This window comes from Amblyomma americanum, chromosome 11 (assembly GCF_052857255.1).
Source record: "Amblyomma americanum isolate KBUSLIRL-KWMA chromosome 11, ASM5285725v1, whole genome shotgun sequence".
In the NCBI taxonomy this organism is placed as follows: Eukaryota; Metazoa; Arthropoda; class Arachnida; order Ixodida; family Ixodidae; genus Amblyomma; species Amblyomma americanum.
In genome coordinates, this window is record NC_135507.1 from 13,531,088 (window position 1) to 13,602,575 (window position 71,488).

Below are 71,488 nucleotides of genomic sequence, written 5' to 3' on the forward strand. Positions count from 1 at the left end.
GCTTCCTCCGTCACCTCCGTCACCTCCGTCGCCGAATTTGATTCGGTTTCCCCCCAAATCGGGCGGCCGGTGCCGCTGTGCCCTGCTCTACGTTTCTGTCGAGCGGCAGCGACGGAGCCCCGCCCCACAAAAAACCTGCCAGGCCAGTCACAGCGCGAGCTCGTCTCACGTGACCCACGGCTTGCTTGCTGCGAGCGAGAGATGGCGCTGGCGAGCGTCGCGGCTTCGGCGGCGGCGAGCCGGTGCGTGGGTGCGCGGGCTCCCAGTACCCGGCCAAGCAAGCCAAAGCCTCCGGGACATGAACGCTTGAGTTCAGTGGGGCCGCGCGGGTGCCCGAGGACCGGCGCGTCCTAAACTCCCCTGTGCCTAATCAAGTCTCCACCGCCACCAGCAGGCGCAAGAAAAGAAGCCCCCCCCCCCCCCCCTTTTTTTTGTTTTCTCCGTCGTTAGATGCGCGTGTCTTGCGCCCGAGAAGCGCCAGCTGCCGAGAAACAGAGCCGATGACGGTTTTATTTCATTTGGCAATATACGAGGCGTTCCAGGTAAACGAGTCTCCGATGAGTTTAGCGTTTGCATTGGGCGCGGGATATACGATAAGCGAATTTCCATCTGTGGCGTTCAAGTAGCACCACTGTTGTGTATTTGGACTATTTGTATTTCTCGGGCTATCTTTAAGAGCTTGAAGAAACTTGTTTCTTGGCGCACCCTGACGTTATCTCTAAAAACTAGGATTGGCGCTGACAGACTGAGGGACTTGTTGGCTGTAACACCTGGACCTTTGATGGTCACTGGTGACTTTAATGCGCATCACACCATGTGGGGAGGCATTCGGATGAATTCGAAGGGAAGAAGTCTTGTCTGTTTCGCCTGTGACCACGACCTACATTGCCTTAACGACGGTTCTCCAACGTACATTCGCGGGCTCTCTTACAGCAGTTGTCTGGACTTGGAGTTTGTGTCTCGGTGTCTTGCGAGACGTCCGGTGGTTTGCCGACGCAGAAATGCATAAAAGTGACCACATTTGCACTTATATTATTGTTCCCGGTCTCGCTGGATGAAGATATGCCGAACGGTTCCAACGAATAAACTGATCTATGTTTAAAACCTTAATGGAAGAAGCCTACAGAGTAGATATTACAACATGCATTGAAGAGTGCATCAAGGAGGCTGTGGAACAAGCGAGCTGCTTCTTCGCTTCAATGCCAAAGTTCACAGACTTCGATGGGGAGCTGCAGCACATCCGGTCAGTTCGACGAAGAGCAGAGAGTAGATAGAGGCGCACAAAGTCGCTGCACGATTTAAGGGATGCAAGGCGCACACAGACGAAAATCCAGCGCAGAACTCAAATCCTGCAGGCTGACCGCTGGAAGGCATTCTGTGAAACACTGGATCCTCGAAAGCCTCTCTCACGCATCTGGAGTGTGGTGCGTGGCTTGCGAACATTTCCTCAGCAGCTCCAACGATTGAAGTCTCTCGCACTTCATCAAGGACGTAGCGAAGCGGAGATTGGTAAAGATTTTGCGCAAGAATAGCAGGTCCCAAGAACCAATCCACAACTCTGAATTGCTTCGAAGTGCCTAGATCTAAGGATTCGCGAAAGGGCCTTCTTTTCTCCATGGAAGAACTAGACGCCGCCATGGCCGGTTGCAAATGGTCTTCATCACCGGGGCCCGATCCTTGGTCATAAGGCTCGAGGTGTTCTTTTAGACCACTTCAACTTCTGATGGTGTGCGGGTACAGTTCCGGACGCGTGGAAACCAAGTCCGCTGGTTCCATTCCTTAAACCTGGAAAATCGCCGCTTGACCTAGCATCGTACCGTCCAATCGAATTGGCTAGTTACGTGGGCAAACTGATGGAAAGGATGGTACTTACGCGAATTGAGTGGTATCTGGAGCGCTATCAAATATACACATATATAATGTCCGCGTCTTGGCGGGGACGTTTGTCTATTGATAGCGAGATTGACCTGATGTCATCAGTTCAACATCAGAACCACCTGAAGCGCATCACCGCGGCGTTGTCTCTGATGAGTGACGTTATCATACGCCCCTTTAACATGCAAACTATATTGAACTCTCTGGAAGCTGCAGAACTTGGTCGTCGCACGTTTTGCTGGATACGCAGTCATATATCCAACAGATCACTTTTTATGCAGACTGAGGACGGACCAACAACTTCACATTACACTTCCCGTGGGGTCCCACAGAGTGGTGTACTCAGCCCAACGCTTACAAATCTTTCGCTTATCGGCCATGTCGATGTACTACCACAGTCGGCAAAAGTCTCAGTCTATGCAGGCGATATTTGTATCTGGGCATCAGGAGTTACGCGACCACAAGTTCGAGCAAGGCTTCAAAAGGCGGCAAGCATTCTTGCGGCCTACCTCTGCCTGCAAGTCCTGGAAATTTCTGCTGAAAAGTGTTCCGTTGTTACCTTTACACGCAACAGCATGTCACATTACCCCGTACGCATAAATGGGTCAACAATACCTTACGAAAGAAGCCATCGCTTTCTTGGAGTATTCATCGATCGTAATCTAACATGGAGTCCACATGTGTCGTACATGAAAAGGAGACTGACATCGATCGTTCACGTTCTCTCTTTTCTCGGAGGGAAGTCGTGGGGAGCATCAGTGCAGTCAATGGTCCAGCTGTAGACCGCATTATTCATGGGATTCCTTCGGTACAGTATCCCTGCGCTAGGAAACGGGAGGAAAACGAACATGCGGTGTCTGCAAAGTGTTCAGGCTCAAGCTCTGCGGACGTGCCTAGTACTACCAAAATGCGCGTCTACAGCCGCAGCAGTACTAATCTCTCAGGAGAATCCAGTGACTGCCTATGTCCCAATCGAAGCCTTGAGAGCGAATATTCGTGACCTGTCTCGGATTCCCACACACCATCTTGCCAGTCTTCCTGCTAACCGGCCGAGTACATTGTTTGCGAAAATTATTGATGTCCATCGCCACTTCCTACCAACCGAATTTGCACCAGCGTCTGGACCGTCTTCTCTATTATTGAGTTTGCACCAACGTCGTGTGCTTCCTTTTAAAACGGGCATCAAAAAGAAGGCTGATTTATCGTCGACAGCACTAAAATAGACCACTCTAGAATATTTGCATGGGAAACACGGACAGCGACTGCACGTATACACCGATGGCTCAGTGACACCTTCCAGTTCCACGGGCTCCGTAGTCATCCCCGTAAGGGCCATAGTTTGAAAATATCACATCGGACTTCATCGACTGGTGCAGAACTTACTGCTATTCGTTTTCGCATATAAGTGAAGAAACACCCCAGCAGTGGTCGGTTTTCACTGATTCAAAGGCAGCCCTCCAAGCGTTACAATCTGCTCTTCGTCATTGGTCCCATGAATAGCTTGTCGCGGAAATCCGAGAGCTCCACTACACAGCCATCAACAAAGGGCATGATATTGTTTACCAATAGCTGCCAGGACACAGCGGCATCGCAGGCAGCCACCGCGCGGACGAGGCCGCGAGAACTCCTTACCTTGAGGGCGATTGTGTGTCCATACCCATCTCGAGAGTCGACGCAGGAGGTAGGCTCAGACCACTGTTGTGGGACATCACGCTTGCCGCGTGCAATTCCGCCCAATTCTTGCATTCCCGTTTAAAAACCTTGGGCCCAGATATGAAGCCTCGGCTCTCATCCGGCCTACCACGACGTGAAGCAACTTCGTTGCGTTGCCTGTGGCTGCGTGTAGTTTTCACCAAGCATTACTCCTTCTTAATATGTATGGCTGACAGCACTGCATTTGCCATCTGCGGGTGTGATGAGACTTTAGACCACATTTTTTGTGAGTGCACAGGAGCATCTAGACCTGTGCCCACTGGCGGAAACGGAGATCCTCGGCCACTGGCCGCGGTGATCGTCGGCGGTGAAGGCCCCCAAGGCGCTGCTCCGCTTTTTGAGGACTTCTGGCCTGCTCGATAGGCTGTGAGTTTACTGAGCGCTGTGACTGCATAGTGACTTTATTTTCTGGAACTGTCTTTCCTCATTCATCTTTTTCTCCCCTCACCACTTTCCCCCCGTGCAGGGTAGCAAACCGGCTATTCTTCTGGTTACCTTCCCTGTCTTTCCTCCTCCTCCTCCTCCTAGACCCAACTTTTTCGAAGTACTGTAAATTTTGTGAGTTGTGGGCAGACGCATATCATATGGTATGGACCTGTCAAAAAAATCCGCAAATATGGGAGGAAATCAGCCAACAAGAGAGGGCTGGGAGGCGACCTTGTCCGGCTGCTTGGACCTGGAGTCCCAGAGGGCTCTGGTCCAAAGAGCGCAGGCAGCGGCTAGCGCCAATGGTGTCCCGGAATGAGGACTACCACCCAGGCAATGCATGGAGCGGTGGAAACCTCCACTCTCCTCTAAAACCCGCTCAGTGCATCCAATAAAGCTTTACCACCACCACCACCACCTGGGGATCTTTAACGTTCTCTAACATCGCACAGCACACGGGCGCATTTTGCGTTTTGCCTGCATGGAAACGCGGCCGCCGCAGTCGGGTTGGAAGGCGAGTACTCGGGCTGAGTAGACGAGAGCCTTAACCACTGAGCCACCGCGGCGGGTCCGTTTTCAGATTGGAGGTTCGGCATTGGAGACAGTATCAGATGTGACCGGCCAACTAACTCTTCTTCACGATTTCTTGTTTGCGGTCTTTGAGCATGCAAATACTGGAGATATTTTCCTCAGGGGCACAATATTGTGGCGCAAGGCTAATTATTAACCATGAGCTAACCAAACCTAGACCACATAAATTATCTATTCGCCTAGGGTGTTTACTATCCCCTCCATTGTTTGCGCTATATTCTGAACCCCTTTGCTTTAGTATTATTAGGAGCGCAACTATCCGTGTCTTCTCCCTGGCACAATGTGAAGTTAAGATTTTAGCCTATGCTGACTTATGCTGACGATGTCGCCCTCTAGTGCTCTGTCAGAAAGAGTTCACTTTAGGTATTACATTTGACTGAACAGTTTTGGGAGGTGTGAGGAGCGGCTCTTAAGATAAATCCAAGAAATTTTGGTTGGGTCATCGAGGTACGAGGTGAAGTCATTTGGGTGGCATTTGCTGGAACTGCGGCGCTCTTTTGTACCCATGGGTTCCTTGCACCAAATTTCAAACAGTGGAGCGTATTGTGATCAACAGATTTTGTCCATGAGGCGACGTCCCCAGGCTTGAATGGGGGGGGGGGAACTGTCCGTGTTTGCTCGCGCTGAAGTCTGCAAGATTTTTTATTTTTTTTCCAAAACTTGCCTGTGCAGCAGGTTCTTCATTGTGCGAGGAAGAAAGTGGAGAATGGAGGCTGACGGAAGAGGCTTTATTAATCGTTAATCAGCTTGTTTTGCGTTTTTTTCTTTCTCCAATCGGAAAACCATCCTTTTTTATTTTTAGTAGCTGAGCTTATTAGGCGTCTTAGTGCTCATTTGCCTTTCCTATTCACACCGAATGGAAACACTCGTGAGCAAGCCTATATGGGAATTATAAGGAATTTGCGGACACCTCCAATTTCCTGACTCTTAGACTACCTGTAGAGCCTCACCAGAAGGCAGATGACTCACGAACTTAGAGTAACTGTAACCTGTACTGTTTTATCGGCACTTTTTTTCTGAAGTTCTTTTACACCAGTGCTTTAAAACGTGTTAAGCGAATGTGCATTCCTTCTGCTGCAAAAACGTTCTTCCAACTGCAGACAGCAACGTGCTTGTCAAGGCTTGGCTGCATGCTATGGAGATGTTTGTGCCATGGACTGTGAATTGACGCCTACGCAATGCGTCAGAGACTACTGACCATTGTTTTAAATCTGTGCAATGATGCTATGCTTTTTTGGTACATTTTACAGCGACCTCTTATGAGCGCTATTGAAATAATACTACAGTATCTGTTTTTTGCCCGTGGAGAAAAACATTGTTGCCCATGCTGATCTCTTTATGTTGCTGGGACTATTTATATAGTCTTTGGAAGAGCCGTATGATGGAGCGCCACGCCGAATCACTGTGGTCACCGAAATCTTTGTTCCGTAAGCAGTGCGCTTTGTTGCGTGGAGTGTATGTTGCGCTAGAAGAGCCGCCTGGCTGTCTCCCCTATCTGGATACGTGTGTGCCTCCCAGAATTTTGATGCTTGGGAAGACGGGGACGTGCAGGGGTATGGTGGGCTCGTATTACATAGCCTGGTGTTTCGAAACACGAGCATACTCCGATTTTCTTTTTCGGTGGAATTTCCGTGCAATAAAAAAAAATAACTGCGCCGATAGCGCAGATGTGAGGGGAAGAAGAAAGGAGGACGCAGGACGACGATGGGTCCTCGCGCCGCTCTAGATGGCCGGGCACTATTGTGCTTCGTCGACCCCTTGGGCCCAGCCAACTGTCAGAAGCTGCATATCAGCTGCGCAGAGCAGCTTCCCGTCGCTACTGATGTGCAGACCCTTGACACGGGGGCTTGAGTTTGTTTGGGCGGTTCAGAAAGATGTGACTAAAGCCGGCTCGGGTGCTAGGAAACAAGTGGCAGTAAGGAGAGGTTCATTGCGGATTATAATTCAGAGAAGGAAAGGGGGTTGTGACTGTGGCCGTTTGAAGGCTGCGCCAGAAAGCTTGGTCGCTTTTTGGAAAAGATTTATGCGGTGGAGGTAGATTTGGCAGGGATTTCAATCAATGAGGATAAGGTCGTGATAGTAGAGAAGCCGATACCTGGCACTCCAAGACAAATGGAGGTCGCTCGCAGACCGGTTGACGAGTGCTCGGGCTTGGGTGCAAGCTGCCTTGTTGAAGGATGTTCGCTCTGGGCAGGGTGGAGGGGTAGGGAGAATGATGCAAGGAAGTTTGCAGCCGGGGAGTGGGTTTAGCGATTGGCATAGCTACTAACTGCTGTTTTGGAATGTGAAATATAAAGTCATCGGAGGAGTGTGTGATAGCTAAGGCAATTACTGCCTCTTCCACTTCCAGACAATCTTGCCGCCTGTACATGTAAATGCACATACTCATAATTTTTTCGAGCCCCCTACTCCCTCCCAGGTCTGCGTACCCAAGTTGGGAAGGTAGGGGTGCCTGCTATATCGGTAGACATTAAACTTCCTCTCTCTCTCTCTCTCGTAATTTTTTCTTTAAAATGCGAAAGCATTGCTTGCTTCATGAGTGGCCTGTACAGGGCCTATCGGCAGAGCGTATAATCAGAGCGTGTCCTCAAGAACTGTCAATCATCCTTTAAAGGAGTGATTAATAGATGAGAAGTATATTTAGGTAACTAGCATGAAATAAAAATTAAGCCACCAAAATGGCTGATCAGTTGAGGAATTAATTGGGTGAAGCAATTATTCTGTTGAATTTTATTGTGAACGTATCGCGACTGCCACTGATCCGGATAAATTTTACTGTCTGCTATTACTATCGCTTCTTAAATTTTTGCGTTAATTGTTTCATATAAATGCATTGGGTATATCTGCCTTATATTTTTATTAATAATGCTGCAAATTGTTTCACTTTAACGTTGTGGTTTCTGTGAAGTTGTATAGGTTGTATTCCAGGAAATAATTTTTCCCAGTTTGCTGCTCCCTACATTTTTTTTTGTTTATTTTGTTTTTATTACTGACATGCACTTTATTCCTAAGTCCCATAATAAATTTTTCTCGTCTGTTAGTTTTTTAATTTGGTCTCGATCTATTTCCTTTACCTGTCTATATAATAGCCTCACCCGTGAGGGCCTTTAGAGGTGTTTTTTAAATAAATAAAAAAATTAGTAAATAAGATAAGTTACTTCTCGAATTAGTCGCTAATTTTATGAGATCGATGATTTATGTAATCACTGAATTAGTTTCAATCACGTTCAGTTAAATATACTAACAGAATTAACTAGTTAATTACTCCACAATCTGATAAGAAAGTTAATCCAGCCGTTTAAATATTTTATAACTGAATAAAATTATCAATTGAATTAGATTACATTAATTTGTCCATTTCATCATGAAGAGTTCGTATCTGTGCTTCAAGTCCACGGCTTAGGCATAAAGAAACAAAAACACAGCACCATAATGGGCAACAGTAAGAGAAGTGCTTTCGCATCACTGCACATATGCAGACAAGTTCGCCCCCGGAAATTTTTCCTTTATTTTTTTCAAAGACATTTTTTTCAAAAACAATAGGCAACATATTACAACAAAGAAAAACCAAAACAGCGCTCAGAACACAACGTATGCCAGGTGTTACGAAAACAAACCGATTGAAAACCTGACGGCAAAGACTTCAACGACGCCTAGAACACGCAGCGAAACAAGTTGACAAACCGTGGCACCACACGCGCGCCCTTTACAATCGGCAATGGTGTTTAAAGCCCGGACAGAAATTACGCTCGGCCCCTTTGTCTCTATCCACGCTCTGAACAGGCGGCAGGAACAAGTTCCTGCTCTCAAGCGACTAGCAAACAGCGTCAGAAATGCGGTGACGCGGGTGGACGAGGAGGTGGGACTCGCTGGCAGCAGTCGGCGCCGACCTCTGGTGACTCTAAGTCGGCCGCTAGAGCGCTGCGTAGCACTCGATGATGACTGCGCGAGGGTCGTCCGCGGAGCGCCTCGCATTCCGCACTACGTACGGCCTGCCATTCAGGCGAATCGCGTCCAACTCTACCCGTGGCATTCCCTGTTGTTGGGGGCGGCAACTGCGCAGCAGTGGCTGTTCGTGCTCTGACAGCAGGTCCTCGTGCAGTAGTGACTGTCGATCCTGTTGTGACGACAGTCCCTGTGGTGAAGCCGGTCTCTCGCGTCGTGACAGAGGTTCCTGCCGACTCAGCGGTGGTTCTCTTTGAGGCAACAGCTGTACGAAGCTGGCGTCCGTCGGTGTCCATTGCAATTCTGGCCCTTGCCATGCCGAGTGAATTATGGTTGGCGGTCTTGGCGGAGATTGAATGCCGTAGGGACGACCCGAATAAAAGTTGTCCTCGGAAAGTACATTCCCGACCCTGGCGTGTGGGTCCCAGCTGAGGCTGTAGTTGTCACCCGGCCCTGCGGTGTGGAAGGAGGTTGCGACAACGAGCTAAGTATAGAGGCTCAAGATGCTTTATAGGATGGGATGGGATGTGATCGGATGGATGTTCAAGATGCATTATTTTATAAAAATCATATGTCGACACATCCTATTAGCATTAATGAACTTAGTAGTTAAGGAATTGTTTTCAATTATTGGCTATCAATTAAACGTCCTCAATGGTTGCGATTATTGATTGCAATTATATTACCCATTTTCTTCCTTTTTGCTCTTGGTTATTAATCACATTTACTGCATTTACATCTCCTTTTACTCCAATCACATATTCGTTTTAAAATTTGGCGCCAGGTCTGCTTTCCCATCTGCCTACTATATCACCGTCCAGCCTAACAAAATTTGGTTCTAACGCTTAATAACTCTATATCACTCAAACTTCTTCGCTTAAGTATCACTCATGAAACACATTTCATGTCGTTTGAAACTTTAATTCAACTCATTTGCCTATTTTCGCACCCTTTTGCCGTCCACGGTACTTTTCCCATCCACTCACTATATCGACGTCCACGCTATTTCGTCGGTTTATCGACATTTTTGGCTCTAATTAACTATTCATCCTATCGACACAATTTTTTTTTCTCATCATCCTCACATCATGCTCTTTCGATTACAACCATTCGTTTGATCCTACCTATTCTAAGACCGTCACAACGTATGCGGATGCGTTTTGATGACATGACCTCACTGATACAGCCAATTTATGCATTTATAACGTACAAAACAACATACTGCATATTCCCTCTCAATAGCTTGCACCATGAGATAAGCTTTATTTTCGAGCAACATACTGTACATTCCTTCTCAAAAGCTTGCGCCACGAGATAAGCTTTATTTTCGGACAGTAACAATGTCATCATAAACGGCTCCTTTGAATACTTTTTCTTTCCTGACAACTGCGTTAGACTGGACAGCCTCAATAACGATGTGACACTAAGGTGACTGGCATGCTCGGAAGCACGCAGACACTGAGTTTTTCATCGTTCTCACTTCGAGACCACTGGCGTTCATCTCACGTAAGCACTCTTTAATGTTCTTTTTATTTTATACCGATGGGAAATATATTGCTACAATCTTGGCACGTCACATTATAGGGTACGACGATATGACAGCTCGCCACATGCTTTCCACGGCCTTCAAGCCGAATAATTAAAATTCGCGGCGTAGTATTGCCAGAGATACATCCACACGGAAATGGGGCATTGTAAGGGTGCTTACTTCGGCGTCCGTATGGTGGCTGCATCTCTTGCTGAGCGTAGTCCTGCAACGATGGTACGTGCAGTGCGTAGAAACGTTCCGCGTTGCCATGAGGCCATCCCACAAACTGCCGCTGCGGTTGCAGCTGCGGCTGTGGCTGCGGAGCGTAGTCCTGCAACGATGGTACGTGCAGTGCGTAGAGACGTTCCGCGTTGCCATGAGGCCATCCCACAAACTGCCGCTGCGGTTGCAGCTGCGGCTGTGGCTGCGGCTGGTGCGGTTCTCTTGAACGGCCGACCACCGCCGGAAGCGCCGTCTGTGGAGACGTGGCCGTGCCGATCAGCGGTGGGGCGGTGCTGGGCCTTGCCGCTGGTTCCTGCACGCAGTGAGCAGACGATGGCACTCGGTAGGGAAGTTACAGAAGGTGGCCGATATGGATGCACGCATGGTTGAGCCCCTTTGAAACGAGGTGCCCGGTGGCAGTTGCCACCATGTTAATTCACTTTTTCTTTATATTCCTTAAACGATGCTATAAATCGGTTCACGTATTTGTCATTTCGTTCAAATACATTTTTAATCCTACCCTTCTGACATTGTCCCCTCTCTGCTTTTGCGCCAATGATCTTCTTAACGCCTTTTGCTAACTTTATTATGGATGGATAGGTGGATGGATCGATAAAGCTGAACCTTTTAAATCAGGCGATGGCTCAAGCCACCTAGCCACGACTTATGAAATTTTGGTCTTGTCTTGATTTTAGCATTATAATGCACAGCTTCAGCGCCGCCAGCGGCGACCAGAGACAACTCCCGACTGCGCGCTTCAACGCCACCGCTGAATGTCCCCCTGGCGCTCAGCATAGGGGGCAAATGATGAATGGGTTAGGGCAATGCCGTGTGGAACAGATGGAGGATGATAAGCTCCTGGTTTTCGGTGAGTCTTGCTGTGCTCTCCTTGTTATATTAGAGTAACATACCGCAATATCAGTAACGTGATATTGCACCGGCACTGGGCTACTCGAAAAGTGCTTTGCACCCGTCGTTCAGAAAAAGGTTTCCAATGACCTTCATGACGAGTAGCGCACGAAATATGTTTTTTGAAAAGCATATAGGTGATGCGATGAAGCGGTCACAAAGTGACAGCATACTAAACGCTGTAAATTCATCATTAATTTAAATTTCATGGGTGCACTTAAATCTGCTCAAGTGCGCTAATGCGAAAGCATTTCTCTTACTGCTGCCGATTATGTTGCTGCGTGTTCGTTTATGTTTTTGCCGTTTTTAAGTCGTATTTTCGCTCTAACCTGGCCCAGTGGTTAAGTCGGTCTTATACTAAGCCGGAGTACCCCGGTTCGAACCCGAGCGCGGGGTCCGCGTTTCGGTGGAGGCGAAACGCAAAAAGGCGCCCGTGTGCTTTCTTCTTTTACTGCCTTCTTTATCCCTTCTCATACGACGCGGTTCGGGTGTTCACCGAGATATGCGAAACAGTTACTGCCTGCTTTCTTTTCCTCAAAACAAATTTTCAATTTACCACATCCAAAGACGTGCGTCCCGATACTAGAGCGTCTAGCAAGCACACCAAGGTACTAATTAATTAGTTTGTTGAATTAACGGATGAGATAAATCCACAAATTCAATTAGCTATGAATGTCTGAAAAAGCAATTCACTAATTGGACTAGTTAATGAATTCGGGTAATTAATTGCCAAATAACAATTCGGGTGAATTATTTGAATGTAACTGTGATTAATTCAGTAATCAAGGAATTCATCGGTGCGATTAAATTACCGATTGATTTAACCTAATTATCTATTTCGACTAATTTGTAGAATAAATTAAAAGATTTGGCCAACTAATAATTTGTGCTAATTACAAGATTATTTAATCAACTATTTTAAAAATTACCACCATAACGTATGATTGACAGTTCGTGCGTGCACCCTCTGATGACACGCTCTGTCGACACGCTCAGATTACAGGTCCTCTACATGTCACTCATGAGACAAGAAATGCTTTCGCATTGAAATCCATATTGTCACCACTGTTAGCGTGCATGTGTCCATACACAACTTAGGGGCGGGTTTACTGATTGATTATTTCATTTGGTAGAATTCTCGTACCACGCGCGTGTTACGAAACTTCGACGACAGCGGGTGTAATTAAGCCCACAACATTGTCACACTCGACGGAAAACTCTTCTCTGGCTCCCAATTTTGCAGCCGACAAGTAGAACAAGAACATTAATCAATTTCGCAATGCACTCCGCGTAATTCGTTAACTGTAATACCAACTAGCCCGGAAAGATGTGAACAGATGCCGTGCGAAGTGCCTTGTCGATGGCACGTAATGAGGGACTGGTCCATACTTTGATGAAACCCGTGAGTTTTCCTGGCTGTTCAGCCGAGAACCACCATTATGAGCGAATATTGTACCAAATTAAGCCCTATGACCATGGCTGTCTTAAGCACTCCGAGAATAAAAGCACGTTTTTCGAGCTTAAGCCACCCTCTTGCAGCGCTTCAATGTGAAGCCACGAATTTCTGACCACAAACCGATTTAGGCAGGGCAGGCTGAATGAGGAAACGTGCACACGTTTTTCAAGAAGAGTCTGCCGTCACGTTCGACAATGCGGTACAAAACGATATGCAAATGAACCAATTGAAGATACGAGGCTTGCGCACAGTGAAAGAGTGAAGCGGTTTTCAGGGTGCCGATAGCACGTACCTGCACGGGTAAGGGACCTGGACAGTTGACCGTCGGAGTTTCTTTGAGGCCGGTGCACATGCCCACCGGTGTCGGCTCTGTACGAGCTGGAGCCGAGCTCGAGACGCCTGTGTCCCTGTACTGTGGCGTCGGCGACGGTGGATTAGAATCCGAGGGAGACGACTTCGGCGTCGCCTGCGTCGTCCGTGACAGCAGTACCGGCAGAGGCGAGCTTGAGGTACTCGTCTCTTCCTGGCCCTGCGATGAGACAATTGGCACCTGCGACGCTCCAGCCGTGGGCACCGATGACATTCTGATGTCTCTCGGAGGCTCCAAGTCCGGCGGTGTCCTCGCAGGGGAAGGCACCGGCCCCAGGCCGCTAGCGAAATTCAATGCTTCCGCTGTCTCATTTGGTCGGCCCTGCTCTTCTTTCTTGGGCATGATCCATTGGCGAGGTCTGTATTTAGGAAACCAGCAGGTCCTCCGCAAAGTGGTTAACGAAAATCCGGTTGCCTCATTACTCTCGTGAAAAAAGAACACCGTCACACACATCACTCATCTCACATCATGGAACGATAAAGGGCTGGCTTTGCCTCCTGAAGGCAGCCACACTCATCGTGGGGCAGTGAAAACCCCATAAACAGCGAGGTACTTGTAAGAATACTTGCAAAGGCCGACAAGGATTATCTAAGGATATATTGAATATTTTCCTCTCCTCTGAAGGATTTGCGGCTTCTTATGTGTTAGAAACGAATGGAGTGGGAACAAAAGATGCCCGCTTAGCCTGCAGAGGCGTTTGTTCATAATTATTTGCACAGATGGAGAGAATACAGCCCTTGAAGTGCACTATACGACCACAGGGGTTTGCGTTGCGATGAAGTGTGCATGAACTTCCTGAAGCATATATTTTTAGAGAGCAGCTTTTAGGTGCCCGTTTCTGGCTTGTGCCTCGTCGTCGTTGACGTCGGCGTAACCGGCAGCTACAGTAAAGCGATGAATGTGGAAAACGTAGCAGTCGAAGAGAGAAAGGTAGAAGCGTATGCTGGAAAGTGAAGATGAAGGATAGAGCGGATGGAGGCTGAAAGAGGTCGCGCTAATTTTGCGTAATGGCTTGGTAATCTACTTTACAGATAGCCGTCATATACTTAGCACATGTGCCGAAACAGCCTGCGCAACAGCAACTGGTTAAAAGAAGCTTATTTGACATTCACAAGAAAACGAGGAGTCACAACGGGGAACATACAGAACAACAGAAAAGACGCATATCACAAATGAAACCATGAGAAAAACACACTAGCAGAGTAGCAAAAGCAAATGTGGTGGATGCGGTAGCAAGTAGCAACCCCAGCAACCCCTCCGTAACTGGCTGCTGGTGCTGCTGTTGTGCAGGGGCCTACCTACTTGCTCAAGCCGAGCCACAATCGCTGCCACGTGCCGAAGAGAAGACGCGCGCTAGTATGCCTTGGGCTGGTCCCAGAGGCAGTGCATTACTGGGCTGACCCTTTCGAGAGTGCTTAAAGCACCCCGCCGTATTTAAAAAAATAAGGTTAATATCCGTTATTCGCGGCACAAATTGGAGGTTCTATGAAAAACGGCGCACTGCCTTGCCCAAGTGAGGCGGTTCCTTGCGCAATTAAGACTGTGGGCCCCTTAATTTTCGCACACTACCGTGGCCGATTATATTCAAATCAGTGTAAGATCTACAACTAAACTGCTAGTAGCAACTTGAGTGAACTGTGAATCCACTCGTCGAACCGTCAACCAGCAAATACAGCGGCGTCTATGGGGGGCGTCTAAAGGGGCCGTTAAAGGCGTACACGCTGTTTCCCGTGGAAACGGGCACGCGCTGCTTTGAATGTGCGGGCCACTCGCCTAGTGGCCCGCTTCAGACAAAGACTAGTCCTCTGTGTCTTCAGCGTTCTTATATGAAGCAATAAGAGAAGTCATGTCCAACATTCTTGGACAAAATTTTTAAATATTAGAAAGCTGTAAGATGCGGCTATAGACATATTGATGGTAATTGGCCAATTCTTCAGATATGTAGCAAAATCTTCTTTTTACAGTGTTTCCATCGCTCAGATTAAGCAGTTAAAATTGACATAAAGAACCAATGGGGAACGCTTTTGACGTTAGCGAAAACGTTAATACCAAAAACAAAATCAAGCCTGATCACTAGAGATGTGCAGTTATATTGTTTGTTATAGTGAAATCGTACAATATATGAAAAAAATTGCGCTCATAAACACATTGCCGTCCACAAATGCAATTGTCAAGAATTAATCACAAAGTGAAAAAGGGAAGGGAAAGCCTCAGGGTGCTTGCCAACGTTTCGACAAGAGGACCGGTCTTCGTCTGGGCGGGTATGAGGTTGCAGCGCGTCCTCGCAGGGAGCAGAAGACGCGGGAGAGGACGCCGTAAGGCAAGGGCTGCATAGTCGTGCTGTACACCACTGGTGAGGTTTCGTTTAGTTCGATAGATGTGAGGCCTAGTGCGAGAAACGACATGGTTCGCATAGCTACAGTCATCCAAGTATTTTGCCCGAATATGTCGCAAAAACAAGGTGCCTTAAAATTTCGCATCAGGTAGTACTGAAATCGTCGGCCAAGTTCTTGTTACTATTACCGTGAATTTGGCTTCGTTTACTCGAGAAGAAAAATACTCTCTCAATATTTCTAGTTAACGAACTCCTGCGCCAGCGGCTGTTAGTCTGTCAACGCGGACTTTCTAACTTCATCCGCCCACCGGACCTTATGCTGCTTACTGCTATGTTTGGCTTTAATTAGAAGCGACTGCACTCCCCGAAGACACACTTGCTTATTTGTGCTCAGCAGTGCACGCCCTGTGCATGTCCATTTCGACTTCCTGATTTGTTAGAAGCAAATAAACTTGCGAGAGCGTTCCGTCACACACAACGCGCGACAGAGACACGTATGCGTACCTTTCACTGTAGTTGAGAGACCAGAAGGTCTTCCTGGCTTTGCTGCAGGGCACCTTGATAAACCACTGCTGGCCGAGGGCAGTGCGCACCGCGCGCTGCGACAGTTCACAGCAATGTGAAGGACATTTCAAATAAGTATCAAGGCCGCTCTCGAAACAGTTACAAAAAGAAAAAAGACAGGAGTGGGCACTTAAGCTCCGCATTAAGGGTATGACGCGATGGCAAAGTGGATTAATTGCTATATATGTCGAAAGTCATTCTTTACATTCATAGGTGTCCCACCTGCCTCCTAGATTTCTCTCTTGGCACCACCTGCTCACAACGCCGGAAATGGCACAGTAACTGTCTCACATATCAGCTGACACCTGAACGGCGCAGTAAGAGAATGGCTAAAGGAGGTGGTGCGAGAAGAAAGGAATAAAGAGGTGCCGTTGTGGAGGAGACCAGAATAACTTCGACCACCTGGGGATCTTTGACGTGCGCTGACATCTCCACAGCGCACGGGTGCCTTTTGCGTGTCGCCTCCATCGAAACGCTGCCGCCTCGGTCGGGTTCGAACCCTGGTACTCTGATTAGTGGTAGTGAGATGAATTCACTCAAGGCTGTTGTGATCAGGTCTGCGGGAGACGGCTGAGGGCAGCCGCAAAACGGTAACAACGCCGCTCCGAAGGAGCGACGGCGTTGCGTGGAGTACACGACCGCGTTTCATCGAACGGTCATCGTGAAGAGCTGGCTCTGTACAGACAACGTGCCAACGGCGTGGCGTTGAACGTGAGCCAAAAGATCCCCCAATACCCCTCACCCGCGAGCTAATTGTTTCTCCACCGGCTCTGATTGGAGGCTGTGATTGCGCGCTGCGCCGCTGAGCCGGGATACCCGGCTTCGAACTCGGCCGCGGCGGTGGCGATTCGTTGGAGGCGGAAGGCAAAATGCGCCCGTGTACTGTGCGATACATATGCGTGTAAAGATCTCCAGATGGTCGAAATTATTCCGGGGCCCTCTACCAAGTTTCCTCTATCTATCTCTTCCTTCATTCGCTACACCTTCGTGCCTTTCCTCATGGCGGAGTTGAGTTGTCCACCGAGGGGTGAGACAGTTACTGTGACTTCCATTTCCTCAAAAACCAAATATAGTCAACTCTTTACCCGCCGCGGTGGCCCAGTGGTTAGGGCGCTCGGCTACTGATCCGGAGTCCGCGGGTTCGAACCCGACCTCGGCAGCTGCGTTTTTATGGAGGCAGAACGCTAACGCGCCCGTGTGCTGTGCGATGTCAGTGCTCGTTAAAGATCCCCAGGTGGCCGAAATTATTCCGGAGCCCTCCACTACGCCACCTCTTTCTTCCATTCTTCTTTTACTCCCTACTTTATCCCTATCTCAAGGCGTGGTTCAGGTGTTCAACGATATATGAGACATACTGCGCCATTTCATTTCCGCAAAAACAATTATTACTCCACTCTTCCCCCCCCCCTCTCCGGAGTCGAAGCTTTAAACTTGCAACAGTGGTAATTATTATGGCAGTTATAATGATAAAGCACGAAAACTGACAAGACTCTTACCACTATCTAATTCGAGATTCGGGAAGATCTGTTTAGATGTGGTCTTTTCGTAATGCACTGAAGAAAAGAAATTGAGGAGGCCACGAATATCTGTAGAGTTATAGAGCACTATTTTCATTTTTCAGGCATACTCGCCCTCGTAGGACTTCCCTCCCAGTCCTTGATAGTCACAACGGAAGCGTCGCGACCTGATAATTGGCAAGAGATGTGTTCGAGGTGTCGGACCAATGTATGATTATGCGAGACGAAGTTTATGATGCGTTTCGGGATGTCGTCACTGCAGTGGAAGGAGTTACGAGGGAGAGGAACTACACTGTCAGACGTCACGTCATTGGTTTAGGACCACTCATTCGGGTGTGTTGCTATGCGCGTCCTAGTGACGTTAAGAGTGACGTTAGGGCAATTTCCTCTTCCTTCCTCATGGTGACCACGCTCCTGTAACGCCGACTATACTGCTGCTACTACTACTACTACTACTACTACTAGTACTACGACTACGACTACTACTACTAATACTACTACTACGCTAAACCTAGGGAACGAGCCTCAAACAGCTCACGGTTTAGACTATGAAAGGGGAGTGTTAGCTAAATTGTAGTCAATGCTTACATCCCGCTTCCAGGACAAGAGTAGAAAATGTTTCGTGTCTGCAGTAATGCATCCTAGGGTTTGCAGGGCCCGGTTTCCCCGACAGTAGTTTTTCGTCAGCACTGCAGAGCTCAGCTGAACAACACAGGTTCTCTAACCTCAGCTGGATAATGATAAATAGCTTGGATTTATTTGTAAGCGCACATTGGGTACACGGCCATTTTTAGCTTATAACTGCGTACACCACCGCATAGATAAGAGGTTAAGTATGTCACCTCACTGAGTTCAAAAGGGTAGAAAGATGAACAAGAGGAATAAGAAGGTATTTCGAAAAGAATACAGAGTTTGCTGGAATAGCAGCTCCCGTTAGAAGAATATTTTCTTGTAAATATATTTTGCAAATTATTTTTTGTTCCTTTTTTCCTCTTAAAGTCACCTCCACTAGGCAGACCAGCATGTCGGTGGTTTTAAATACATTGTCAAAAAGTAGTCTCTTCCAAAAAATGGCCCTTCTCATTCACTCTTCTCCTTTCTCTATTTCCTAGCTCCGCTCACCGTAAATGCGGCCTGGCCGTCCTTGTCCACGAAGCGGAAGAACGGGAACTTGTTCCTGCGCATTGGGGAGGCAGGTTAGAGAGAACACCCAAATGACGAGTGACGATTCAGAGTAACTTTAGTTATCGAGCTACATGTGTTGCTCATATCACTCGTACTGAGAAGCGCAGTTCGTTTAGGACGTTTTAAGTTTGGCACATCTTGAAGACAGCCGCTCACACGCGAGACAAAATGCCTGAAATGCACGTCACGTGGGGTCCTCCCGGACTGCTGCTTCATACAGTCTCCGTGACGTGCCGCAGTCCGTCAGGACCCCACGTGACCATACTGAGCCGGGGGAGACCCAGAACTTAGCAAGGGGAAAGTGTGGGACTGGGGGACACGAAATGTCTGGATTTGTCATTTTTGGCTAGTTCAATAAGCATTGAAACACTTAGGACACGGTGATGCAACCTGAGGTCTTCGCGATCAGGCAAGATACCTTCTAGATCGTTCGTGCGAAGAGGGGCTCACCTCAGTGCCTCGTAGATGTGTTGCACGCGCAACATTCGCCGCGGACTCTTGTGGATAATGTTAGCGACGTGCTGCACTATGTAGCCTGACGGCCTCCGAAGACAGGTGCCCGCGGGCAGCAGTTCTCCCAGGCGACCAGGTGGCGCCCTGTCCACCGTGCATGTGTCCTCAGTACTTCCTAAGTATAGACCAAGCCCAATGTGGCAAAAGAAGTAGTTCAGAGTTCAATCTGATGGAAAAGGCTTTGCAATATGCAACAGTTCTTAAGATCTAAAGCCCCTCCATGACGCTACCGCTTTAACTCGTCGGAAAAAAACGTCATGGAGGGGCTTTATTAAGATCCGCCTCCAATCGCATGCTTAACTAGAGGCTTCGTGTTGAACGTCATTTTTTTTATCCTTGCAGTCCCGGTATAAATCGAAAGCCAGTGCTGTGGTGTTGCACTATTGCACATGCCCCTGCGTTCTGTGTCTGTTCCCCCCTACTCCCTTCCTGTATTATTAACAGTAATGATTATGAAAATGCAAACCATTTTTTTTAAATCTCTGCTGATTCGCGGTAAAAGTTACGACCCTGAACTCCTTGACGGACATCGAAAAGCGTTTAATACCCTTTTTGCATTAAATCAAGCACTCACAACGTTGGAAACATATTGCTAGCGGCTTTACCTCACACGATTTACAAATGATATATAAGTTATATTGATTAATAACTATTTGTCCTGCCCATCCTAAGTTACGCGTGGATGAGATCCCGATATTTTAAAGCGCAGGAAGACATGATGTGCTGCTTCTGTCAAAAACTATCTGTAGTCGTAACGTTTCCAGCGGACATGTATGGGGTTTAGTACATGAAATGGGGGTGCACGGGGAGGGCTGCCCAGTTGTATCAAATTCGCCTTGTCAGCATAGGGGATGACTTGGCAAATCATTCATGCGTCAGATGCTCAGAAAATAAGGAGCGCCGTTTCTGTTAGCTGTAGAAAGACGACCGCAATCCTACCACTTAGTAGAAGACACAACCCCATACCCAGAGTGTATAGGGCTGAATCCACTAGAACATTAATCGTGGCCGGCCGCAACCACCACCACGCTAACAACGAAAATTACACGGTTGTGGGGCAATCCGTCAATAATTATTAAGTAAATAATACACAAGAACGATGTCAACCTCACTGCAATGTCGCGTGACGTCATGGAGAGCGCGCCTGTGCACACTTTGAGCTGCGCTTGTTAAGGCGGTCTGATAAAAGGCGCAAGCAGTATAACAACGCAAGGAAAAATGTCTGCCATTACAGCAGACTTCTGCTGTATTTTGACGTTGACCTTTAGTAACAAAACTTTTTGTAGTGAGAATGAAATTTTCAGTACTATCGTGCAGTTCATTGTCGTACGAGAAAGAACCACAGAAAAGTATCAATTATATATACTGGAGTGCTGCAGAAAAATAGTAAAATACTACATAAAATCATCATTCATTGCCGCAAACATATAGAACACACTGCCATATTTTGGGCACGATCCGGTAAGTTTTTTTCGACTGGAAATCCATATATTGGCGCCATGACACTGTGCACTTGCATGGCGGCCACTCTGACGTCAGGATGAGCCAAGCATACATATCCGCACACATACGGGACTCAGCGTCAGTACATATACAACCCCACTACCATAAGCATTTGCTATTTTCGCTGATTCTAAGTGAATGACAAATACATTGACTGCGGCATCCCGTATCTGTGGGCCAGGTTTGCTCTGCGCAGCCACCCATTTCACGAGGGGTCGAGCACTAACGGCTCAAATGCAAACACGCACAACCATGCGCTTATTGTGACGAGCATCAGAGCGAGGATCGTCACTATAGCTTTAGGATTGCGTCTACATGTGCTCCCGGGGGAGTACAGTTCTAACCATGTTAAAGGCAATCCGAAATACCGGATTGCCAGCTGTTTGCTATGCACGTGAAGTGGTAGCTATGTGGTTAGGTAGAGAGACCATCTGCGGGTGCAAGTGCACAGTAGACATCCGATATCTTGGTGTACGCCCACGCTAATACGTCTGTGCTATTCTCAAGCTCTCTAATTGGAGCAGCCGCTAGCCGTTACTAGTGGCAGAGCTTGGAAGCTTTCCGGCTCTACATAAAGGGACCTCTACGGACGCGGTTCGAGGCACACATCGTTTTCATAACGGGACCTAAGGTGAAGGGTTTTACTATCCTGTTCACATGGTAACGAATCCGTTCTGCCGACTTCCCTTACCTACATTGGTCCAGAGACTACAGGTTGTTCACCTTGGAGACCTGGTGCGGATATGTGCATGGTCCGGGACGAAAATAACACTGCCTACCTCGGATTTTAATTGGCCGACAGGAGTGCACCGGACAGCACATGTGGCACACAGCTCTCACTCACCGCGGCGTCTCTTCTTCGTGCTTGGTTCGCCGCAGCGGTGTTGGTGGCCATCACAAGACGGAACGTCGCTCGCTGCTTGTACTACGGTGCTCATGTCCGGCATGATGCTGGACACGTAGGCATTGGAGAGCGCATTGGTCTCCTCTTCGACCTGTGGCAGGGACGACGAGGACAGGTCACAATGCGCTAGGCTCTGCAAAAACTCAACTCCAAAGAGAAACACTACTAACGGAGCTATAAATTAAGCCTACTAATGATGCCTCACCGAGCAGCCGAAAATTGGCGTAGTATTCGTGAGCTCTACTCAGCACGAGTACTTTCGTGTAATAGACTCCCTTTAAGACTCAATAAAAGGGTGATCGGCTCAATAATAACTTACTACTATTACAACCGCACGGAGGAAGGTCTCAGAGCGGAATGGTCTGGGAATTGTGATAGGTCGCAACCGAAAATAACGCTCTTCTACTGCCAGAACACACGCTGCGTATGTGGGCAAGGGCTTCAAGAGACGTGGACGGACGCTGTAGAAAGCGTGATAATGTCACGTTATTTTCGACTATGTAATTATCTGACCACAGATCACGTGACATAATGACGTCGCCTAGAGTGCTCACTCCCCAGCCTGTGCATCTCTTAAGGCGCTGCCAGGCCCACCAGGACAACTGACTCGAGATCACATGAGCGTACGGCTACACGTAGTCATTTTGTCGTCAGGTCATTTTGGAGAGCCCTATCAGGAGTATACGTGATCTGAAGGCAGGGGCGCTTTAAGGTGTACTGCACAGGTATCATAATTTTTTCCCTCTGAATACAAGGCGAGAGCTTTGGAGTTCCTTCGATATCAAGTCGTCACGCAACAAGAAAAGGACAATTAGTCAATAAGTATACGCACTGAAACATGCACCTAGTGATAGTGACGTCATAGGCATATGGTGAAGTCCTTTAGGTCAAACGCCCTTAAGTTGAATGCATTCAGGGTAAAGGCCTTCTGGGTAAAGCACTTTAGGTTTAAGGCTTTTATGTGAACGGTTTTTATGGTAAAGGCCATTTGGTCAAATGATGCTTTCGCATTTTTTCAGTATCACCACATTCTAGACTTATGCCAGTTTTTAGCGATCAGGACGGCAAACTGCTGTCGCACAATCCTCCATAATCTACTTTGCATATAGTGGTTTGAATTTGCTTGCAGTGGGTGGCACTCTTTGAATTGTCCTTTGTGGACGCACGACATCCGGTGCCGTTATCACCGTCTCGGCCAAAAAGGAAACGTACGCTGTCACACCAGTCGTCAGAGAGGTTATGGCGTGATGATAACTCTAGTGCTTCTGCATTAAATGAAAAGTGAGGAGCGTGGAGGATGGAGCAAGAAGGAAGGACGCGCGGGGTGCAAGACTATACTCTGGCGCTCTAACATGAAGCTCTCAGGAAGGTTGCAAGCAGTCATAGACGACCAAAACTGCAGGCACTTAGAACACCTCTGCGAGATATAACAAAAATGTGGCCAAGTCGTTTAAATGGCGGACTCTAGAAACAAGCGAGGCGTTTCCTACAGGAGGATGAGGTCCCTAGTATTTCGCCTCCACCGAAATGCAACCGCCGCGGCCAGGATCGAACCTGCGTCTCTCGGGTCCGTGGTAGTTGTCCAATGAGAACTTAATCCTTCAGCTGCTAAAGATGCTGGACTCGAATAATATCCAGGAGAAAAACCCCCACTCAGAAACGTGCCACTTGTGAATTACATAACGAGGTGCCATGTCAAAGTGACTGTTTTTAATGCGGAAGCATTAGATGGCTGTGTCCCCGAATTCCGTGTCAACAAAGCATTCTCCGCAGGATTACGTTGTTCGGTGAAGATAAATGTTAAAAAGTTTCGTTGTGTTGGATAGTGTGTGATGAGATTTCGCTTTGAGAAAATTTTGGTTGATGTAGTAAAATTAGTTAATTAAACGCGAAATCACACTTGGACGTAACAATAGCCACAGACGTCGACATAGCTTCTCTGCCCGATAGTGTAGTTTTATGCTGATATATATGTAAAAGTTTGATTGTGTTATATAGTGCGTGATGAGGTCATCCTATGGGGAAAGTCTGGTTGATGAATTGTAAATAGTTAATTAAACGCGAAAATCACACTTTGACGTGACAAAGCCCGTGTTTTTGTGCGCGTTTCGTGTCAGCAAAACATTCTCCGCACGATTACGTCGTTCTGTGAAGATAAATGTGCACAACTTTGACTCTGTTTGTGCATGATGAGATCTTGCTGCAGAAAGCATTTCGTCGATGAATTGCAATTACCTAATTAATTACACTTCGACGACACAATAGCCACGGACGTCGACATAGTACTTGGACGTGATAAGTAAAACTGACAAATAAAAGGAATACAAGAAACATAAAAATAAGTGAAAGGAAACAAAAATGAAGAAAGTAAAAATAAAACATAAAAATATAAATAGATAATAATAATAATAATTGGTTTTTGTGGAAAGGAAATGGCGCAGTATCTGTCTCATATATCGCTGGACACCTGAACCGCGGCCGTAAGGGAAGGAATAAAGGAGGGAGTGAAAGAAGAAAGGAAGAATGAGGTGCCATAGTGGAGGGCTCCGGTATAATTTCGACCACCTGGGGATCTTTAACGTGCACTGACATCGCACAGCACAGGGGCGCCTTAGCGTTTTTCCTCCATAAAAACGCAGCGCCCTAACCACTGAGCCACCGCGGCGGGTGCGATGTATGTGCGCGTTAAAATCTTCAGACGGTCGAAATTATTCCGGGGCCCTCCACCACGGCATCTCTATCATCTCTTTCTTCATTCACTATCACCTTCATGCCTTCCCTCATGGCGCAGTTGAGTTGCCCACGGAGGAGTGACACTGTACCTGTCCCTTCCATTCCAGTTCGCACGGGCATCCTCTGATGTCACGCTCAGTCGACACGCTTTGATTACAGGTCCTGTACATGTGACTCGTGAGACAAGAAATGCATTTGCTTTAAAATCCATATTGTCACCACTGTTAGCGTGCATGTGTCCATAGACAACTTAGGGGCGGCTTTACTGATTGTATATTTCATTTGGTAGAATTCTCGTACCACGCGCGTGTTACGAAACTTCGACGACAGCGGGTGTAATTAAGCCCACAACATTGTCACACTCGACGGAAAACTCTTCCCTGGCTTCCAATCTTGCAGCCGACAAGTAAAACAAGAACATTAATCAATTTCGCAAAGCACTCAGCGTAATTCATTGATTGTAATGCCAACCAGCCCGGAAAGATGTGAACAGACGCCGTGCGAAGTGCCTTGTCGATGGCACTTAATGAAGGGCTGGTCCATACCTGGATGAAACCCGTGAGTTTTCCTGGCTGTTGAGCCGAGAGCCACCATTATGAGTGAATATTGTACCAAACTAAGCCCTATGACCATGGCTGTCTTAAGCACTCCGAGAATAAAAGCACGTTTTTCGAGCTTAAACCACCCTCTTGCAGCGCTTCAATGTGAAGCCACGAATTTCTGACCCCCCGTCGCGGTGGCTCAGTGGTTAGGGCGCTCGACTACTGATCCGGAGTTCCCGGGTTCGAACCCGACCGCGGCGGCAGCGTTTTTATGGAGGAAAAACGCTAAGGCGCCCGTGTGCTGTGCGATGTCAGTGCACGTTAAAGATCCCCAGGTGGTAGAAATTATTCCGGAGCCCTCCACTACGGCACCTATTCTTCCTTTCTTCTTTCACTCCCTCCTTTATCCCTTCCCTTACGGCACGGTTCAGGTGTCCAAAGATATATGAGACAGATACTGTGCCATTTCCTTTGCCCAAAAACCAATTATTATTATTATTTCTGACCACAAACCGATTCAGGCTGGGCAGGCTGAATGAGGAAACGTGCACACGTTTTTCAAGAAGGGTCTGCCGTCACGTTCGACAATGTGGTACAAAACGATATGCAAATGAACCAATTGAAGCCACGAGGCTACCGCGTGCATCAGCTTGTGCAAACGAGTCGTGAGATTCTGCCTTGCGCACAGTGAAAGAGTGAAGCGGTTTTCAGGGTGCCGATAGCACGTACCTGCACGGGTAAGGGACCTGGACAGCTGACCGTCTTAGTTTCTTTGAGGCCGGTGCACATGCCCACCGGTGTCGGCTCTGTACGAGCTGGAGCCGAGCTCGAGGCGCCGGTGTCCCTGTACTGTGGCGTCGGCGACGGTGGATTAGAATCCGAGGGAGACGACTTCGGCGTCGCCTGCGCCGTCCGTGACAGCAGTACCGGCAGAGGCGAGCCTGAGGTACTCGTCTCTTCCTGGCTCTGCGATGAGACATTTGGCACCTGCGACGCTCCAGCCGTGGGCACCGACGACATTTCGATGTCTCTCGGAGGCTCCAAGTCCGGCGGTGTCCTCGCAGGGGAAGGCACCGGCCCCAGGTCGCTAGCGAAATTCAATGCCTCCGCTGTCTCATTTGGTCGGCCCTGCTCTTCTTTCTTGGGCATGATCCAATCGTGAGGTCTGTATTAGGAAACCAGCAGGAGAAAAAAAGTTTGTGAGGAGTTCGGACACAAAGAAGCCTGTGAGGAGTTCGGACGCAAAGAAGCCCATGAAGAGGTGACCGGTCCTGTCAGACTTTAGCCACTACGTCTCAACAAAGATTCGAGGCACCGTTAATCTAAAGTGCCTTTCTCGCGCCTGACAGACTCTCCTGCTGAAGCTATTGCGTGCAGCAAGCCACCTGCGAATACCAAGGGGAGCACCTGAAACGAGCGCCGTTAAAAGGCCAGGGAAGTGTACTGCAGCGCTAAGAGGTTTCTGAGGCTTTCTTGGACGGAATCCGTAAACGCGCTGCGGTCTGCTACCATTAAGAAAATACGGTCATTTGCGGATGTCATGCCGGATAGAAACGAAAGCGCGGTGTTTTGCATTCGAGGCAAGTTGGGTTTCGCTGGGTTCTTCCGTGGCTACAATGACATTCGTTTTTCCGCTTGACGTATGCTCCCCAAGACAGGTGTGGAAGTCTACAGCTTCGTGGTCGCCTCCTGCAGGCGTCATCGCGTACCTCTTGAAGCGTCACTCGGGCGACAATGTCCACCAGTAGACACCACAGATGCCTCACTGACTCCTGCTAACCATAGCAATGAAGTCTCTAGCCTCACTGGTAGCCACCCTTGAGGGAAACCACGTACCATGGCCAAATTTGCTTTCGGGCATGTCTGAGCTAGAGTGGTCGCTCCTGTAACTCGAGGAACAGGCTTGGAACGTACGTGTGAATGTGCTCGTTATTTGTGTGCTTGTATCACAGTCAAGCAAAGTCTCCTGGCCGCGGCTACTGTGAGTGAACTCGGACCCGCCACCATTATTCGGTCTCAGGCAAATGTGGTTTGCTTCGTAGGCAAATGGGGCTTGCTTCTCGGGCATGTCATCGAGCCCTTACGGCGTCCTTAAAGGCCAAAATGTCTAGAGAGGTAAGGAAAGGGGTTCTCCTTACCTTGCAAAAATTTGTAGCTAAAGGAGTGCCATAAGTGCTCCGCAAAGCCGCCAACATAAACACCGTTGCCTCGTTACCGTCGTCAAAAGATAACACCGTCACTCACGCCAATGATCTCTCATCACGAAATGGTCAAAGGCTGGCTTTGCCTCCTGAAGGAAACGACACTCATCGTGGTGCAGTGAAAGCCCCATAAACAGAGAGGTACTTGTAAGGATACTTGCAAGAGCAGACAAAGATGATCCAAGGGTATAGGGAATCTTTTCCCTTCTTCTTAAGGACTTCCGGCTTCCTATGTGCTAGAAACGAATGGACTAGGAACAAACGCTCCGCGCTTAGCCTGGATAGGCAATCGTAAATAATTATTTACACAGATGGAGAGAAGGCAGCCCTTGAAGTGCACGATACGCCCACAGCGGGTTTGCGCTGCGATGAAGCGTGCATGAAGTTCCTGAAACATATATTTTTAGTAGCAGCTTTTAGGTGCCCGTTTCTGGCTTGCGCCTCAGCGTCGTTGTCGTCGGCGTAACCGGCAGCTACAGTAAAGCGATGAATGTGGAAAAGGTAGTAGTCGAAGAGAGAAAGGTAGAAGCGTATGATGGAAAGTGAAGATTAAGGATTCGGCAGAGGCTGAACGAGGTTGCGCTAATTTTGCGTAGTGGCTTCGTAATCTAGTTTATAGATAGCCGTCATACTTAGCACATGTGCCGAAACAGCCAGCTCAACAGCAACTGGCTACAAAAAGCTTATTTGACCTTCACAAGAAAACGAGGAGTCACAACGGGGAACATACAGAACAACAGAAAAGACGCATATCACAAATGAAACCATGAGAAAAACACTAGCAGAGCAGCAAAAGCAAATGTGGTGGACGCGGTAGGAAGCAGATACCGCAGCAACCCCTCTGTTACTGACGGAATAAATTGGAGGGTCCATGAAAAACGGCGCACTGCCTTGCCCAAATGAGGCGGTTCCTTGTGCAATAAAGACTCAATGCCCAATGTAATATCAATGTAAGATCTATCACTAAACTGCTAGTCGACATTTGAGTCAACCATGAATCTCCCGTCAAACAGTCAGCCAGCAAACAGAGGGGCGTCTATGGGGGCAGTTAATGGCGTAATAATAATAATAATAATAATAATAATAATAATAATAATAATAATAATAATAATAATAATAATTGGTTTTCTGGGAAATAAATTGGCGCAGTATCTGTCTCGTATATCGTTGGATACCTGAACCACGCCGTAAGAGAACAAAAAAAGGAGAGAGTGAAAAAAGAATGGAAAAGAGAGGTGCCGTAGTGGAGCCTGGAGGGCTCCGGAATAATTTCGACCACCTGGGGATCTTTAACGTGCACTGACATCATGCACTGACATCGCACAGCGCACGGGCGCCTTAGCGTTTTCCCTCCATAAAAACGCAGCCGCCGCAGTCGGGTTCGAACGCGGGAACTCCGAATCCAACCGCGGCGTCTGTACAGGCTGTTTCCCGTGGAAACGGGCACGCGCTACTTTGAATGTGCGGGCCACTCACCTAATGGCCCACTCCAGACAAAGACTTGTTCTGTGTGCCTTCAGCATTCTTAGTAGCGCTCGTGTTGTCGGTCTTATTCTACGTCCTTGTTTCTTGCGCTTTTACACTTCCACACTCCGTCGCTCCCATTCTGACTACCCCACAAGTTCAAAATTCCACATGCAAGCACCAAATCACTTCGACTCCTGGGCACGAGGGGCTCGAGGGAAACGAGGCCGCGGACAGTCTAGCGCGAGGATATACTAACTGACCGACTAACCTCCCGAACCTCACCCCTCTCCCCTCTACGTACGGCGAGCGCCTCCTCCTTCTCCGAACACAAAGACAAGTCTATCCCCCACCACACCGTAAGCTAACGACGGCAGAGGCGAGGGAATAGCGACAACTACAGATGAACACCTTTCCTAACCTACACAAGTACCACATCATCTTCCCTGTCAGATATGACAGCATCTGCCCCTGGTGTGGCGGAATTCCAACAACATATCATGTAACATGGGGCTGCTCCGGTCCCAAGCCCCCCGAACTAGACAAACATCACTCCGAGGAACAGTGGGAGTCTGCCCTGCTCAGCTCTGACTTGGCGACGAAGCGAAACCTGATATCCCAACCAAGAGCAACTGCGGTGGACATTGGGGTCCTGAAATAAGGACTCCACCCAAAATCTGTATTTTCGCCTCTCTAGCCTACCTTTTTGGAATAAATGTTTTCTACTACTACGTTCAGCATGGAAAACCAACTCGCCCAAACGTGGCCTCTATTGAATTATTCTTACTGAAAGCAATCAGAGAACCCATATCCAACATTCTTGGCCAAAACTTTTTAATATTGGAAAGCTTTAAGGTACTGCTATAGACATATTGAAAGTAATTGGTCAATTCTACAGATATATCTTCTTTTTACAGTGTTTTCATTGTTCACATTAGGCATATAAAAATGATGTAAAGGAGCAATGGGGAACACTTCTGATGTTAGGAAAAACGTTAACACACATAAAAATAAAGCGTGATGACAGATCTCCAGTTATATTGATTGTTACAGTTAAATCGTACAATGTATGGAAAAATTGTGCTCCTAAACACCTTTCGGTTCACAAATACCTTTGTCGAGAATTTATTACAAAGTGAACAAGAGAGATCGGAAAGCCTCAGGGGGCTTCCCAACGTTTCGACAAGAGGACCGGTCTTCGTGTGGGCGGGTATGAGGTTGCAGCGCGTCCTCGCTGGGAGGAACAGACACGGGAGAGGGCGCCGTAAGGCAAGGGCTGCACCGTCCCGCTGTATACTACTGATAAGCTTTCGTTCAGTTGGGTCAAGTTCTTGTTACTATTACCATCAATTTGGCTTCGTTTACTCGACTTGAAATTACTCTCTATATCTCCATTTGAAGATCACCTGCGCCAGCGGCTGTTAGCCTGTCAACGCGGACTTCCTAACTTATCCGCCCACCGGACTTTATGTAGCACTCGTTGTGCAGTGCACTGCTTTGCTTGTTCTTTAATTAGAAGCCACTGCACTCCTCTAATCAACCCTTGCTTATCTGTCCTCAGCAGTGCACGTTCTGCGCAAGTCCAATTCGGCTTCCTGATTTGTTAGAAGTAAATAAACTTGTGAGAGAGTTCCGTCACACACAGCGTGCGACAGAGACACGTATGCATACCTTTCACTGTAGTTGAGAGACCAGAAGCTGCTCGTGGCGTTGCTGCAGGGCACCTTGATAAACCAGCGCTGGAAGAGGGCGTGGCGCACCGAGCTCTGCGAGAGTTCACCGCAATGTGAAGGACTTTTAAAAGAAAAATCGTGGCCGCTCTAGAAATATTTACAAATATACTAAAAAACGGGAGGGAACACTTAAGCTCCGCCTTAAGGGTATGACGCGATGGCAAAGTGGATTAATTCCCTTATATGCAGAAAGTCATTCTATACATTCATAGGTGTCCCACCTGCCTTTTAAATTTCTCTCTTGGCAAAACATGCTCACAACGCCGGCAAATGAAAAATTGGTTTTGGGTGGAAGTAAATGACACAGCGTCTGTCTCACATATCGGCTAACACCTGCACCTCGCCGTAAGGGAAGGGATAAAGGAGAGGGTGAGAGAAGAGAGGAAGAAAGAGGTGCCGTTGTGGAGGAAGTCGGAATAATTTCGACCACCTGAGGATGTTTAACGTGCGCTGACATCGCACAGCACACGGACGCCTTTTGCGTGTCGCCTCTATCTAAACGACGCTGCCGCCGCGGTCGGGTTCGAACCCGGGTACACCAATATGTGTTAGTGAGCTCAATTCAGTCAAGGCAGTTATGATCGTGTCTGCGGGAGACGCCTGAGTGCAGCCGCAAAACGGTAACAACGCCGCTCCAAAGGAGTGACGGCGTTGCGTGGAGTACACGGCAGCGTTTCATCGAACGGTCATGGTGAAGAGCTAGCTCTGTACAGACCACGTGCCAACGGCGTGGCGTTGAACGCGAGCCAAAGGATCCCCCAATCACCCTCTCCCGCGATCTCATCGTTTCCCCACCGGGTCTAATTGGAGACTGTGTTTGGGCGCTGTGATTTGCGCGCTGCGCCGCTAAGCCGGGATACCCGGATTCGATCTCGGCCACCGCGGTCGCGTTTCGTTGCAGGCGAAGCGCAAAAAGCGCCCGTGTACTGTGCGATGTAAGTGCGCGTTAAAGATCTTCAGACGGTCGAAATTATTCCATTCCGGGGCCCTCCACCAAGGCATCTCTATCATCTCTTTCTTCATTCACTATCACCTTCATGCCTTCCCTCATGGCGCAGTTGAGTTGCCCGCGGAGGAGTGAGAGAGTACCTGTCCCTTCCGTTTCCTCAAAAACCAAATATACTCAACTTTTTCCCCCCTCCTCTCCGCAGTCGAAGCTTTAAACGTGCAACGGTGATAAATATTTGATGGCAGTTCCAATGTTAAAGCACGAAAACTGACAGGACTGTCACCACTATATAACTCGACATTTGGCAAGGTCTGTTTAGATATGCTGTTTTCGTAATCTACTGAAGAAAGGAAATTGAGAAGTCCACGAATATCTGTAGATTTATAGACCACTATTTTCATCTTTCAGGCACACTCGCCCTCGTAGGGCTTCCCTCTCAGTCCTTGATAGTCACAAAGGAAGCGTCGCGATCTGATAATTGGCAAGAGATGTGTTCGAGGTGTCGGACCAACGTATGATTATGCGAGACGAAGTTTATGATCCGTTTCGGGTCGTCACTGCAGTAGAAGGAGTTACGAGAGAGAGGTTCTACGCTGTCAGGCGTCACGTCATTGGGTTAGGACAACTCATTCGAGTGTGTTGCCATGCGCGTCCTAGTGATGTTAAGAGTGACGTTAGGGCAATTCCGTCTTCCTTCCCCATGGTGAGCACGCTCCTGCAACGCCGACTAAAACTACTACCGATGTTACAAACACTACTACTACTACTACGACGGCGCGAAACCTAGGGAACGAGCCTCAAACTGCTGTCGTTTTAGACTATGACAGGGAAGTGTTACCTGAAATGTAGTCAATGCTTACATCCCGCATCCAGGAAAAGAGTAGAAAATGTTTCGCGTATGCAGAAATGCATCCTAGGATTTGCAGGTCCGGCACCCGCCGCGGTGGCTCAGTGGTTAGGGCGCTCGACTACTGATCCGGAGTTCCCGGGTTCGAACCCGACCGCGGCGGCTGCGTTTTTATGGAGGCAAAACGCTAAGGCGCCCGTGTGCTGTGCGATGTCAGTGCACGTTAAAGATCCCCAGGTGGTCGAAATTATTCCGGAGCCCTCCACTACGGCACCTCTTTTTCCTTCTTTTACTCCCTCCTTTATCCCTTTCCTTACGGCGCGGTTCAGGTGTCCAACGATATGTGACAGATACTACGCCATTTCCTTTCCCCAAAAACCAATTATTATTATTGTTCCCCCGCCAGAATGTTTTCGTCAGCACAGCAGAACCATAGAAAGCTGGACGAGCAAGCTTAAAAAGCATGTGGCTAAGGAAACAGTAACTTTACAAGGACAGGACGCCCCAGCGATAGCCGACAGCAAGCTACTCCACATGTGGGAGGCAAAACGCGGGTTAGAACGCAGGCTTAAAAAACAAAGGTGGAACCGGAACCTGAAAAGGAGGATAGCTAGACGCAATAAAGAAATCGAGAGGTACGCCATGCAGCTATGTGAACATAATTGGTGCGGCGTATGCGATGATATGGAGAAAGGAATGAGTCTAGCCAAGACGTGGAATATCCTACGCCACCTGTTAGACCCAACTCAATCGAAAACTCAAACGAACATTAAGCTAAAGAAAACTAGACATGCCTACCAGGGGGAAGACAAGGATTTCATAAAGGCAATAGAACAGACCTATATAGGAAATATAACTTGCTCGGACTTGCCGGCTTATAAAGGTGCAGTAAGAGAGGAGCTCGACGCACCCATAACGGAGGCGGAGGTTAGAGCGGAGTTAATCAGACTTAAAACAAAGTCCGCCCCAGGGCCGGATGGTATAACAAATAAGATACTTAGAAATTTAGATGACGAGTCCGTCATTGCTCTCACAAAATACATGCAACAAGTATGGGAAAAAGGAAAGTTACCCAAACAATGGAAAGAGGCCAGCATAATTTTAATCCCCAAGCCGGGCAAGCCACCCAAGCTGGAGAACCTCCGGCCAATATCCCTAACCTCATGCGTAGGAAAGTTGATGGAATATGTAGTTCAAACGAGATTAACTCGCTACATGGAGGATAACAGCTTATGGCCTGATGAGATGGTCGGATTCAGACCAAAGCTAAGCACTCAGGATGTAATGTTACGACTGAATCATGACATCATAGACTCCAGTTCTAGGGATGCAAAAGTAATTCTTGGGCTGGACCTCAAAAAAGCTTTCGACAATGTAAAGCACGAGGCGATCCTAGAGGAACTCCAAGCGATAGGAGCAGGACAAAAAACCTATGACTATATAAAGGACTTTCTGACAAATAGAACAGCAAAAATCAGATATCAAGACATAGAGTCGGGGGTAATTACGCTAGGGAGTAGGGGCACCCCGCAAGGATCGGTCTTATCCCCGCTTCTATTTAACCTTGCTATGAGAGGTCTCCCGGAAAAGCTAAAAAAGATTGGCAACATACACTTTAGTATGTATGCTGATGACGTAAACATCTGGATCAATCAGGGCAGCGATGCCGAAATAGAGCATAAACTACAGGAGGCAGCGGACGTAGTGGTAAACTACGCAGCGAATAGAGGGCTAGCGTGCTTACCAGAGAAATCCGCGCTTCTGGTGTATAATCCTAGGCACTTGAGACTCAAAGTGACAACTTCAACACCACGGTCGGAGGACAACCCGTGCCGATGGTGGATAGGATTAGAATATTAGGACTGCATATTCAGAGCGACGGATACAACGGGGAAACCCTGAAGAAGCTCGAGGGATATGCGGCGCAAGCCATAGGGATATTTAGAAGAATAGCACTCAAAGGACGAGGGCTCAGAGAGAAAATCTTGATCAAGTTGGTGCAAGCATACGTTATCAGCAGGATAAGCTATGCTACACCCTACTTGAAGATCCGCGCCTCAGAACGGGATAAACTAGACACGATCATAAGGGGATGCTACAAACGGGCCCTAGGCCTGCCCATAAGCACCTCCACTGAAAGACTCCTAGACATGGGTATTCACAATACATGGAGAGAGATTGCTGAAGCCACGAGAACGGCGCATCAAGACAGATTAAGCCAATCAAACACAGGAAGGGCGATTCTAAGCATGGTAGGACTCCAGACAGACAGGGGTATTCTAGTAAAGCGGGACATCCCAAGGGACATCAGAGAAAAGATCAGGGTAGATCCTTTACCCAGAAACATGCACCCTACATTTAACAAAGCAAGGAGGGGAAAGAGAGCTGAGGCGCTCACCAAACGCTTCGGCGAAATGAATGAGAAAGCAGTGGTCTACACGGATGCGGCTTGCGGGAAACTGGGAGCAGCGGTGGCAACGGTCGTTAGTGGCCGGGGTACAGCTGTCTCTTCCACAACCATACGCAGTCGAAATCCAGAGTCGGCTGAAGAAGTTGCAATAGCGCTCGCTTGCGTGGGAACGGAGGCACAATACATAATTAGCGATAGCAAGACTGCTATCCAAAATTATGCCCGAGGCAGAATAACTCAGGAAGCACTGCGAATCCTAGAGGGATGCAGAATAAATAGAAATATTAGTCTCGTTTGGACACCAGCCCACGAGGCAGTTCCAGGAAACGAGGCGGCAAACGCCCTTGCTCGAGATCTCTACTTCCGAGCCGCGGCAGGACCGCCCGATAGCAAGGAACTGGACGAGAGACTGAAAAAGTACACAGAAATAGTGGAAAATTACAAACTAAACAGGAGACTCTTTCCTCCCCCGGACAAAGAGCTCACTAACACGGAGGCTACGGCTTGGAGGAGACTACAGGCAAACAATTTCATACACCCAGTGTGGGCATCACATGTCTTAAAAAGATGAGGATATTGATGATAAGTGTAGGAAGTGTGGGGAGAGGGGGACCCTCGACCATGTGATTTGGGAATGTGCGGATTCTCCAGGGTTCCGAGAGAACATAGACAGTAGAGAGGCCTGGGAAACCCTTCTGCAAAGCACGGACCCCGTCGTGCAGAAGAAAGCGGTCCATCTGGCGATAGCTGCCGCGAGGAGTCAGAAACTCCTTGCCTGTCTCTAGTAGCGGAGGTCCCGGCCCCTGCCCCTCGGCCTGCGTGCCGGAGGTAGGGAGTAGGGGGCCTCCATTCTGATGGCAAATAAAGGTTTATCATCATCCCCAGTTGAGCAACAATAGTGGTCTAACCTCAGCTAGATAATGATAGATTGCTTGGATTTCTTTGTAAGCGAACATTGGGTACATGGCCATCTTTAGCTCATAACTACGTACACCACCGCATAGTTAAGTGGCTATGTATATCACCTCAATGACTTCAAAAGGATAGAAAGACAACAAGAGGAATAACAAGAAGGTAGGTCTGATGAAATAGAGAAGCTGCTATAATAGCAGCTCCCGTTAGTAGAATACTTTCCTGTAAATATCTTTTGCAGAATATTTTTTCTGTTCCTTTTCTCCTTTCAAGTAACCTCCACTACGTAAACCAGCATGTCGGTGGTTTTAAATACATTGTAAAAAAGTAGTCTTGTCCAGGAAAGGCCCTTCTCATTCACTTTTCCCATTTCTCTCTTTCCCAGCTTCGCTCACCTTAAATGTGGCGTGGGCGTCCTTATCCACGAAGCGGAAGAACGGGAACTTGTTCCTGCGCATTGGGGAGACAGGTTAGAGAGAACACCCAAATGACGAGCGACCATTCAGAGTAACTTTAGTTATCGAGCTACATGTGTTGCTCATATCACTCGTACTGAGAAGCGCAGTTCGTTAAGGAAGTTTTAAGTTTGGCACATCTTGAAGAGAGCCGCTCACACGCTAGACAAAATGCCTGAAATGACCGGACTGCTGCTTCGTACAGTCTCCGTGACGCGGCGCAGTCCGTCAGGACCCCACGTGACCATACTGAGCCGGGGGACCCCCAGAACTTAGCAAGGGGAAGGTGTAGGACTGGGGGACACGAAATGTCTGGATTCGTCATTTTTGGCTAGTTCAATAAGCATTGAAACACTTAGGAGACGGTGATGCAACCTGAGGTCTTCGCGATCAGGCAAGATACCTTCTAGATCGTTCGTGCGAAGAGGGGGCTCACCTCAGTGCCTCGTAGATGTGTTGCACGCGCAACATTTTCCGCGGACTCTTGTGGATAACGTTAGCGATGTGCTGCACCAAGAAGCCTGGCGGCCTCCGAAGGCAGGTGCCCGCGGGCAGCAGTTCTCCCAGGGGACCAGGTGGCGTCCTGTCCACCGTGCATGTGTCCTCAATACTCGGTAGCTTCTGGCGTCTGACGGTCCACTGCCAGGCAGCTCCTGCAACGGATGGCCAACCACAACAAATGATGGTGGCGCCAGGCAGCAGTACCATTCTCTTAAGCTGCGCCATTTGTTCCCTGCACAGTTCTTTTCATTTGCGCCAGTTTTCTCTTTTACAATTCCTTCGAGCTGTGCCATTTCCCACGGGTTCCGATCTTTTTAGCACCGCAATGAGAGAACCGCGCACAAACTTAAGTCGACTTCCAGCAACAGGCGTTGTGGCGTCTCCCTAAGTATGAACCAAGCCCAATGTGGCAAAAGAAGTAGTTAAGAGTTCAGACTGATAGAAAATTCTATGCAATATGAAACAGTTTTTAAAATCCGCCTCCAACACATGCTGATCTAGAGGCTTCGTGTTGAACGTCATTATTTTTTTATCCTTGCAGTCCAGGTATAAAGACAAAAGCCAGCGCTGTGGCGTTGCACTATTGCACATGCCTCTGCGTTCTGTATTATTAACAGGGATGGTTATGGCAATGCAAACCATTTTTTAAAAATCTCTGCTGATTCGCTGTGAAAGTTACGACGCTAAACTTCTTGACGGACATCGAAAAGCGTTTAATACCTTTTTTACCTTAGACCAAGTACTGACAACGTGGGAAACATATTGTTAGCGGCTCTACCTTACACGGTATACAAATGATTTATCACTTATAATGATTAATACATATTTGTGCTGGCAATCCTCAGTTACGCGTGGATGAGATACAGATATTTTAAAACGCAGGAAAACACGATGTGCTGCTTCTGTCAAAAACTATCGGTAGTCGTAACGTCTCCAGCGGACATGTATGGGGTTTTGTACAGGAAATGGGGGTGCACTGGGAGGGCTGCCCAGTTGTATCAAATTCGCCTTGTCAGCATAGGGGAGGACTTGGCAAATCACTCATGCGTCAGATGATGAGAAAACAAGGAGTGTCGTTACTGTTAGCGGGAGAAAGACGACCGCAGTGCTATCACTTTGTAGAAGACACAACCCGATACCCAGAGTGTAGGGCTGAATCCGCTAGCACATTAGAAGTGGCAGGCCGCAACCACCACCGCCCTGACAACGAAAAGTACACGGTCGTGGGGCAAACCGTCAATAATTATTAGGCAAATAATACGCAACAACCATGGCAACCTCTTTGCAATGTTGCATGACGTCATGGAGACCGCGCCTGCGCACACTTAGCGCTGCACTTGTTAAGTGGGTAGGATAAAAGACGCAACCAGTATAACAACACAGCTGAAAAATTTCTGCCATTACAGCAGATTTCTGCTGTATTTCGGCCTTGAACTTTAGTAAAAAAACATTTTGTGGTGAGAATGAAATTTTCAGTACTATTGTGCTGTCCCTTGTCCTACCGGAAAGAAAAACAGAGAAGTATCAATTATAAATACTGGATTGCTGCAGAAAAATAGCACAATACTACAGAAAAATCATCTGTCGTTTCCGCAAACATACTGGACAAATTGTCACAGTTTGGGCGCGATTCGGTAAGATTTTTTGCGACTGGAACTTCATTTATTGGCGCCATGACACTGTGCACTTGCATGGCGGTCACTCTGGCGTCAGGATGAGCCAAGCATACATGTCTGCACACATATAGGACTCCGCGTCAGTACATATACAACCCCACTACCATAAGCATTTGCCCCTTTTCGCTGATTCTAAGTGCAGGACAAATACATTGACTGCGGCATCCCGTATCTGTGGGCCAGGTTTGCTCTGTGCAGCCACCTATTTCACAAGGGGTCGAGCACTAACGGCTCAAATGCAAACACGCACACCCATGCGCGTATTGTGACGAGCATCAGAGCGAGGATCTATAGCTTTAGGATTGCGTCTACATGTGCTCCTGGGAAAGTACAGTGCTAACCATGTTAAAGGCAATACGAAAAACCGGATTACCAGCTGCATGCTATGCACGTGAAGTGGTAGCTATGTGGTTAGGTGGGGAGAGCATCTGCGGGTGCAAGTGCACAATAGACATTCCATATTTTGGTGTTCGCCCACGCTAATAGGTCTGCACTATTCTCTGGCAGAGCTTAGAAGCTTTCCGGCTCTACATAAAGGGACCCCCTACGGACACGGTTCGAGGCATACATCCTTTTCATAATAGGACCTAAGGTGAAGGGTTTTACCATCCTGTTCACATCAGTAACGAATCCGTTCTGCCAACTTCTTTTACCTACATTGGTCCAGAGACTACAGGTTGTTCGACTTGGAGACCTGCTTCGGATATGTGTATCGTCCGGGACGAAAATAACACTGCCTACCTCGGATTTTAATTGGCCGACAGGAGTGCACCGGACAGCGCAAGTGGCGCACAGCTCTCACTCACCGCGGCGTCTCTTCTTCGTGCTGGGTTCGCCGCAGCGGTGTTGGTGGCCAGCACTAGATGGAACATCGCTCGCTGCTTGCACTACGGTGCTCATGTCCGGCATGATGCTGGACACGTAGGCATTGGAAAGAGCATCGGTTTCCTCTTCGACCTGTAGCAGGGACGACGAGCACAGGTCACAATGCGCTAGCCTCTGCAAAACTTGAACTGCAGAGAGAAACTCTACTAACGGAGCTATAAATTAAGCCTACTAATGATGCCTCACCGAGCAGAAGAAAATGGGCATAGTATTCGTGAGCTCTACTCAGCACGAGTACTTTCGTGTAATAGACTCCTTTTAAGACTCAATAACAGGGTGATCGACTCAATAATAACTTAATACTATTACAACTGCACGGAGGAAGGTGTCAGATCGGAATGGTCTGGGAATTGGGATATGTCGAAACCGAAAATAACGCTCTTCTTCTGCCAGAACACACGCCGCGTATGTAGATAGCGTGATAATGTCACGTTATTTTCAGCTATGTAATAATCTGACCACAGATCACGTGACACAATAACGTCGCCTAGGGTGCTCACTCCCCGGCCTGTGCATTTCTCAAGGCGTAGCCAGGCCCACCAGGACAACTGCATGAGATCACATGAGCGTATGACAGCCCCCGCGGTGGCTGAGTGGTTATGGCGCTCGGCTGCCAGCCCGAAAGAGGCAGGTTCGATACCGGCCTCGGCGGTCGAATTTCGGTGGAGGCGATATTCTAGAGGCCCGTGTGGTGTGCGATGTCAGTGCATGTTAAAGAACCCCAGGTGGTCGAAATTTCCGGATCCCTTCACTGCGGCGTCCCTCATAACCTGAGTCGCTTTGGGACGTTAAACACCCATAAACCAACCATAAAACAAATCTGAGCGTATGGCTACACGTAGCCATTTTCTCGTCATGTCAATTTTGAGGGCCTTATCAGGAGTATACGTGCACTCCTGAAGGGAGAGGTGCTCTAAGGTGTACTGCACACGTATCATAACTTTTTCGCTTTGGATGCAAGGCGAGAGCTTTGGAGTTCCTTCGATATCAAGTCGTCACGCAGCAAGAAAAGGACAATTAGTAAATGAGTATACGCACTGAGACATGCACCTAGTGATAGTGACGTCATAGGCATATGGTGAAGTCCTTTAGGACAAAAGTCTTTTAAGGTGAATGCATTCAGTGTAAAGGCCTTCTGGTTAAAGCACTTTCGGTTGAAGGCTTTTATGTGAACGGTCTTTATGGTAAAGGCCATTAGGTCAAAGGATGCTTTCGCATTTTTTCAATATCACCACATTCTAGACTTATGCCAGTTTTTAACGATCAGGACGGCAAACTGCTGTCGCACAATCCTCCAGAATCTACTTTGCATTGAGTGGTTTGAATTTGCTTGCAGTGGGTGGCACTCTTTGAATTGTCCTTTGTGGACACACGACATCCGGTGCAGTTATCACCGTCTCAGCCAAAGAGGAAACTTACGCCGTCAGACCAGTCGTCAGCGAGGTTATGGCGTGAAGATAACTCTAGTGTTACTGCATTAAAACAAAGCGAGGAGCGTGGAGGTTGGAGCAAGAAGGAAGGACGCGCGGGGTGCTGGCGCTCAAACATGAAGCTCTCAGGAAGGTTGCAAGCAGTCATAGACGACCAATGCTGCAGGCATTTAGAACACCTCTGCGAAATATAACAATGTGGCCAAGTCGTTTAAAAGGCGGACTCTAGAAAGCAGCGAGGCGTTCCCTACAGGAGGATGAGGTCCCTAGTATTTAGCCTCCACCGAAATGCGACCGCCGCGGCCAGGATGGAACCTGCGTCTCTCGAGTGCGTGGTAGTTCTCCAATGAAAACTAAATCCTTCAGCTGCTAAAGATCCTCGACTCGAATAATATCCAGGAGAAATACCCTCCCTCTAAAACGTGCCACCCTTGAATTACATAACGAGGTGCCATGTTAAAGTGGCTGTTTCTAATGCGAAAACATTAGATGGCTGTGTCCCGAATTCCTTGTCAGCAAATTTTCACTCCCTCCTTTATCCCTTCCCTTACGGCGCGGTTCAGGTGTCCAACGATATATGAGACAGATACTGCGCCATTTCCTTTCCCCCAAAACCAATTATTATTATTAAAACATTCTCCGCACGATTACGTCGTTCTGTGAAGATAAATGTGGACAACTTTGACTTTGTTAGGTAGTGCGTGATGAGATCGTGCTATAGAAAACATTTGGTCGATGAATTGAAGTTACAAAATTTTTACACTTTGACGACACAATAGTCATGGACGTCGACATAGTACTTGGACGGGATAAGTAAAATTAACAAATAAAAGAAATACAAGAAACAATAAAAGAAGTGAAAGGAAACAAAAATGAAGAAGAAAGTAAAAGATCAAACATAACAAATATAAATAGATCTTGCACTACTTCGTGGAAAAAATCCGCATTTTTCAAAGTTCTATGCTTTCGCATTTCTGTGTGTAAGGAGACTGAAGTGCCCTGGCAATTTTTGGCTGGAAGCGATACATTTAGTCCTACCACTTCTGGAAGTTTGGCATTCTTTACCCTCGACAGCATCCGCGCCTAATGACATCGGGGAAGCAGCGAGGGCTTGGCGGAGTGGTACGCTGCCCATCCGGATGGCAGTGTCCCCGGACGCGTGGTGGAATCGCTGTCACACTCACCTTGGCGCCAAGCGGCTTCACATCCGCCGTCCCCGATTCGTGATGCATAGCCGTAGTTACGGCATCCGAGTCGCTCGTCTCTGGATTTTGCTTCTCGCTTTCACACGTCCGGGCTCGTCGTTGTCCTATGCATCCGCCTCCGCTGGCTTTCCGTTTTCGGCCTGCGTCAGTGCATATGTGACGGCTTGTGCTTTCTGAAAAACTTTTTCTCGAGACAGGCATCCGCTGTCTGTCTTTACAGCAGAATCTCTTAAGAGTCAGACTCTATAGTATACCGTTCTTGTTATATAACACAAGGACAGCTCCAGTTTTGTGGAGTCGCAGGACAAGTGAGCTTGCCGAATGCTTCTTTAAAACGAGTACTTGATCTTTTCTTGGTGTTCAAAGCCTTTCGCATCAGTGTGCGCAGGTCCGGCGACCATTTAGTACATGGTCAAGCGATGTTCGAGCACTCTTCCCCCCCCGCCTCCCCCCCCCCCCCATTTTCCCGCATGTTTCCAGCAGCTAGCGCTGTGCTTCGGAATAAAGAAGTTCACCCTCAGAGGCAAAGTCTGTTACCATCAATTTTCCTGCATCTCCCACGTGCAAGGGGAACAGGCGAGTGCTGCTTGCTCAAAGATTTCATGACAGAGCGCGCACTGATCATTCATAGGCAGGTACATGCTGACAGTGAGCTGAAGGTGGGACGGAGGCCGGCCAAGGCGGGCATGAGCTGTGTGTTTCAACTTGAATAGGAGCACCGCTACCTTCAATGATTTTTGCAGCCACACAGCTAAGTCAGATAAAACTTAAGAAAGAATTGGCATTTCCCTTTCAAAAGAGAGCCTTCCAGCAGTCAGTTGTTTTGGAGGTGGCGGTAGAGATTAACACATGGGGCGGTGATGGTGGAGTCTTGTGTTGTATACTGTGAACATTGGTTGGATTCGAGAATGGTTGGGGGAGATCGGATTAAGGGCCCCTCGGCTTGTGTAATCTCGAACTAGGCCGTTCGCGACCTAATTTCCTTCCAAGACTTTGTACGCGGGGGTTCATGTTATCTGATATTTGATGGATGTATTAGACTCGGTGTTGCTGTGACTAGCGGGAGGAATATTTATGTGCCTTGCCTGCAGGGAGGACCTGACAAGCCGCTTGTGAGTCGGCCACGATGTGGTACTATCGGCCGGTAGCATTCCCGTGCGGTATGGCCAGGGCTATCGCAGTCACTTAGGCCTCTTGTATGGTAGAGTTTTGTATGGAAAGGGAGACGAGTTTTTGGCAGTTGGATTTTACTACGATAGCTGCCTCTGCGTTTCCAAGTGGGGAGGGAAATAGGGCCTCGTCTACGTCGACTGCCTTACCACTCTCGCTGTCATTTGTCATGTAATTCATTCTGGGCTGTATTTCGGCATTAATGGGAGTGGGTGGACATGTTCTTGGGTACTGGAGCTACGTGTATGCAAACTCTGTTTGCCAAGAGAATGTTCATTGAGTCCAGTCTACAACCAACATTTCCTTGGCGTTTCGATGGAGGCAAAACTCATAAAGGTACCCGTGTGTTGTGCGATCTCAGCCGATCTCAGTACACGTTAAAGATCCTCACGTGGTGCGGAGTTCCCGTTTCGAACCCGACCTCAGCGGCTGCATATCGATCGAGGCGAAACGCAAAGGCGCCCGTGTGCTGTGCGATGTCAGTGCACGTTAATGACTGACTGACTGACATGTATCTGAGCAGAAGAACGAAATCGAAAGAGCACGGGCCTGCCTCCTGGCTCAAGCCGAGTCACGCTCGCTGCCGCGTGCTGAAAGTAGGAGGGGTGAAGGATAGGAGAGCAGAGAGTGAAAGAAAAGACGCGGCGCACTAATAGGCCGATCCCGGCGGAAGGGAAATACCGAGCTGACCCGTCCCAGAGTGCTGCATGCCAAACACACCGCAACACTCCATAAAAAAGTTTAATATCTTATGTCCAAGTACCCGCTGCAGACATTAATCAGGTATCAGGTATGAGGTATTGCACGTTAATGATCCCCAGGTGGTCGAAATTATTCTGGAGCCCTCCACTATGGCACCTGTTTCTTCCTTTCTTCTTTCACCCTCTCCTTCATCCCTTCCCTTACGACGCGGTTCAGATGTCCAACGATATATGAGACAGATACTGCGCCATTTCCTTTCCCCTCAAAACCAATTATTATTATTATTAAGATCCCAATGATTTAAAAGGAAGGACTCATGACTGGCTCCCTGGGTCAGTGGACGAATCTCGCTTTGAGGTAGATTGAGGTGATGAGAGAGAGAATGATGTGGGCTGCATGCATTAGCACCGACAACGTTGTGGCAGACACGCGGCACTACAGCAACAGGCTGCAGCGTTCACAGGGTTGTGACAAGAACCCTAGAAGTCGCCGCTTAACCGCTAACTAACTTATTCGGTGGCGGCATCTATCGGAGACGCTACCACTCCGCCACGACGGCTCAAGCTTCAAGTGTGAATGATGCCGCATCTAGTGAATGCACTCTTTTGATGAAGTCTGCGCGCTTTCGCTGCGTATATCGCGGCTTAACGAAGCTAGGCCATCAGCAATTTTTTATACCAATTCAGAGAAAATTGCTTGTTTGTTAGAGGCCGTGAATTTCAAGATAGAAACGGGAATGGATCGCGGAATCCTGAAAAGGTTTTACAAATGTGTAGCTTCGCAATTACAGCAAATGCGGAATGTCGTAAAGTAGTTTAGCAACTTGTGCAATGTTTGCGTTGGCGGATTTGGTAAATTAGCAGATTTGTTTTCGTGTGGTTCTCAGAGAGAAACTGTTTTCATTACGAAGTTTTAGACGTGGGAATCCTGAATTTAAAAAGTTTTTAAATTTTTAATCGACCGTAAAATTTAACCAAAAGATAATACCGCGACAAAAACTGCTTGCTGAACCTGATCTCCTTTGGGACGGTAAACAGCATAAAACCTAGAACCAAACCATCTTCCGCTCTTCTACTCGTTTGGTCTATGCTATCGCCGTACCTTATTCCACCGTTGCCTTTCTCGTTCGCTCTACCGGCTACGCCGAGGTAGAGGCCGACGCCGAGGAAAGCGTTCAACCCATGAAAGGGCTCTTAAGTCCCCCGTTCAGAAAATCCGGAGACAGAAAACTTGAGTTGTCCTTACATGCACTCTGCACAGAACACTTAGTTGTCGCTTAACTAGTGCTGAACATGGATAGAGAGCGAAAGGTATGGTGCGTTGGGCAACTAAACACGGCTTGGCGTCTGTAACGTTGAGTGCGTTCCGCGCACTGGAGAGGCAGCGCGCCCACCCTGCCACACTGGCAGGTGGCAGTTAATGGTTGATGGCAAGGTTTGCTGAACGCTGCGGCCTATTGCTTCTGTGCCACGTGTCTGCCATAACGTTGTCAGTGCTAATGCATGAAGCCCACATCTCGCTCTCTCTCTCTCTCTTTCTGATCACCGCAACGTACCTCAAAGCACGGCTAAGGCGTCCACTGACCCAGGGAGCCACTTCAGCGCTATTCCTTTCCTCAAAATTATCGGCGTCTTGAACGTTGTGAACGCCAACGCCAATGAATACAATGGACTCGGACAGCTGTCGCTCTAAAAGCGAACGCTTTAGTGGCCGCGAAGTTGCGATTTCGCCGTGGCGGTACTCCGAAGAGGAACATGACGTCACAACGCGCGGCTCGCCGCGGTTATTCCTCTCTCTCGCTCCCTAGTCACTACTGCGCATGCGCCACTAGTAGCACGGAGATACAGCTATCGGCGTCTTTGCTGAAAATCCGACTTTCAATTTTCTGTTCTCTCTTTCTTCTTTCCCTCCCTCCTTTATCTCTCCCTTTACGGTACGGTTCGGGTGTACACCGGGATAGGTGAGACCTATTACTGTGCCATTTCATTTCCTCAAAAACCAAACAAATCAAGTGAGCCGATAGCGTTCCTACAGTTCATTGGCGTTGACAACTTTGCAAAGGCTGTTTCATTTTCATGAAAGGAAAGTCGCAATTTCGGCTCCGTGAGTAAGTGGAGACCTCAATCTCGCTTTCATATTCGTGGCGTTGGTCTCAAACTGCAAAAGTCTGCTTTGATTGCGTTCCGCACACTCTATAAGCAGTGCCCCCTCCCTGCCACCCCGGAAGGTGGCATGCAGTTAATGGTTGATCACCAAATGAACGCTGCGGTACAGCTACAGCTACAGTGACGCAACACTGTCTGCGCTAATCTATTCAGGCCACATCTCTCTCACCACCGCCACATGTATGAAAGTACGAATGAGGCGTCCGCATATCCAGGGAGCCAGTTATGCGCCCTTCCTTCGCTCAAATCCATCGCCATCTAGGACATTGTCCCTGGAATTCAGCGAATAGCTTCTGCACACATGGTTAGTCATCACGTGACTTCACATCACCCCATCTTTTTTCCTAAGATCAAAGGTCACCCCAACGGTAACCCAAAGTTAAAGGTCAAATAATGGTCATGGGTGATGGTCAGGAGTTAAGAGTTGGGCATCGTAACTATAATACATGTGCTCATACACGGCAATCCTTGGGTGGGGTAAACATCGGTCAAAGTCGTTTCGCTGTCTTCCCGAAGTCTGCTTTACCTAGCGTAGCGAATCTTTTTGCTTCAAAAGCACCGAGACGCGCTCCTTGGAACTTTTATAGTCTAGAAATAATGCGAGATTGGAACTAAGGACGAATGCTTTCGGTAAGCTTCTTGGAAACGCGCTGCGCGACATCCCTAGGGATGATGCGTCGATGCAGCTTCCTTTGGAAGGGTGAAGCTCCCCAAAAAGCTGTAACGAGGCGCCCTTTCCTCACACCCGTGTCCAATTATTTCACACACAAGCGCTCACTATAACCTTACCGTAACACACACAATCGTGCTTCCGTCACGCGGGGCGTCATCCCTGCGTTGATGGTTTCACGATAATAAGATAATAACTGGCTGTTTCCATTGCGTAAGCTTCTCTAATTGTATTTTCTTGCAGTTAATACGCGATCACTATTAAATTTTTTGAAACGGCTTCACCAACCAAGTTGAGCAGAAATGGCCAGATTCGTTTCGAACTGGACGCTACTGACAGGCCAAGGGACGCCGGGCGAGAAAAGCATTCCCATATCGTTGAACCTACACGACAGGCAGCACTGTGCGGTCATGGTATTACCGTGTCCTTGATGACCCAAGGAGTAAAAGAATGTAGGCCACTCTGGCAGAATATCATCGAAGGCAACTTACCGCGACGGCAGCTTGGGCGTCCCTGGGCGATGTAGTCACTGCTGCTTGACGAATAAGTCCGTTCTCTTTTTACCGTAACGGCCAATCCCTCGTCACTGCTGTCATTGCTACAAGTCGCTTCCTTTTCCATCACTAATGCAGAAAAGATGCGTATAAGGAGAGCTTCCAGAACAGGGAACAAATATGGAGCAGTCCAGACAGTGCGAACGCACAGGTCGAAATGGCGAAGGTCTCACGAAAAGCTGGCGCCTGCGTCGTCTCGCTCCCAATTGTCCCATCGTGATTCCTTCATCGCTACCTTATAAGGCCTGCTCATGTCCCCCTCTCGACAGTCACGTGAGTGAGAAGAAGGGAGAGATGGGCGGGGCGAGCGCAATGAACGCGAACTGAAACGCCAGTGTCAACGCGAACAACTCGAAACGGAACGCCGCTTCGAAATACAGTGGCATGTCGCGACTCACATTGTCAGCGCGCGTCATTTTGGACTGTGTTTGCGTTGTTTCTGGACTTTGCTGCACAGAAGTTTGCGAGCGAGGTAGTTTACAATGCCTGGGTGGTGCTCTGTACCAAGCTGTCAGTCTAACTACGCTAATGAGCCCAGAGACGCGTGTGAAGATTCCCGTAGGAACAGCCTCAAAACGCTGTGGCAGAAACGCGACACCCAAGCTATAAGACGGCGGTTATCATTGTGCTCATTGGCGTTGCCGTTCACAATGTTTAAGACTCCAAGTAGTAGTGGTTATTGAAATAATAATACTAAAAAGGAAATATAAAATTTGTGCTAGCCCCGGCAACTGCCATCGGTACTGAAGCATCTGAGCTGCGGAAGCGGAAATAAAGGATAGCAAGCAGAATGGAGAAATGAAATGAAAAAGGCGAAGAGGCAGGAAGAGAGCACAGGGGAAGACTCCAATGATTTAAAAGGAAAGTCTCATGACTGGCTTCCTGGGTCAGTGGACGAATCGCACTTTGAGTATACATGGAGATGATGAGAGAGAGATAGACAGATAGACAAAGAACTTTATTGTGTGTGTGTGTGTGTGTGTGTGTGAGAGAGAGAGATGTGGGCCGCATGCATTAGCGCTGTCAACGTTGTGGGAAACACGCGGCACTGCAGCAACAGGCTGCAGCGTTCACTGGGTTGTGACAAGAGCCATAGAAGTCGCCGAACGCCAGGGGCTCATGGCCACATGATGGGGCAATAACCCCACACCAACTGCTACCTTGGCCGTCCAAAATAAAGTTTATCCTCCTCCTATCTACACTCAGTGGCCAACCTCTCACGATCAACCATTAGCTGGTACCCGCCGCAGTGGCTGAGTGTACGGTAGGGCGCTCGGCTGCTGATCTGCAGCACCCGGGTCCAAACCCGACCAAGGTGGCAGCGTTTCTCTCGATGGAGGCGAAACGCTAAGGCGCCCGTGTGCCCTGTGGTGTTAGTGCACGTTAAGGATCCTCAGGTGGTCAAAATTATTCCGGAGCCCTCCACTACGGCACCTCTTTCTTCCTTTCTTCTTTTACTCCTTCCTTTATTTCTTCCCTTACAACGCGGTTTAGGTGTCCGCCGAGATGCGAGACAGATACAGCAAAGTCCCCTCCCCTCACCAAAAGAAAAAATTATTTTCAACTGCCACCTGCCAGTGGGGCAGTGTGGGCGCGCTGACTAGCTAGTGTGGGGAACGCACTCAACAACGCAGACGTCAAGCCGCGTCTACTTTTCCGATGCACCGCAGCTTTCGGTCTCCAACAAGGTTCAGGAGTAGTTAAGCCGCAGGTAACTTTTTAAAGTGAAAGCTTTACTACTCTGTTCCGTAGCTTGCTCGGCGTGTATTTCATATAGCCTTGAACCAAGGATGACCATGTGACGTCTCCGAGCCCCAGCTGAGCTTGAACCGATCAAGAGCGGAAGCTTCGAAAGCGAAGGGAAGACGCATAATACACCCCAGATGCGTTACGGAGGAGTAGCGTCAAATACGCGTCGCATGCGTTCGCATTTACAATGTTGTTGCAGAAACGCGGCACTGAAGCTATAGGCCGTTGGCATTTATTGTGTTCATTGGCGTTGACGTTGACAACGTTCCAGAGTGATTTTCAGAAAAGAAAGGGGATCATAACTGGCTCCCTGGGCCAGCCGATGAATAATAATATTAATAATTGGCTTTTGGGGAAAGGAAATGCCGCAGTATTTGTCTCATATATTGTTGGACACCTGAAACGCGCCGTAAGGGAAGGTACAAAGGAGGGAGTGAAAGAAGAAAGGAAGAAAGAGGTCCCGTAGTGGAGGGCTCCGGAATAATTTCGACAACCTGGGGATCTTTAACGTGCACTGACGTCGCACAGCACACGGGCGCCTGAAAGACAGCAAGCCGACACCATCCTCAGAAAGGCTTACAAGACAGCTCTCCACCTACCCAGAAACACGTCCAACAAGAAACTCCTGCAGTTGGGCGTCAGCAACACATTCAGCGAACTCGCGGAAGCGCTGCGTGGTGCACAGACCATCAGACTCGGAGGCACCCCCGCAGGACGGGCGCTCCTGAAAAGGCTGGGTCGGGACACGCGCGGACTAGTCGATAGATACGCGGAGGTTCCGGACCACCTCAGAAAATCCTTTAACATAGGGCCTATGCCAAAGAACATGGGCCCTAATCTCCACGCAAACCGACGGAAGGCTAGGGCAGAATACGTCGAACGAACGCTATCCCCAAAAGACAACACTGTCTACACAGACGCTGCCGTCTATCCATGCGGAGCAGAACATGCAGCCAAATTGGTGGTAGTAGACAACGAAGGACACCTAGTGACGAGCGCCACGGCGAAAGTCGCAGGCGCAGCGGAGGCCGAGGAAATTGCCGTGGCGCTGGCTGCAGCAGAAGGCTATAGGACCGGCCGCCCCCTAAATATTCTAACAGATTCGAAAGAAACGTGCAAACACTACACGAAGGGCAGAATTAGCAAAACGGCCCTCAGGATACTCAGCGGAGTAGCCCCTACCGTGTTAAACAAACCCCGACACAATCTGATTTGGATCCCAGGCCACGCGAGGGTAGAGGGAAACGAAAGGGCAGACAGCCTAGCTCGAGGCGAAGCAATCCGAGCAGGACAGTCTAACGCCCCGGAGTTCCATCTGCAAGCCTGCGAGGGGGGATACGCAGAACATTTAAACTTACACAGGGGGATCAGAATGAAATATTCACCACCACACAAAGCTCTGACAAAGGAGGAGGCCACCACCTGGCGTAGACTACAGACAAACACCTTCTCAAACCTACACATAGTCAAAGAAATGTTCCCATCACAATACAGGGCCACCTGCCCGTGGTGCGGAGCCACACCAACACTTTATCATATTACTTGGGAGTGCGAACGCAACAAAGCATTCCACAAACACGAACACCCGAGTGCGGAGCAATGGGAGAGCCGTCTCACCAGCAGCGAGCTCATGGCCCAACGGGCCTTAGTGAGGCACGCGGGCGATGCAGCACGGCTCAGTGGAGCCCTGGAATAGGGGCCCACCCATGCTGAAGAGAATACTGCGATCGCCAGCGCCAAGAACGAAGACGACGGAGCTTTCGAATCCGCGAATCTCTTGAATGGATCAATAAAAGTTTTCACCCACTCCTCCATAAAAACGCAGCCGCCGCGGTCGGGTTCGAACCCGGGAACTCCGGATCAGTAGTCGAGCGCCCTAACCATTGTGCCACCGCGGCGGGTAAAAATCCAACTTTCAATTTTCTGTTCTCTCTTCTTTCCCTCCCTCCTTTATCTCTCCCTTTACGGTATGGTTCGGGTGTCCACCGAAATAGGTGAGACCTTTTACTGTGCCATTTCATTACCTCAAAAACCAAACAAAACAGGTGAGCCGACGGCGTTCCTACAACTTCATTGGCGTCGACAACTTTGCAAAGGCTGTCATTTTCATGAAAGGAAAGGCGCACAATCGACTCCGCGATTAAGCGGACACCTCGATCTCGCTTTCATATTCGTGGCGTTGGTGTCCAACTGCAAAAGCCTGCTTTGCGTTCCGCGCACTCTATAAGCAGTGCGGCCTCTCTGCCACTCTGGGAGGTGGCATGCAGTTAATGGTTGATCGCGAGAGATTAATCACCAAATGAGCGCTGCGGTCTAGCTACAGCTGCAGTGCCGCATGTGAGCCACAACGCTGTCAGCGCTAATCTATTGAGGCCACATCTCTCTCACCACCGCCACATGTATGAAAGCATGAATATGGCGTCCGCATATCCAGGGAGCCAGTTATGCGCCCTTCCTTTGCACAAATTCATCGCCATCTAGAACATTGTCCCTGAAATTCAGCGAAAAGCTTCTCCGCACGTGGCTACTCATCACGTGGCTTCACATCACCCCATACTTTTTTGTTGGCGTCAAAGGTCACCTCAATGGTAACCCAATGTTAAAGGTCAAATAATGGTAATGGGTGATGGTCAGGAGTGAAGGGTTGGACATCGTAACTACAATACATGTGTTCGTCCACGGCAGTCCTTAATTGGGGTAAAGGTCGGTCAAAGTCGTTTCGCCGCCTTCCCGAAGTCTGGTTTACCAAACGTAGCGAAGCATTTTGCTTCAAAAGCACCGACACACGCTCCTCGGAACTTTTATAGCCTAGACATAATGCGAGATTGGACTAAGGACGAATGCTTTCGGTAAGCTTCTTGGAAACGCGCTGTGCGACATCCCTAGGGATGATGCGTCGATGCAGCTTCCTTTGGAAGGGTGAAGCTCCCCCCCCCAAAAAAAAGGCGTGTCGAGGCGCCCTTTCCTCACACCAGTGTCCAATTATTTCACAAACAATTAAGCGCTTGCTATAACCCTACCGTAACACACACATTCGTGCTTCCGTCACGCGGGGCGTCATCCCTGCGTTGATGATTTCACGATAATAAGATAACTGGCTGTTTCCATTGCGTAAGCAGAAATGGCCATATTCTTTTAGAACAGGACGCTACTGACATACCAAGGGACGCCGGGCGAGAAAAACATTCCCATATCGTTGAACCTACACGACAGGCAGCGCCGTGCGGTCAAGGTATTACCGTATCCTTGATGACCCAAAGAGTAAAAGAATCTAGGACACTCTGGCAGAATATCGTAGAAGGCAACTTACCGCGACGGCAGCTTGGGCGTCCCTGGGCGATGTAGTCACTGCTTCCCGTCGAATAAGACCGCTCTCTTTTCACCGTAACGGCCAATCCCTCGGCACTGCTGTCATTGCTACAAGTCGCTTCCTTTTCCATCTCTAATGCAGCAAAGATGCGTATAAGGAGAGTTTCCAGAACAGGGAACAAATAGGGAGCAGTCCAGACAGTGCGAACGCACAGGTCGAAATGGCGAAGGTCTCACGAAAAGCTGGTACCCGCGTCTCCTCGCTCCCAGCTCTCCTCTATTGAGTGCTTCGTCGCTTCCTTATAAGGCCTGCGCATGTCCCCATCTCGACAATAACGTGAGTGAGAAGAAGGGAGAGATGGGCGGGGCGAGCGCAATGAACGCGAACTGAAACGGCAGTGTCAACGTGAACAACTCGAAACGGAACGCCGCTTCGGAATGCAGTGGCATGTCGCGGTTCACATTGTCAGCGCGCGTCATTTTGGACTGTGTTTGCGTTGTTTCTGAACAGTACTGCACAGAAGTTTGCGAGCGAGTTAGTTTACAATGCCTGGGTGGTGCTCTGTACGAAACTGTCAGTGTAACTACGCCAATGAGCCCAGAGACGCCTGTGAAGATTCCCGTAGGAACCGGCTCAAAACGCTGTGGCATAAACGCGACACTGAAGCTATGAGACGTCGGTTATCATTGCGGTCATTGGCGTTGCCGTTCACAATGCTTAAGATTCCAAGTAGCAGTGGTGTATGGAAATAATAATAATAAAAACTAAATATAAAATTTGTGCTAGCCCCGGCAACTGCGATCGGTACTGAAGTATCTGAGCTGCGGAAGCGGAAATAAAGGATAGCAGGCAGAATGGAGAAATGAAATGAAAAAGGCGAGGAGGCAGGAAGAGAGGATAGGGAAGACTCCAATGATTTAAAAGGAAGGACTCATAACTGGCTCCCTGGGTCAGTGGATGAATCGCACTTTGAGTATACATGGAGATGATGAGATAGCCAGACAGACAAAGAACTTTATTGACAGTCAAAGAACTTTATTGTGTGCGTGTGTGAGCGAGAGAGATGTGGGCTGCATGCATTAGCGCTGTCAACGTTGTGGCAGACACGCGGCACTACAGCAACAATCTGCAGCGTTCACTTGGTTGTGACAAGAGCCACAGAAGTCGCCGAACTCCACGGGCTCATGGCCACATGATGGGGCTATAACCCCACACCAACTGCTACCTTTGTCGACCAAAATAAAGTTTATCCTCCTCCTCTCTTCACTGAGTGGCCAACCTCTCGCGATCAACCATTAGCTGGTACTCGCCGCAGTAGCTCAGCGTACGGTAGGGCTCTTGGCTACTGATCTGCAGCACCCGGGTGCAAACCCGACCAAGGCGGCAGCGTTTTTTTCGATGGAGGCGAAACGCTAAGGCGCCCGTGTGCCGTGTGGTGCCAGTGCACGTTAAGGATCCTCAGGTGGTCGAAATTATTCCGGAGCCCTGCACTACGGCGCACCTTTTCTTTCTTCTTTTACTCCTTCCTTTATTTCTTCCCTTACAACGCGGTTTAGGTGCCCGCCGAGATGCGAGACAGATACTGCGAAATTCCCGCCCCCCCCCCTCCCCACAACAAAAGTTTTCAACTGACACCTTCCAGTGCGGCAGGGTGGGCGCGCTGCCTAGTCAGTGTGGGGAACGCACTCAACAACCCAGACGTCAAGCCGCGTCTACTTTTCCGATGCACCGCAGCTTTCGGTCTCCAACAAGGTTCAGGAGTAGTTAAACCGCAGGTAACTATTTAAAATGAAAGCTTTACTACTCTGTTCCGTAGCTTGTTCGGCGTGTATTTCTTATAGCCTTGAACCAAGGATGACCATGTGACGTCTCCGAGCCCCAGCTGAGTTTGGACCGATGAAGAGCGGAAGCTTCGAAAACAAAGGGAAGACGCATAATACACCCCAGATGCGTTACGGAAGAGTAGCGTCAAATGTGCGCCCCATGCGTTGGCATTGGCAAAGTTGTTGCAGAAACGCGGCACTGAAGCTATAGGCCGTCGGCATTTATTGTGTTCATTCGCGTTGACGTTGACAACGTTCTAGAGTGATTTTCAGGAAAGGAAGGGTATCATAACTGGCTCCGTGGGCCAGTCCACGAAAAAATTTAAAATTGTTTTTCGGGTTCTTTCACTCCCTCCTTTACCCTTCCCTTACGGCACGGTTCAGGTGTCCAGCGATATATGAGGCAGATACTGCGCCATTTCCTTTCCCCCCAAAAACCAATTATTATTATTATTAACCCGACCGCGGCGGCTGCGTTTCGATGGAGGCGGAACGCTACCGTGCCCGTGTGCTGTGCGATGTCAGTGCCCGTTCAAGACACACAGGTGATCGAAATTATTCCGGAAATTATCAGATCTATCGATACGATCGATAGAGAGATGCCAAAGGAATGATTTTCGCTACTTATGAAAAGAATGAACCATCACCTTCAATATTTCCATAACAGTATGTCGCAATTTTTCAATTTTCATTATTTTTGTCCGAGAATGTTCTTGTGACGATTAGGTGAATTAGTAAGGAATGAAATTGCGTACGAATGCCCATATTGAGCCACAGTTTAGAGCATAGCTACGAATAATCGGTTATCATTCAACACGTTTTGAGAGTCGAAAAATAATTGTCTTGTAGCCTAAATAAGTTTCATATAGAAAAAAAATGCTTCGCTGCCAACCATGCGATTGTAGTTCCCGTATTAAATAACTGGTTTAAGTGACCAGCCCCTGTCATATACCTGGCTGTGTTAGCTGTTTGATGCCTTATTATATATATTGGTGTCAATCGCTGCTCCCTCTTACACAGCTTTGTTCATGCTTATGTTGCAGCTTTGTGAGCACCACTTCCGTGTAAGTGACCGTATCCACGACAATCTACACCGGCAGCATTACAAGGAAGGTAACCGAGGTGCCGGTCAAGCTGAAAAAATTGAAGCCCGGCGTGGCCCCAAGCGTCTCTCCGAATTGCCCAGCTTACCTATCTTCTCAAGAAACGCTAGTTCGCAATAGCCCAGAAGAAAAGCGCACTTGACTTAACGGTGAAGCTTAAGCGTCCTCCAGTTTTTAAAGCGAAAGCATTACTACGCCAGCCAGGCAGCCATTTCGGCTTGTCGCGCACTTCAGCGGTATGTCGTTTGCCGTGGTTTACAAACGACCTTGAGCCGCCGTTGCCGAGCAACGGCGTAGCCGCGCTCCAACAGATGGCGCCACCGTCGACGCCGCTGCCGTCGTCACTGGCTCCGCCAGATGTGCTCCGCTGAGGTAGAGGGAGAGGAGGTGTCGCCTCGCGCTGGCTATATATATATATATATATATATATATATATATATATATATATATATATATATATATATATATATATATATATATATATATATATGCGCGCTTCGCCTCAGTGTATTGCAGTCGTTATGGAGAGCGCGAGAGACGCAACAACAGAATGAAGCGAGGAAGAGACAACGCGCTCAAGAGACGCCAGAAGAACGCGCCGCACGAGTCGAGAAGCGTCGTAACGAATATGCGTCTAGAAGAAGTGCCACGTCCCGGAGTAACTTCAACTGCGGAAGAGACCGGTTTGAGTTCTCGAGAGCGTCGGAAGGAGACGCTGCATAGGTGACGTGCCGAGAACGAAGCTTTCGTAATTCAACTAGGGTTAACCAGAGCTAAACCACAGCCAATTTTTCAATCCAACTGGACTCCCCACCCCATACGGCACGGATCGGGTGTCCACCGAGATCTAAGAGAATTAGTGCGCCATTTCCTTTCCTCAAAAACCATTTTTAAATATTGTTTTCTTGAGCCAATGGTGAAGGGCAGGAAATTAAAAAAATTGGAGTGGACACAGTCTCTGCTTAACGGTGTGACGCGAAAGCGTTTACAACTTAGTATAAAATATGCGGAAATGGTCATTTCCTCTTTACACTGATAGATCCCTTGGAGTCCCCACACTACTGATGGCGCCGTGGTATAGCGGCTGCGCAGTGCGCCACAGGACGTGTTTTGGGGCCAAATAAACGAACAAAATCTCTAGACCGCACCCCAAGCTTTCTTTCAAAGGTTGTGCATTCGCCGTCTCTGTAATGAAGCTAATATCGCCCTGAGGCTGGTTTTATTAAGAGTGGGCTGGTCATGATGCTAGTCTTCTTTGCCTGTAACATTTGTACTGTAGTGTTGGAAAGCGTACCTGAGTGTATACCTTTTTTTCTGACAACAAACCATAGCAAGCACATCTTTATGCATGTTATGCAACTAGACATTGGTTGACACTAGCAGCTAAGGAGGATATCAGGCTGAAAATCTTTTAGGTCACTAAGGTGTTGTTATTCATTAGCCCCCCCCCCCTCATTTTTAATTAAAGATTAGTGCTTTGACTCAACTTGTAAAGGCTGGTATCTTGGAATGTCACTTTGTGTGTTGAAGCTTTCGTGGCAGAAAATTCAAAAGAATAAAGCAGCAGGCCATATCTGCGCAGACAATGTAGTGCTGCTCCTGAGCTGCGTCTTGAATGAATTTGCGGGTTTAATGGCTGGCTTTTCTGCCAATGCGCAATTTTTTGTAATGGAAACCTCATCGACAGTGTGTTCATTTGGCAGATGAGTGGCAAGTTTAGTGGAATGTGGGAGTGATGTGTGCCGGTGCTTTCCAGAAGCATGTATATCTTGTGCGATTAATGGAATATAAATGCACTTTGCCACGACGTTTACTCACTATCTCTCCGTGGCGGGGCTAAGCGAGCATTGTCACTAATCTCTCATGCGCAGTAATTTTGGTGAACGTTCCGCGCTTTCACCGCAAGGGCGCTCACAACACTGCTCACATGACCGCCGATTATCGTGCTATCTTTTTTTTAATAAAACTGAAATTCTAGGTCCCGCTGTCAATGCGGCAATTTCTACCAACGAGCAGGTGTACAACAGGCCGGAAATATTTCCTTGTGCTTTCAACACCCGACGAAGTGGTAGCTACGATCATATCGCAGTTATGACTCGTCAGTGACATTGGTTATAGTGAGAGTGAAGCTACTGCACTCTTGCGAGTCGTGTTCTTTAATGTATCGCGTCATACAGCGATGCCATTTGAATGTGAAGTCTATTATATAGTGCACTCTCCACAGGCGCCTTAAAAAGTTTCCATTACATGAGTCGGGTGTTCGGTGGCACCTTGTGTAAAGCATGCTCAAGAAGGCACCCAGGTTTTCCTGAGAGAGGGCGCTAGCTTGCCTCCGGTGCCTTCCCGCGAGACTGTAGCAGCTTCATGTGCGCCATTGTGCAGTAGCGGCTGCCGCAGTGATAAAGTGGCAGGTGACGACATTCAACAGCGCCTTGGCTCCTAAGGCCACATTCTCACAGCCGGTTTTTCGCTTCCTCCGTCACCTCCGTCACCTCCGTAGCCGAATTTGATTCGGTTTCCCCCCAAATCGGGCGGCCGGTGCCGCTGTGCCCTGCTCTACGTTTCTGTCGAGCGGCAGCGACGGAGCCCCGCCCCACAAAAAACCTGCCAGTCACAGCGCGAGCTCGTCTCACGTGACCCACGGCTTTCTTGCTGCGAGCGAGAGATGGCGCTGGCGAGCGTCGCGGCTTCGGCGGCGGCGAGCCGGTGCGTGGGTGCGCGGGCTCCCAGTACCCGGCCAAGCAAGCCAAAGCCTCCGGGACATGAACGCTTGAGTTCAGTGGGGCCGCGCGGGTGCCCGAGGACCGGCGCGTCCTAAACTCCCCTGTGCCTAATCAAGTCTCCACCGCCACCAGCAGGCGCAAGAAGCCCCCCCCCCCCCCCCTCTTTTTGTTTTCTCCGTCGTTAGATGCGCGTGTCTTGCGCCCGAGAAGCGCCAGCTGCCGAGAAACAGAGCCGATGACGGTTTTATTTCATTTGGCAATATAAGAGGCGTTCCAGGTAAACGAGTCTCCGATGAGTTTAGCGTTTGCATTGGGCGCGGGATATACGATAAGCGAATTTCCATCTGTGGCGTTCAAGTAGCACCACTGTTGTGTATTTGGACTATTTGGATTTCTCGGGCAATCTTTAAGAGCTTGAAGAAACTTGTTTCTTGGCGCACCCTGACGTTATCTCTAAAAACTAGGATTGGCGCTGACAGACTGAGGGACTTGTTGGCTGTAACACCTGGACCTTTGATGGTCACTGGTGACTTTAATGCGCATCACACCATGTGGGGAGGCATTCGGATGAATTCGAAGGGAAGAAGTCTTGTCTGTTTCGCCTGTGAGCACGACCTACATTGCCTTAACGACGGTTCTCCAACGTACATTCGCGGGCTCTCTTACAGCAGTTGTCTGGACTTGGAGTTTGTGTCTCGGTGTCTTGCGAGACGTGCGGTGGTTTGCCGACGCAGAAATGCATGAAAGTGACCACATTTGCACTTATAATATTGTTCCTGGTCTCGCTGGATGAAGATATGCCGAACGGTTCCAACGAATAAACTGATCTATGTTTAAAACCTTAATGGAAGAAGCCTACAGAGTAGATATTACAACATGCATTGAAGAGTGCATCAAGGAGGCTGTGGAACAAGCGAGCTGCTTCTTCGCTTCAATGCCAAAGTTCACAGACTTCGATGGGGAGCTGCAGCACATCCGGTCAGTTCGACGAAGAGCAGAGAGTAGATAGAGGCGCACAAAGTCGCTGCACGATTTAAGGGATGCAAGGCGCACACAGACGAAAATCCAGCGCAGAACTCAAATCCTGCAGGCTGACCGCTGGAAGGCATTCTGTGAAACACTGGATCCTCGAAAGCCTCTCTCACGCATCTGGAGTGTGGTGCGTGGCTTGCGAACATTTCCTCAGCAGCTCCAACGATTGAAGTCTCTCGCACTTCATCAAGGACGTAGCGAAGCGGAGATTGGTAAAGATTTTGCGCAAGAATAGCAGGTCCCAAGAACCAATCCACAACTCTGAATTGCTTCGAAGTGCCTAGATCTAAGGATTCGCGAAAGGGCCTTCTTTTCTCCATGGAAGAACTAGACGCCGCCATGGCCGGTTGCAAATGGTCTTCATCACCGGGGCCCGATCCTTGGTCATAAGGCTCGAGGTGTTCTTTTAGACCACTTCAACTTCTGATGGTGTGCGGGTACAGTTCCGGACGCGTGGAAACCAAGTCCGCTGGTTCCATTCCTTAAACCTGGAAAATCGCCGCTTGACCTAGCATCGTACCGTCCAATCGAATTGGCTAGTTACGTGGGCAAACTGATGGAAAGGATGGTACTTACGCGAATTGAGTGGTATCTGGAGCGCTATCAAATATACCCATATATAATGTCCGCGTCTTGGCGGGGACGTTTGTCTATTGATAGCGAGATTGACCTGATGTCATCAGTTCAACATCAGAACCACCTGAAGCGCATCACCGCGGCGTTGTCTCTGATGAGTGACGTTATCATACGCCCCTTTAACATGCAAACTATATTGAACTCTCTGGAAGCTGCAGAACTTGGTCGTCGCACGTTTTGCTGGATACGCAGTCATATATCCAACAGATCACTTTTTATGCACACTGAGGACGGACCAACAACTTCACATTACACTTCCCGTGGGGTCCCACAGAGTGGTGTACTCAGCCCAACGCTTACAAATCTTTCGCTTATCGGCCTTGTCGATGTACTACCACAGTCGGCAAAAGTCTCAGTCTATGCAGACGATATTTGTATCTGGGCATCAGGAGTTACGCGACCACAAGTTCGAGCAAGGCTTCAAAAGGCGGCAAGCATTCTTGCGGCCTACCTCTGCCTGCAAGTCCTGGAAATTTCTGCTGAAAAGTGTTCCGTTGTTACCTTTACACGCAACAGCATGTCACATTACCCCGTACGCATAAATGGGTCAACAATAGCTTACGAAAGAAGCCATGGCTTTCTTGGAGTATTCATCGATCGTAATCTAACATGGAGTCCACATGTGTCGTACATGAAAAGGAGACTGACATCGATCGTTCACGTTCTCTCTTTTCTCGGAGGGAAGTCGTGGGGAGCATCAGTGCAGTCAATGGTCGAGCTGTAGACCGCAATATTCATGGGATTCCTTCGGTACAGTATCCCTGCGCTAGGAAACGGGAGGAAAACGAACATACGGTGTCTGCAAAGTGTTCAGGCTCAAGCTCTGCGGACGTGCCTAGAACAACCAAAATGCGCGTCTACAGCCGCAGCAGTACTAATCTCTTAGGAGAATCCAGTGACTTCCTATGTCACAATCGAAGCCTTGAGAGCGCATATTCGTGACCTGTCTCGGATTCCTGCACAGCATCTTGCTAGTCTTCCTGCTAACCAGCCGAGTACATTGTTTGCGAAAATTATTGATGTCCATCGCCACTTCCTACCAACCGAATTTGCACCAGCGTCTGGACCGTCTTCTCTATTATTGAGTTTGCTCCAACGTCGTGTGCTTCCTTTTAAAACGGGCATCAAAAAGAAGGCTGATTTATCGTCGACAGCACTAAAATAGACCACTCTAGAATATTTGCATGGGAAACACGGACAGCGACTGCACGTATACACCGATGGCTCAGTGACACCTTCCAGTTCCACGGGCTCCGTAGTCATCCCCGTAAGGGCCATAGTTTGAAAATATCACATCGGACTTCATCGACTGGTGCAGAACTTACTGCTATTCGTTTTCGCATATAAGTGAAGAAACACCCCAGCAGTGGTCGGTTTTCACTGATTCAAAGGCAGCCCTCCAAGCGTTAGAATCTGCTCTTCGTCATTGGTCCCATGAATAGCTTGTCGCGGAAATCCGAGAGCTCCACTACACAGCCATCAACAAAGGGCATGATATTGTTTACCAATAGCTGCCAGGACACAGCGGCATCGCAGGCAGCCACCGCGCGGACGAGGCCGCGAGAACTCCTTACCTTGAGGGCGATTGTGTGTCCATACCCATCTCGAGAGTCGACGCAGGAGGTAGGCTCAGACCACTGTTGTGGGACATCACGCTTGCCGCGTGCAATTCCGCCCAATTTTTGCATTCCCGTTTAAAAACCTTGGGCCCAGATATGAAGCCTCGGCTCTCATCCGGCCTACCACGACGTGAAGCAACTTCGTTGCGTTGCCTGTGGCTGCGTGTAGTTTTCACCAAGCATTACTCCTTCTTAATATGTATGGCTGACAGCACTGCATTTGCCATCTGCGGGTGTGATGAGACTTTAGACCACATTTTTTGTGAGTGCACAGGAGCATCTAGACCTGTGCCCACTGGCGGAAACGGAGATCCTCGGCCACTGGCCGCGGTGATCGTCGGCGGTGAAGGCCCCCAAGGCGCTGCTCCGCTTTTTGAGGACTTCTGGCCTGCTCGATAGGCTGTGAGTTTACTGAGCGCTGTGACTGCATAGTGACTTTATTTTCTGGAACTGTCTTTCCTCATTCATCTTTTTCTCCCCTCACCACTTTCCCCCCGTGCAGGGTAGCAAACCGGCTATTCTTCTGGTTACCTTCCCTGTCTTTCCTCCTCCTCCTCCTCCTCCTAGACCCAACTTTTTCGAAGTACTGTAAATTTTGTGAGTTGTGGGCAGACGCATATCATATGGTATGGGCCTGTCAAAAAAATCCGCAAATATGGGAGGAAATCAGCCAACAAGAGAGGGCTGGGAGGCGACCTTGTCCGGCTGCTTGGACCTGGAGTCCCAGAGGGCTCTGGTCCAAAGAGCGCAGGCAGCGGCTAGCGCCAATGATGTCCCGGAATGAGGACTACCACCGAGGCAATGCATGGAGCGGTGGAAACCTCCACTCTCCTATAAAACCCGCTCAGTGCATCCAATAAAGCTTTACCACCACCACCACCACCTGGGGATCTTTAACGTGCTCTAGCATCGCACAGCACACGGGCGCATTTTGCGTTTCGCCTGCATGGAAACGCGGCCGCTTCAGTCGGGTTGGAAGGCGAGTACTCGGGCTGAGTAGACGAGAGCCTTAACCACTGAGCCACCGCGGCGGGTTCGTTTTATAATAATAATAATTGGTTTTTTTGGGGGAAAGGAAATGGCGCAGTATCTGTCTCATATATCGTTGGACACCTGAACCGCGCCGTAAGGGAAGGGTAAAGGAGGGAGTGAAAGAAGGAAGGAAGAGAGAGGTGCCGTAGTGGAGGGCTCCGGAATAATTTCGACCACCTGGGGATCTTTAACGTGCACTGACATCGCACAGCACACGTGCGCCTTAGCGTTTTTCCTCCATAAAAACGCAGCCGCCGCGGTCGGGTTCGAACCCGGGAACTCCGGATCAGTAGTCGAGCGCCCTAACCACTGAGCCACTGCGGCGGGGCAAGGGGTCCGTTTTCAGATTGGAGGTTCGGCATTCGAGACAGTATCAGATGTGACCGGCCAACTAACTCTTCTTCACGATTTCTTGTTTGCGGTCTTTGAGCATGCAAATACTGGAGATATTTTCCTCAGGGGCACAATATTGTGGCGCAAGGCTAATTATTAACCATGAGCTAACCAAACCTAGACCACATAAATTATCTATTCGCCTAGGGTGTTTACTATCCCCTCCATTGTTTGCGCTATATTCTGAACCCCTTTGCTTTAGTATTATTAAGAGCGCAACTATCTGTGTCTTCTCCCTGGCACAATGTGAAGTTAAGATTTTAGCCTATGCTGACTTATGCTGACGATGTCGCCCTCTAGTGCTCTGTCAGAAAGAGTTCACTTTAGGTATTACATTTGACTGAACAGTTTTGGGAGGTGTGAGGAGCGGCTCTTAAGATAAATCCAAGAAATTTTGGTTGGGTCATCGAGGTACGAGGTCAAGTCATTTGGGTGGCATTTGCTGGAACTGCGGCGCTCTTTTGTACCCATGGGTTCCTTGCACCAAATTTCAAACAGTGGAGCGTATTGTGATCAACAGATTTTGTCCATGAGGCGACGTCCCCAGGCTTGAATGGGGGGGGGGGGGGGGGGAGGGGAACTGTCCGTGTTTGCTCGCGCTGAAGTCTGCAAGATTTTTTATTTTTTTTTCCAAAACTTGCCTGTGCAGCAGGTTCTTCATTGTGCGAGGAAGAAAGTGGAGAGTGGAGGCTGACGGAAGAGGCTTTATTAATCGTTAATCAGCTTGTTTTGCGTTTTTCTCTTTCTCCAATCGGAAAACCATCCTTTTTTATTTTTAGTAGCTGAGCTTATTAGGCGTCTTAGTGCTCATTTGCCTTTCCTCTTCACACCGAATGGAAACACTCGTGAGCAAGCCTATATGGGAATTCCTTATAAGGAATTTGCGGACACCTCCAATTTCCTGACTCTTAGACTACCTGTAGAGCCTCACCAGAAGGCAGATGACTCACGAACTTAGAGTAACTGTAACCTGTACTGTTTTATCGGCACTTTTTTTCTGGAGTTCTTTTACACCAGTGCTTTAAAACGTGTTAAGCGAATGTGCATTCCTTCTGCTGCAAAAACGTTCTTCCAACTGCAGACAGCAACGTGCTTGTCAAGGCTTGGCTGCATGCTATGGAGATGTTTGTGCCATGGACGGTGAATTGCCGCCTACGCAATGCGTCAGAGACTACTGACCATTGTTTTAAATCTGTGCAATGATGCTATGCTTTTTTGGTACATTTTACAGCGACCTCTTATGAGCGCTATTGAAATAATACTACAGTATCTGTTTTTTGCCCGTGGAGAAAAACTTTGTTGCCCATGCTGATCTCTTTATGTTGCTGTGACTATTTAATAGTCTTTGGAAGAGCCGTATGATGGAGCGCCACGCCGAATCACTGTGGTCACCGAAATCTTTGTTCCGTAAGCAGTGCGCTTTGTTGCGTGGAGTGTATGTTGCGCTAGAAGAGCCGCCTGGCTGTCTCCCCTATCTGGATACGTGTGTGCCTCCCAGAATTTTGATGCTTGGGAAGACGGGGACGTGCAGGGGTATGGTGGGCTCGTATTACATAGCCTGGTGTTTCGAAACACGAGCATACTCCGATTTTCTTTTTCGGTAGAATTTCCGTGCAATAAAAAAAAATAACTGCGCCGATAGCGCAGATGTGAGGGGAAGAAGAAAGGAGGACGCAGGACGACGATGGGTCCTCGCGCCGCTCTAGATGGCCGGGAACGCAGGACGACGATGGGTCCTCGCGCCGTTCTAGATGGCGGGCACTATTGTGCTTCGTCGACCCCTTGGGCCCAGCCAACTGTCAGAAGCTGCATATCAGCTGCGCAGAGCAGCTTCCCGTCGCTACTGATGTGCAGACCCTTGCCACGGGGGCTTGAGTTTGTTTGGGCGGTTCAGAAAGATGTGATTAAAGCCGGCTCGGGTGCTAGGAAACAAGTGGCAGTAAGGAGAGGTTCATTGCGGATTATAATTCAGAGAAGGAAAGGAGGTTGTGACTGTGGCCGTTTGAAGGCTGCGCCAGAAAGCTTGGTCGCTTTTTGGAAAAGATTTATGCGGTGGAGGGTAGATTTGGCAGGGATTTCAATCAAAGAGGATAAGGTCGTGATAGTAGAGAAGCCGATACCTGGCACTCCAAGACAAATGGAGGTCGCTCGCAGTCCGGTTGACGAGTGCTCGGGCTTGGGTGCAAGCTGCCTTGTTGAAGGATGTTCGCTGTGGGCAGGGTGGAGGGGTAGGGAGAATGATGCAAGGAAGTTTGCAGCCGGGGAGTGGGTTTAGCGATTGGCATAGCTACTAACTGCTGTTTTGGGATGTGAAATATAAAGTCATCGGAGGAGTGTGCGATAGCTAAGGCAATTACTGCCTCTTCCACTTCCAGGCGATCTTGCCGCCTGTACATGTAAATGCACATACTCATAATTTTTTCGAGCCCCCTACTCCCTCCCGGGTCTGCGTACCCAAGCTGGGAAGGTAGGGGTGCCTGCTATATCGGTAGACATTAAACTTCCTCTCTCTCTCTCTCTCTCTCTCGTAATTTTTTCTTTAAAATGCGAAAGCATTGCTTGCTTCATGAGTGGCATGTACAGGGCCTATCGGCAGAGCGTATCATCAGAGCGTGTCCTCAAGAACTGTCAATCATCCTTTAAAGATGTGATTAATAGATGAGAAGTATATTTAGGTAACTAGCATGAAATAAAAATTAAGCCACCAAAATGGCTGATCAGTTGAGGAATTAATTGGGTGAAGCAATTATTCTGTTCAAATTTATTGTGAACGTATCGCGACTGCCACTGGTCCGGATAAATTTTACTACTGTCTGCTATTACTATCGCTTCTTAAATTTTTGCGTTAATTGTTTCATATAAATGCATTGGATATATCTGCCTTGTATTTTTATTAATGATGATGCAAATTGTTTCACTTTAACGTTGTGGTTTCAATGAAGTTGTATAGGTTGTAGTCCAGGAAATAATTTTTCCCAGTGTGCTGCTGTCTACATTTTTTTGTTTTTATTATCGCCATGCACTTTATTCCTATGTCCCATAATAACTTTGTTTTTCTCGTCTGTTTGTTTTTAAATTTGGTTTCGATCTATTTCCTTTACCTGTCTATATAATAGCCTCAGCCGTGAGGGCCTTTAGAGGTGTTTTTTAAATAAATAAAAAAATTAGTAAATAAGAGAAGTTCTCAATTTAATCGCTAATTTTATGAGATCGATGATTTATGTAATCACTGAATTAGTTTCAATCACGTTCAGTTAAATATACTGACAGAACTAACTAGTTAATTACTCCACAATCTGATAAGTTAATCCAGCCGTTTAAATATTTTATAACTGAATAAAATTATCAATTGAATTAGATTACATTCATTTGTTCATTTCATCATGAAGAGTTCGTATCTGTGCTTCAAGTCCACGGCTTAGGCATAAAGATACAAAAACACAGCACCATAATGGGCAACAGTAAGAGAAGTGCTTTCGCATCACTGCACATATGCAGACAAGTTCGCCCCCGGAAATTTTTCCTTTATTTTTTTCAAAGACATTTTTTTCAAAAACAATAGGCAACATATTACAACAAAGAAAAACCAAAACAGCGCTCAGAACACAACGTATGCCAGGTGTTACGAAAACAAACCGATTGAAAACCTGACGGCAAAGACTTCAACGACGCCTAGAACACGCAGCGAAACAAGTTGACAAACCGTGGCACCACACGCGCGCACTTTACAATCGGCAATGGTGTTTAAAGCCCGGACAGAAATTACGCTCGGCCCCTTTGTCTCTATCCACGCTCTGAACAGGCGGCAGGAACAAGTTCCTGCTCTCAAGCGACTAGCAAACAGCGTCAGAAATGCGGTGACGCGGGTGGACGAGGAGGTGGGACTCGCTGGCAGCAGTCGGCGCCGACCTCTGGTGACTCTAAGTCGGCCGCTAGAGCGCTGCGTAGCACTCGATGATGACTGCGCGAGGGTCGTCCGCGGAGCGCCTCGCATTCCGCACTACGTACGGCCTGCCATTCAGGCGAATCGCGTCCAACTCTACCCGTGGCATTCCCTGTTGTTGGGGGCGGCAACTGCGCAGCAGTGGCTGTTCGTGCTCTGACAGCAGGTCCTCGTGCAGTAGTGACTGTCGATCCTGTTGTGACGACAGTCCCTGTGGTGAAGCCGGTCTCTCGCGTCGTGACAGAGGTTCCTGCCGACTCAGCGGCGGTTCTCTTTGAGGCAACAGCTGTACGAAGCTGGCGTCCGTCGGTGTCCATCGCAATTCTGGCCCATGCCGCGCCGAGTGAATTGTGGTTTGCGGTCTTGGCGGAGATTGAGTGCCGTAGGGACGACCCGAATAAAAGTTGTCCTCGGAAAATACATTCCCGACCCTGGCGTATGGGTCCCAGCTGAGTCTGTAGTTGTCACCTGGCCCTGCGGTGTGGAAGGAGGTTGCGACAACGAGCTAAGTATAGAGGCTCAAGATGCTTTATAGGATGGGATGGGATGTGATCGCATGGATGTTCAAGATGCATTATTTTATAAAAATCCTATGTCGACACATCCTATTAGCATTAATGAACTTAGTAGTTAAGGAATTGTTTTCAATTACTGGCTATCAATTAAACGCCCTCAATGGTTACGATTATTGATTTGCAATTATATTACCCATTTTCTTCCTTTTTACTCTTGTTAATTAATCACATTTACTGTATTTACATCTCCTTTTACTGCAATCACATATTCGTTTTAAAATTTGGCACCAGGTCTGCTTTCCCATCTGCCTACAATATCACCATCCAGCCTAAAAAAATTTGGTTCTAACGCTTAATAACTCTATATCACTCAAACTTTTTGCTTAATTATCACTCATGAAACACATTTTATGTCGTTTGAAACTTTAATTCAACTCATTTGCCTATTTTCGCACCCTTTTGCCGGCCACGGTAGTTTTCCCATCCACTCACTATATCGACGTCCACGCTATTTCGTTGGTTTATCGACATTTTTGGCTCTAATTAACTGTTCATCCTATCGACACAATTTTTTTCTCTCATCATCCTCACATCATGCTCTTTCGATTACAACCATTCGTTTGATCCTACCTATTCTAAGACCGCCACAGCGTATGCGGATGGGTTTTGATGACATGACCTCGCTGATACAGCCAATTTATGCATTAGCATTTATAACGTACAAAGCAACGTACTGCATATTCCCTCTCAATAGCTTGCGCCATGAGATAAGCTTTATTTTCGAGCAACATACTGCACATTCCCTCTCAAAAGCTTGCGCCACGAGATAAGCTTTATTTTCGGACAGTAACAATGTCAACATAAACGGCTCCTTTGAATACTTTTTCTTTCCTGACCACTGCGTTTTGACTGGACAGCCTCAATAACGATGTGACACTAAGGTGACTGGCATGGTCAGAAGCACGCAGACACTGAGTTTTTCATCGTTTTCACTTCGAGACCACTGGCGTTCATCTCACGTACGCACTCTTTAATGTTCTTTTTATTTTATACCGAGGGAAATATATTGCTACAATCTTGGCACGCCACATTATAGGGTACGACGATATGACACCTCGCCGCATGCTTTCCACAGCCTTCAAGCCGAATAATTAAAATTCGCGGCGTAGTTTTGCCACAGATACATCCACACCGAAATGGGGCATTGTACGGGTGCTTACATCGGCGTCCGTATGATGGCTGCATCTCTTGCTGAGCGTAGTCCTGCAACGATGGTACGTGCAGTGCGTAGAAACGTTCCGCGTTGACATGCGGCCATCCCACAAACTGCCGCTGCGGTTGCAGCTGCGGCTGTGGCTGCGGCCCTGCCTGCGGCTGGTGCTGTTCTCTTGAACGGCCGACCACCGATGGAAGCGCCGTCTGCTGCGACGTGGCCGTGCCGAGCCGCGGTGGGGCGCTGCTGGGCCTTGCCGCTGGTTCCTGCACGCAGTGAACAGACGATGGCACTCGGTGGGGAAGTTACAAAAGGTGGCCGATATGGATGCACGTATGGTTGACCCTTTTTGAAACGGGGTGCACGGTGGCAGTTGCCACCATGTTAATTCCCTTTTTCCTTATATTCCTTAAACGGTGCTATAATCATATTTGTCATTTTGTTCGAATACATTTTTAATCCTAGCCTTCTGACATTGTCACATCCCTGCCATTGCGGCCGTGATCTTCTGATTGTCTTTTGCTAACCTTATTATAATGCACAGCTTTAGCGCCGCCAGCGGCGACCAGAGACAACTGCCGACTACGCGCTTCAACGCCACCACTGAACGGCCCCCGGCTCTCACCATTGTGGGCAAATGATGAACGGGTTAGGGCACTGCCGTTTGGAAGAGATGAAGAATTATAAGCGCCTGGTTATCGATGATTCTTGCTGTGGTACCCTTCTTATGATACAGTAACATAACGCAATATCTGTAACGTAATATGGCACCGGCTTTGGACTACTGGAAAAGTGCTTTGCACCCGGCGTTCAGAAAAAAGATGTTCAATAACATTCATGACGAATAGCGCATGAAATCTGTTTTTTGAAAAGCATGTAGGTGATGCGATGAAGCGGTCACAAAGTGACAGCATACTACACGCTGTAAACTTGATCATAAAAATTCCATGCGTGCACATAAGTCTGCTTTAGTGCAGTAATGCGGAAGAATTCCTCTTACTGCTGCCGATTATGTTGCTCGGTGTTCGTTTCTTTATGCGTTTGCCGTTTCTAAGTAGTGTTTTCGTTCGAACCTGGCTCAGTGGTTAAGGCGCTCGCATACTGAGCCGGAGTACCCGGGTTGGAACCCGACCGCAGGGCCGCGTTTCGATGGCAACGAAACGCAAAAACTCGCCCGTGGGCTGTGCGATGTCAGTGCACGTTAACTATCCCCAGTTGGTCAAAATTATTCCAGAGACCTCCACTACGGCGCATCTTTCTTCCTTTATTCTTTCACTCCCTCCTTTATCCCTTCCATTACGAGGCGGTTCGAGTGTTCACCTGGATATGTGAAACAGTTACTGCGTTATTTCATTTTTTCAAAACCACTTTTCGCTTTACCACATCGAAAGACATGGGTTCCATTATTAGAGCGTCTAGCAAGAACACATAAGTACTAATTAATTAGTTTGCTTAATTAAGTTCATGGTTCATGGGGGTTTAACGTCCCAAAGCGACTCAGGCTATGAGGGACGCCGTAGCGAATGTCTCCGGAAATTTCGATCACCTGGGGCTCTTCAACGTGCACTGACATCGCACAGTACACGGGCCTCCAGAATTTTGCCTCCATCGAAATTCGACCGCCGCGGCCGGGATCGAAGCCGCGTCTTTCGGGCCAGCAGCCGAGATCCGTAATCACTCAGCCACCGCGGCGGCAGTTTAATTAACGGCTGCACTATTGAATTCACAAAAACAATTAATTTAACCAGGAATGTGTGAAGTAATTCACTATTTAAACAAGTTAATCATTTCACGTAATTACAAATTATTAAATAATATGGGCGACTTAATTGATTTTAACTGGTTGATTAACTCAAGAATTAACAAATTCATCTATTCAATTTAGTCACTGAATAATTTGAACTAATCGGCTATTTAAACTAATTCGTAGAATAAATTTATTTGTAAATAGGGCGAACTAATAATTTGTGTTAATTAAATATATATTTCATCAACTATTCTAAAAATTACCCCTATAATGCATCAGAGACAAGCTCGCACTGGCACCCTCTGATGACACGCTCAGTCGACACGCTCTGATTACAGGTCCTGTACATGTCACTCATGAGACAAGAAATGCTTTCGCATTGAAATCCATATTGTCACCACTGTCAGCGTGCGTGTGTCCACAGACAACTTAGGGGCGGTTTTACTGATTGATTATTTCATTAGAAATGATTCTCGTACCACGCGCGTGTTGCGAGATTTCGACTACAGTGGGTGTAATTAAGCCCATTGTGACACTCGACGGAAAACTCCTCCCTGGCTCCAAATTTTGCAGCTGACAAGTACAACAAGGACATTAATCAATTTCGCAAAGCACTCCGCGTAAGTCATTAACTGTAATACAAACCAGCCCGGAAAGATGTGAAGAGACGCCGTGCAAAGTGCCTTGTCGATGGAAATCCAGGAGCTAACTATGAAATTTATTTTAATGAAGGACAGGTCCATACTTGGATGAAACCCGTGAGTTTTCATAGCTGTTCAGCCGAGAACCACCATTATGAGTGAATAATATACCAAATTATACCAAATATACCAAATTCAGCCCTATGACCAAAGCTGTCTTAAGCACTCCGAGAATAAAAGCACGTTTTTCGAGCTTAAACCACCATCTTCAAGCGCTTCAATGAGAAGCCAGCAATTTCTGACCACAGACCGATTTATTCTGGGCAGGCTGAATGAGGAAACCTGCACACATTTTTCAAGAAGGGTTAGAGATCACGTGGGACCATGTGGTACGAAACGATATGCAAATGAACGAATTGATGCCACGAGGCTGCCGCGTTCGTCTGTCACTGCAAACGGGTCGCGTGATTCCGGCTTGCGCACAGACGAACAGTGAGGCGGTTTTCAGGGTGCCGATAGCACTTACCTGCACGGGTAAGGGACCTGGACAGTCGACCGTCGGAGTTTCTTTGAGGCCGGTGAACATGCCCACCGGTGTCGGCTCTGTACGAGCTGGAGCCGAGCTCGAGACGCCGGTGTCCCTGTACTGTGGCGTCGGCGACGGTGGATTAGAATCAGAGGGAGACGACTTCGGCGTCGCCTGCGTCGTCCGTGACAGCAGTACCGGCAGAGGCGAGTTTGAGGTACTCGTCTCTTCCTGGCTCTGCGATGAGACAATTGGCAGCTGCGACGCCCCAGCCGTGGGCACCGACGACATTCTGTTGTCTCTCGGTGGCTCCAAGTCCGGCGGGGTCATCGCAGGGGACGTCACCGGCCCCAGGTCGCTAGCGAAATTCAATGCCTCCGTTGTCTCATTTGGTTCGCCCTGCTCTTCTTTCTCGGGCATGATCCACTGGCGAGGTCTGTATTTAGGAAACCTGCAGGAGGAAAAAAAAAAGGTTGTGAGGAGTTCGGACACAAAGAAGCCGGTGGAAGAGGTGACCGGTCCTCTCGGACTTTAGCTGTAAGGTAATGCTATAGACATATTGAAAGTAATTGGTCAATTTTTCAGATATATCTTCTTTTTACCGTGTTTCCATTGTTCGCGTTAAGCATGTACAATTCATGTAAAGAAGCAATATTAACACGTTTGACGTTAGGAAAAATGTTAACACCCAAAAAAAATCAAGCGTGATGACCGGAGATCTCC

The 71,488-nt window shown here is 48.3% G+C and overlaps 3 protein-coding genes across 3 annotated transcripts in view; all 3 read right to left on the reverse strand.

The window, feature by feature from the left end:
• Nucleotides 1–8,342: 8,342 nt before the first annotated feature.
• On the reverse strand, nt 8,343–13,377 carry LOC144110921 (uncharacterized). The gene is made up of 3 exons (XM_077643988.1): nt 12,958–13,377; nt 10,259–10,613; nt 8,343–9,003 (listed from the first exon to the last, which is right to left on the reverse strand). Exons 1-3 carry the CDS (start codon nt 13,375–13,377, stop codon nt 8,519–8,521), a joined length of 1,260 nt encoding a protein of 419 aa, XP_077500114.1. The 3' UTR covers nt 8,343–8,518.
• Nucleotides 13,378–13,845: 468 nt separating this feature from the next.
• Nucleotides 13,846–46,855, reverse strand: LOC144110922 (uncharacterized). Its single transcript, XM_077643990.1, has 12 exons — nt 46,698–46,855; nt 41,479–41,639; nt 38,786–38,936; nt 36,239–36,455; nt 35,743–35,797; nt 30,168–30,262; nt 25,561–25,996; nt 21,497–21,647; nt 19,087–19,264; nt 18,574–18,628; nt 15,875–15,969; nt 13,846–13,978 (listed from the first exon to the last, which is right to left on the reverse strand). Exons 1-12 carry the CDS (start codon nt 46,825–46,827, stop codon nt 13,846–13,848), a joined length of 1,857 nt encoding a protein of 618 aa, XP_077500116.1. The 5' UTR covers nt 46,828–46,855.
• An 18,891-nt stretch (nt 46,856–65,746) lies between these two features.
• Nucleotides 65,747–71,488, reverse strand: part of LOC144110475 (uncharacterized) — an 11,958-nt gene continuing 6,216 nt past the window's right edge. Inside the window, exons 5-7 of the mRNA XM_077643387.1 lie at nt 70,766–71,216; nt 67,859–68,117; nt 65,747–66,597 (exon numbers count right to left, since the gene is read on the reverse strand). Of these exons, the coding sequence (XP_077499513.1) occupies nt 66,113–66,597; nt 67,859–68,117; nt 70,766–71,216 (1,195 nt within the window). The 3' untranslated portion in view covers nt 65,747–66,112. The remainder of the gene's footprint in view (nt 66,598–67,858; nt 68,118–70,765; nt 71,217–71,488) is intronic.

Bases quoted from the DNA above. Each gene is read 5' to 3' on its own strand.
- LOC144110921 (XM_077643988.1), bottom strand. From the start codon at position 13,377: ATGCCCAAGAAAGAAGAGCAGGGCCGACCAAATGAGACAGCGGAAGCA. The intron at 10,614-12,957 runs GTACGTGCTATC...CACTGCGTGCAG, and splicing joins CAGGTCCCTTACCCGTGCAG to GAACCAGCGGCAAGGCCCAG. The intron at 9,004-10,258 runs GTAAGCACCCTT...TCCACACCGCAG, and splicing joins GCCACCATACGGACGCCGAA to GGCCGGGTGACAACTACAGC.
- LOC144110922 (XM_077643990.1), bottom strand. From the start codon at position 46,827: ATGGAAAAGGAAGCGACTTGTAGCAATGACAGCAGTGACGAGGGATTG. The intron at 38,937-41,478 runs GTGAGTGTGACA...TCCCTGCTACAG, and splicing joins TGAAGCCGCTTGGCGCCAAG to GTCGAAGAGGAAACCGATGC. The intron at 19,265-21,496 runs GTGAGTGAGAGC...GTCTATACTTAG, and splicing joins CACGAAGAAGAGACGCCGCG to GAAGTACTGAGGACACATGC.